At 35.7% G+C, this 63041-nt stretch overlaps 1 protein-coding gene, 1 long non-coding RNA gene and 1 pseudogene across 3 annotated transcripts in view; 1 reads left to right on the forward strand and 2 right to left on the reverse strand.

The window, feature by feature from the left end:
- The window catches only part of LOC148951955 (neuropeptide SIFamide receptor-like), a 45766-nt pseudogene extending 27283 nt beyond the window's left edge, over positions 1-18483 (reverse strand). Inside the window, exons 1-2 of the transcript XR_016141788.1 lie at positions 18450-18483; positions 15934-16068 (exon numbers count right to left, since the gene is read on the reverse strand). The product of XR_016141788.1 is annotated as a neuropeptide SIFamide receptor-like (transcript). The remainder of the gene's footprint in view (positions 1-15933; positions 16069-18449) is intronic.
- Positions 18484-35092: 16609 nt separating this feature from the next.
- LOC148951956 (uncharacterized) lies at positions 35093-52372 on the forward strand. Its single transcript, XR_016141789.1, has 2 exons — positions 35093-35291; positions 48870-52372. It is a non-coding gene; the product is annotated as an uncharacterized LOC148951956 (long non-coding RNA).
- Positions 48593-58392, reverse strand: LOC148951957 (cysteine-rich protein 1-like). Its single transcript, XM_089089442.1, has 3 exons — positions 58284-58392; positions 52489-52641; positions 48593-48724 (listed from the first exon to the last, which is right to left on the reverse strand). The coding sequence occupies exons 1-3, from the start codon at positions 58321-58323 to the stop codon at positions 48687-48689; spliced, it is 231 nt and encodes a 76-aa protein (XP_088945568.1). The 5' UTR covers positions 58324-58392; the 3' UTR covers positions 48593-48686.
- Positions 58393-63041: the final 4649 nt, after the last annotated feature.

Genomic DNA, 63041 nt, shown 5'->3' on the forward strand with positions numbered 1-63041 from the left:
CCGATAGAAATTTTAATATAGACATTTGTTCAAAAACAGTCCAAAGATCGTTTAATAAGGTCTTTGGGTTGACAGAATCCCCCAGAGTCTGGAGGTAAGGGTCGTAAGTTATGCCCCAGGGGCATATAATATTTTTATGAAAGGGTTGGTCGTTTGAACTTTAGAGGCTCAAAGAGGCTTTCAAGGGTCTCTTTTGATTGGAAATGTATGGTTCTAGTTCCATTTCAAGAGTCAAACATGATGGAGAGCAACAAGGCCGTCCCCCTCCCTGACATTCTTTTTTTCCCGAAAAGCATTCAATTGGAATTGTGAGATAGCCATTTTGTTACGAATAGTCCAACAATCATACAACAATGTCTTTAGGGTGGAAACAATCCCCCAGAGCCCAAGTTTTTTCAGCTGAAAATAAGGAGCAACATTAAAACTTAAAAAGGACAGAAATTATTTCGTGTATGAAGGGAATTTCTCCTCCTCAGTACCTTGCTCTTTACGCTAAAGTTTGAATTTTTCCCCAATTCTTTACGAGCGACTCCTGCAAAAAAAGGTCGTTTAATTAGAACAATAGGAAGCTTTTTTAAACGTACTAAGAAACTTAAGCTTAAAAAGTGAGGTGCTGAGGAGGGGGCAATCCCCTTCTTAAAAGTAATAATTTCTGTTCGTTTTAAGTTTTAATTTTGCTACTTACTTTCAGTTGAAAAAACTTGTTTTTTTTTTAATTCTATAAGAATCCATAGTTTGGGTCGCTATTTGTATTTTGGAGAAACTTTTTCAACAGCGTTAATCCTGACACAAACAGTTTTTTTTTTAATTTAATTTTAAAACTCCGTAAGTTAACCTGAAAAGTGAAACTTAATATGATTCCCTAAAGATTCTATCTATGCTCTTTGACAACCTTGATACACTTACACTCTTTTTGTTTATTTAAATTGTAAGAGCAGAAGTAGCAATAGTAGTAGCCCCAAAAGTTTCAACTTAACACTCCCAGTCGTTCTTGATATATTGCTGAGGTGTCTTATTGGCAACCATAAACACAATACCTTTTGGTTTAGTTTAAAGCAACATTTAGTTTTAAAGCCTAATAGGCAAATCGCATAGTTTTGGGGGGTTGAGATGCCCGATATCCCTAGAGACATAGTTGTTGGACCGTTCTACTATGCTGAACAAAATGGCTGTTTCGAAATTTTCGATGGATGCGTTTGGAAAATGAATGGGCCTGAGACAAGGGCTGCTTGTCTGTAAATCTATTTGTACGCATAAAAAGGGCACTAGAACTTTTAATTTTGAATCGAATTAGCTCCTTTAAAAGGTTTAATAATATTTCTAGCTATTATAGAGTGGGTCTGCCTATGACATTGCTTATAAGTCCTTATGAAAATCTACATGAATACAGTTCTTGTCGTTTAACTGAAACTCCTTCTAAACGTTCCCTAAAAGTTTCATCTTAATACTCTTAGCGTCATTAGTTGCAGTAACTGTAGTGGTAGTATCAAAAGTATTCACATAGTGCCTTCTGGCTAGTTCAAAATCCCCCACAACTTACGAGGTAGTAGTATTAAGATACAAATATTTTCTTTTGGTTGGTTCAACATCCCTCTCACAACAAGCCTTTCTAGTTTCAACTTCACACACAAAACTGCTCCTGAGATATTGCTGTTACACCCTTTTTCATAACCTGCATACAGACGGCATTTTGTGATGCAATTTACCTTCCTCCTCTTAAAATTCCTTGGAAATTTCACCTCTACACCTTAGTCATAGTTGTAATAGTAGTCACAATAATAGTATTAATATTACTAGTAATAGTATTAAATAGCGGTAGTACTACTAGCAGCAGCAGCGTTAACATATTGCCTTTTGTTCAGTAGAGCACCAATCTCATCAAGTCCTGGAAGTTTCAACTTAAACAATGAGCCATTGCTATGACATTGCTGATATGTCCTTTTGATAACCTGTATCTTCATACACTTCTTGAAATTTTCATCTCAATGCTCTTAAGCTTACAAGTAATTGCAATAGAAGTAGTTGTAGTAGTAGCGGTAGGAGGTCAGGAAGGACCCTCTGATGTGCACTGGGCAGGGCCCATCGGCGTATGGATACGTCCCGCCAGTCACAAACCTTCTCCCAGCAATGGGAAAATTGCAGGTGATGCAGGACGCCAGAAGGGCGCATTATCGGTAGTAGATATCGCCGACCCCTGCTAGGGATGGAGAGGAGTGGCTTACCGCCGTCCTGAAATTAGCCAAGAAACCTCTTTTCCTATAAAATATGAAGTACAAACGATCACGAACGAGAACCAATACTACCGCATCCGGGGCAACCGACGAAGTTACCGCGTCCGGGGCAACCGACGAAGTTACCGCGTCCGGGGCAACCGACGAAGTTACCGCGTCCGGGACAACCGACGAACTGACGACCCAGAATCTCCCTTTAACAGTGTTGACAACGATATCAACGAAATGGCTGAAACACCCGAGGATCTACAAGCCGTTCTTAACGACGTCTTCGAAGCCACTAGTTCTTTTGGAATGATCATAAATGTATCAAAAACAAAGGCTATGTGCTGCTCACGAAAGCCATAGGATACAGTTAAGCCAGACCTGAAAATTAATGGAGAGAGTATCCAGTTGGTTGACGAGTTCCCTTACCTCGGTAGTCTGATCACCAGCGACAACAGTCCATCAAAAGACATCAAAAGACGTCTCGCCCTCGCGAGTTCCAGTTTCAAGGCCCTTATGCCCATATGGCGAAGCAAGGATTTGTCTCTGCGGCTTAAGACACGACTCTTTGATACCCTGATCATCCCCATCGCAATCTACTCATGTGAAACATGGACACTGAAGGTAAATGACAACCGTCGACTTGCAGCATTTGAAACTAAGTGCCTCCGCCGCATCGGCGGGATCACTTACCTTGATAGAATCTCAAATTTCGAACTTTTCGAGCGCCTTAAAGTACAACAAACAAGTCTCATGAAGATCCAGCTCCAGCAACTTCGATGGATCGGTCACGTACAACGAATGAGTCAGTCCCGTCTCCCAAAAATCACCTTTGAAGGCCAAATTCACGGTTCTCATCCTCGTGGTCGTCCCCCAAAAAGGAGGAAGGAAAACTTTGCACCTCACCGCCTCTCGGACCTTCTTCGCCTAGCAAAAGACCGTGAAGCATACAGAAGGCACATCCACGCCGTTACGAAGAAAGAGGCCCCAAGACGACCTTCAAGGACGGATGGGACTTAAGTAAGTAAGTATTTGGACAATTTGCATGCACATAGCGTCTTTTGATTTAGTTCGAATTTCCCTCAATATTTTAAATAGAATATTCTGGTAGTAGTAATGGTGGTAGGTGTAGTAGTATTGGTAGCATACAAATATTGCCTTTCTGATGATATCCCTTATCATTTCCTGAACTTTCCAAATTAATATACTCAGTTATCGCTGTGTTACACCCTTTTGACAATCCGTATACACCTAACGTGTTGATTTAGTTCAACACTCCTCTCAACATTCTCTGAAAGGCTCACCTGAATGCCCTTCGTCTTCTTGGAAAGTAAAGTTCAAACATGCATACCTTTCTCAATAGCATATACTATGTGTAAACAATGAACGAATTACACAACTTACAGCCCTTTTCCTGATGAGGACTGAGGGGAGGTTGACATCCCCAAAGACATAGTTTCTGAACCTTTCAACAATACTGAGCAAAATAGATCTCTTAAGTTTCGATCGGATATGCTTTGGGCAATGATAGGCTTGGGGGGGGGCTGATTGCCCCCCATTCATTCTTGACTCTTAAAAGGGCACTAATACTTCTGACTTCCAATCAAATGAGCTCCATCCGATCCAAAGTTTATACGACCACCCGTTCCATAAAAACTTTATATGCCCCGGGGCATAACTTACAGCCCTTGCAGACTTTTAAAGTAAGAGAAGGAGGTCATACCCAAACTCTTGTTTGTAATGATTTTTGTTCGTTTCAAGCTTGATTTGCATATTGCAATTTAAGTTTCACTCGTTTTAAGATTTATTTATTCATTTACATTAATATATATTGTATTTTTGTTTGCATTAATTGTTTATTTAATTTCTGTTCGTTTTAAGTTTCATTTATACTTCAATAGCAAAATATTTTTTTCGTTTTAAGCTTGATTTTTATATTCAATCCAAGCATTACTCACTTTAAGAAGTATTTATTCATTAATATCATTACTTGTTGTATGTTTTTTCCTATGATTATTTATTTAATTTCTGTTCGTTTTGGGTTTCATTTATTGCTTAATAGTAATTTTTTGTCTTTTAGTTTGAATTTTAACAGGTATTTGTATCTGCTGAGCTTAAGTTTAAAATGGCCTTTACTTTTCTTTGCAAAACTTCTTTTTCGGAAACTTTTCTCAAAATTAATATTTGTTCGTTTTTGATTGCAAAAAGTTTCAAGTTTTTAGAATTCCTTATTTTCGAAATCAAACTTAAAAAAAAAATCAAAGGTTCATCAAATTATCAAAACTGGTATCAAAGTAACAATATCAAAGTAAAAAAGTTTGCCCCCTTTGAAATAAGCCCCTTTAAGTTTATGCGACGACTCCTTCTATATGAAGTGCTCTGGGGAAAAATAAATGGAGCGTGGGGGGAGGTTAGCTGCCCTACGATCACTTTTTACTCTAAAAAACTGAATTACAACTTTCAATTTCCAATCAAATAAACCCTCTATGAAGTTTATAAGAGCATCCCTTCCATAACAACCATATATGCCCCCAGGGCATAACTTACAACACCTACCCTCGGGCCCTGGTGGGCTGTGTCGACACCGGAGTTTTTGTTATCTGAACTTTGAAATATTTTTAACAAAATGTCTATTTCAAAATTTTTATCTGATGCACTTAGGACGCGGAGGGGTGAACGAGAAAAAAGTGAACGAGAACTTTCAATTTCCAATGAAATGAGCCCATTCCGAAATTTATACGAGCATCCCTTCCATGAAAACGATATTTTCCCCCAGAGCATTACTTACAATGTCTGTCTCCGGGTCCTGGGGGGTTGTGTCGACACAGGAGTTCTTCTTATCTGAATTTTGAATTATTTTTAATGAAATGGCTGTTTTAAAAGTTTTATCGGATAGGCTTGAGGAAAAAGGGGTGTGTGGGAGGGGGGAGGAGCTAGTTGCGCTCGGATATATTTTTACTCTTAAAAAGTGAACTAGAACTTTCAATTTCCAATAAAATGAGCCCTCTCTGAAGTTTATAGAAGCATCCCTTTCATAAGAACCATACACGCCCCCAGGACAACACTTACAACGCCAACTCCCTGGACTCTGGGTGGTTGTGTTGACACCGGAGGTGTTGATATCTAATTTTTGAAAAAAAATTACAAAACTGGTTTTTTTCAAAATTTTTAACCGATGGGTTTGGGAAAAAGGGGCGTGGGGGGTGGGCTAGTTGTCCTTAAATCTCTTGATTCTTAAAAAGTGAACTAGAACTTTCAATTTCCGATTAAATAAACACTCTATGAAGTTTCTACGAGCATCCCTTTCATAAGAACCATACATCCCCTTAGTGCATAACTTAGAACGCCTTCTCCCGGGCCCTAGGGGGTTGCATTGACACCGGAGTTTTTCTTATCCGACCTTTGAACTATTCTTTTTAACAAAATGTCTATCTCAAATTTTCATCAGATGGGTTAGGAAAAAGAAGGCGTGGGGGGGGCTAGTTGCCCTCGGATCGCTTTTGACTATTAAAAAGTGAACTCGAACTTTCAAAATCTAATTAAATGAGCCCTCTGAAGTTTGTATAAGTATTCCTTTCATAAAAACCATATATGTCCTAGGGCATAGCTTACAACCCCTGCCTCCGGGCCAGCGTTGTAACTGACTTTTGAACAATTTGTAACTTAATGGCTATCTCTAAATTTTTATCGGATGTATTTGGGAGAAAATGGGCGTGGGGGGAGGGGCTAGTTGCCCTCCAGTCTCTTGTGACTCTCAAAAAACTAACTAGAACTTTTAAGTTCCAACCAACTTAGCCCTCTCTGAAGTTTTAACGAGCATCCCTTCCATAAGAACCATACAATCCCCCAGTGCATAAATTACGACGCCTGCCTTCGGGCCCTGGGACGGGAGGGGGCTGTGTTATGTGGTCTTTGAACTACTTCTTAAAAAAGGGCTATCTTAAAGTTATTATCAGATGGGTTTAAGAAAAAAAGGGCGTGGAAGGGCGGGGGGACTAGGTGCCCTCCAATCTCTTTTGAGTCTTAAGAAGTGAGCTAGAACTTTCAATTTCCAATCAAATTAGCCCTCTTTGAATTTTATACGAGTGTCCCTTCCATAAGAGCCATATATGCTCCCAGGGCATAACTTACAACGCCTGCCCCCGGGCCCTGGGGGTTTGTGGGGACACCGGAGTTTTCGTTATATGATCTTTGAACTATTTTCAACAAAATAGCTATCTCAAAATCATTATCGGATTTATTTGAGGAAAAAGGGCATTGGGGGAGGGATGGTTACCCTCTGATATATTTTATGCTAAAAAGGTGAACTGAAAATTTCAATTTCTAATCAAATGAGCCCTCTCTGAAGTTTATACGAGCATGCCTTCCGTAAGAACCATATATACCCCCAGGGGATAACTTATAACTCTTGCCCTGAAGACCTTGGGGGGTGGGGGAGCGTCATGCTCAAAGATATAATTTCCAGAACTTTCAACTATGTTGAAAAAAAATGGCTATCTCAAAATTTTGAGTGGATGTGTTTGGGGAAATGGTGGTTGTGGAAGGGGTGTTAATTGCCTTCCATCACTTTCGCCTATTAAAAAGGGCACTAGCCATTTAAATTTCCAATCGAATGAGCCCTTTTTGAAATTTCTGCAACAACACTTTCTATAAAAGTCTTATATACCCCCAGGGCATAACTTATAACCCTTGCCCCAAGGTCTGTGGGCGGGGGGGGGGGGGGTCATTCTCAAAGACCTAATTCCCAGAATTTTCAACCACGTTGAATAAAATGGCTATCTCAAAATTTTGATAGGGTGTGTTTGCAGAAAAGGTGGGCGTGATAGGGCGGTTAGCTGCCCTCCAATAACTTTCGACTATTAAAAAGGGCACTAGCCCTTTGAATTTCCAATCGAATGAGCCCGTTTTGAAGTCTTTACGGCAAAACTTTCTATAAAAAGCTTATATACCCCCAGGGCATAACTTATAAACCTTGCCCTTAGGGCGGTGGGGGAGTGTCCTCCTCAAAAACATAATTTCAATCTGGAAATCAACAACGTAGTACAAAATGGCTATCTCAAAATTTTGATTGGATGTGTTTGGGGTAATGGTGGGCGTGGAAGGGGTGTTCGTTGCCTTCCAAACACTTTTGGCCCTTAAAAAGGGCACTATAACTCTCGGTTTCCAATTGAATGAGCCCCCTTTGAAGTTTTTACGACGACCCCTTCCATATGAAGTGCCTCTGGGAAAAAACAAATAATATATAATCAAGCAGTTCGTGGTAACGAACTGTAAGTAAGGAACGACCCGGCTCAATGGTAACCGAAACTTTAGAAAACAGAATTTTGATACCAATAGATACATCAAAAGAATCAAATTTTAATGCTGATTACAAATATATAAGTTTCATCAAGTTTAGTCCTACCTATCAGAAAATTTGGCTGATTTTCGAAAAAGGGTGAAAGACCCCCTAACAGTTATAGAACCTTAATGAAAATCACACCATCATATTCAGCGTATCAGAGAACCGTACTGCGGAGGTTTTAAGCTCCTCTCTGCGAAAATGTGAAATTTTGCATTTTATGACAAAAGAAATATCACGGGTGCGTGTTTATTTGTTGTTTTTTTTTCCATGGGTGATCGCATCGATCCACTGATCACAGAATATCTCAAGAAGGCTCATTCGAACGGGAATTAAAAGTTCTAGTGCCCTATTTAAGTGATCAAAAAAAAATGGAGGGCAACTAGGCCCCCTCCCACGCTAATTTTTTCCCCAAAGTCATCCGATCAAAATTTTGAGAAAGCCATTTTGTTCAGCATGGTCGAAAATATGATAATTATGTCTTTTAGGATGACTTAATCCCCCGAAGTCCCCGGGGGGAGGGCTGAAAGTTATGAACTTTACCCAATGTTAACATATAGTATTGGTTATTAGGAAGTATACAAACGTTTTCAGAGGGTATTTTTTCTGGTAGTGGGGGGGGAGTGGGTCGGGGGTCATGTGGGAGTATCTTACCATGAAGGAAGTTTTCCTGGGAGAAGAGACATTGCTATGAAGGGGGCGCCGGATTTCCCAGCATTATTTAAATAAAGATCATAAATTATATATAAAAAAACAAGTTTTACAACTGAAAATAAGGAGTAACATCAAAACTTAAAACGAACAGAAAATATTACGTGTATGATTGGGTTCACCCCCTGGTCAACACCTCGCTCTTTAAGCCAAAGATTTTTTAGTACTTTCATAAGAGCTATTTATTCTAAATAACGGCCTTTGTGTTTAAGGGGTCATTTTTAAAGAATTGGACCAAAATTCAAACTTTAGCTTAAAGAGCAAGGTATTAACTAGGGGGCGAGCCCCCTAATATACGTATTAAAAATATATGAATATAGAAGTTCGTTACGTAAGTTAATTCGTAAGTTACGTATATTTATTAATAATAAAAACGTTTGTAAATAAAATTAAACAAGTTTCGAGAAAGCCATCTAACCAAATAAAAGTTAAATTAATATGCAAATTTTGTTTTAATTATTCATGTACGGGGAGCCAAAATCAAAACCTGCATTAATTCAAAAACGTTCAAAAATTAAATAAAAAAAACAAGTTTTTTTAACTGAAAGTAAGGAACGACGTTAAAACTTAAAACGAACAAAAATCATTCCGTCTATGAAAGGGGCTGTCCCCTCCTCAACGCCTCGCTCTTTACGCTAAAGTTTGAATTTCTCACAACTCTTATTTTTTTAAACAATAAAAAACTTTTAATATTTAACAATTAATTAATAATTAATAATTAATTCCTTTTTTGGTTTGTATACTTTTACTTTAATTGACATACTTTTTTCATTGCCTTTAGAAAAATGTTTGTCTCTAAGCTTCATTAAATAAATAAAACAGTTTTTTTTCAACTGAAAGTAAGGAGCGACATTAAAACTTTAAAGGAAAACAAGCTATTACGTATAGGAGGGGGTTGTCCCCCTCCTCAATACCTCGCTTTTCACGCTACAGTTTTTCGTCACTTTAAAAGTGTTAATTATTGTTCTAATTAACCGAACCTTGTGTTTCAGGAGTTGTTTTTAAAGAATTGGGACACAATTTAAACTTCAGTTTCACAGTTTCATGAAATGTAATTAAACAAATAGAAAGGGGTTTTCAACTAAAGTAAGGAGCAAGTTTTAAAAATAAAACAAATAAGTTACTCTTTATATAAGGGGGACTGCCCCCTTTTATACACCTTGTTCATTACACAAAAGTATTTTTAGTGCTTTGAAAAATCTTATCTCTCCAATTGCTAATTTTCTTTAAAAATTTGGAAATAAGCAAAACTTCACAGCAAAGAGTAAGGAGCTAAGGAGGAGACATCCCCTTTCATATAAAAAATAATCTTTTCAAATAGGTTTCAAATCTGTTTCTTGCTTTCACTTGAGAAACTCTTCTTTTTTTTTAATTTCTGACTGTTTTCCAAATCAAACCCATGTCTAACCAAGATATAATTTGAGGTACCTGTCCCTTAAATCCCTGGTTAATTGCTTTAAAATGTGTAAATCAATAATTGGACGTTTATTAGTACCATCCTACATTTAAATTTTCAATTTAATTTTGGATAAAATTTGAATATACTTAAAAATTGGCGATGAATAGTAATTTTGGTAAAAAGTCCTTGTCAATATTACTACAAAAGAATTTCGGTTGGAAGAAAAGGAGTATTATTGTTGTATGGATGGAAATTATGTGAGACTTTTGATCTTCTACATAACTGAAACCATCACAACCTCTACAATAGGATTTTCTTATTGATAAATAAATTACATCGAAGTACATCATATAAATAGAAAAAGAAAATAACACCTTTTAAAATAGCTGAAAACTAAGCTCCTTGCAGTATTTGCCACCCAAAGAGATTTTCGGGTGGGGTTGACCTGCCTTGCCTTTTCCACCTCTGTGCTGGTAGAAACGGGAATGTAATTTTTCAGCTGTATAGAGAAACAATTTAATTAATTCCTACTCCCCCGTACCTCTTTCAACATTTATCTGAAGCCTCGTGAAGAGTAAGCATTTTGTCCAATAAAATGTACTTTTTTAGGAATCTACCCAACCCCCACATAAACAATGAATCATCCCCCCTCATTATAGCTGATTACAATTACAGATCCCAAAACGTAGCCTAATTACAACGTAGCCAATAAACACGTACAACGTAGCTAAATAAAACGTAGCCAATCAAACAGTTCGTGGTAACGAACTGTAAGTAAGGAGCAACCCGGCTCAATGGTAACCGAAACTCTAAAACACGGAATTTTGATACCAATAGATGCATCAAAAGAATCAGATTTTAATTCTGATTTGAAATATATAAGTTTCATCAAGTTTAATCTTACCTATCAAAAGTTACGCGCCTGAGAAAATTTGGCTGATTTTCGAAAAAAGGGGAAACACCCCCTAAAAGTTATACAACCTTAATGAAAATCACACCATCATATTCAGCGTATCAGAGAACCCTACTGTAGAGGTATCAAGCTCCTATCTGCAAAAATGTCGAACTTTCCATTTTTTGCCAGAAGAAAGATCACGGATGCGTGTTTATTTTTTTTTTTTATTTTTATTTTTTTTTCCCAGGGGTGATCGTATCGATCCAGTGGTCCTAGAATATCGTGGGAGGTCTCATTGGAACGGAAATTAATAGTTCTAGTGCCCTTTTTGAGTGACCAAAAAAAATGGAGGGCAACTAGGCCCCCTCCCACGCTCATTTTTTTCCCAAAGTCATCTGATCAAAATTTTGAGATAGCCATTTTGTTCAACATGGTCGAAAATATTATAACTATGTCTTTTAGGATGACTTAATCCCCCGAAGCCCCCAGGAGGAGGGCTGAAAGTTATGAACTTTACCCATGTTAACATTAGTATTGGTTATTGGGACCCGGCTCAATGGTAACCGAAACTCTAGAAAACGGTATTTTGATAAAAATAGATACATCAAAAGAATTGAATTTTAATGCTGATTTCAAATATATAAGTTTTATCAAGTTTGATCCCACTTATCAAAAGTTACGCGCCTGAGAAAATTTGGCTGATTTTAGAAAAAAGGGGGAAATACCCCCTATAAGATATAGAACCTTGATGAAAATTACACCATCATATTCAGCGTATCAGAGAACCCTATTGTAGAGGTTTCAAGCTCCTATCTACAAAAATGTGGAATTTTGCATTTTTTGCCAAAAGAAAGATCACGGATGCGTGTTTATTTGTTTTTTGTTTTTTTTTTTCTTTTTCCCAGGGGTGATCGTATTGACCCAGTGGGCCTAGAATATCGTGGGAGGAATCATTGGAACGGAAATTAAAAGTTCTAGTGCCCTTTTTAAGTGATCAAAAAATGGAGGGCAACTAGGCCCTCTCCCACGCTCACTTTTTTCCCAAAGTGACCGGATCAAAATTTTTAGATAGCCATTTTGTTCAGCATGTACAACAATATTATAAGTATGTCTTTTAGGATGACTTAATCCCCCGAAGTTCCCGGGAGGAGGGCTGAAAGTTATGAACTTTACCTAATGTTAACATATAGTATTGGTTATTGGAAAGTATACAGTACAGACGTATTCAGGGGAGATTGTTACTGGTAGGGGGGGGTTCGGGCAGGGACGTACGCAGGGGGGGCCTCCAGGCCCGGGCCGCCCCTCCGAAATCTCACGATTTTTTTCATTTTCCCATAACTTTCTGATTTTTCTCACAGAATAATGGGTTTGAAGGATTTGCCCCCCCCCCCCCGAAACAAATTGGCCCCACTTCAAAACAAATTGGTCCCCCCCCCGAAAAAAATTCCTGCGTACGTGCCTGAAGTGGGGGGTTATGTAGGAGGATCTTTCCATGAAGGAAGTTTTCATGGGGGAAGGGACATTGCTATGAAGGGGACACCGGACTTCAATGCATTATTTAAAAAAAGATCAGAAATTAAATATAAAAAAACAAGTTTTTCAACTGCAACAGCAGCAACATCAAAACTTTAAACGAACAGAAAATATTACATATATGATTGGGTTCACCCCCTAATCAATACCTCACTGTTTAAGCCAAAGATTTTTTAATACTTTCATATGAGCCATTTATTCTAATTGGCAGCCTTTGTGATTATGCGGTTATTTTTAAAGAGTTGAAACAAAATTCGAAATTTCACTTAAAAAGCAAGGTATTGACTAGGAGGCGAACCCCCTAATATACGTATTAAAAATATATGAATATAGAAGTTCGTTACGTAAATTAATTCGTAAGTTACGTATATTTATTACTAATAAAAACGTTCGTAAATAAAATGAAACAAGTTTCGAGAAAGCCATTTAACCAAATAAAAGTAAATTAATATGAAAATTTTGTTTGAATTATTCATGTACTGTGAGTCAAGATCAAAACCTGCATTTATTCAAAAACGTTCAAAAATTAAATTAAAAAAAACAAGTTTTTTTAACTGAAAGTAAGGAGCGACATTGAAACTTACCGTCATTGGCTCACCGTCATTGAATAAGTAAGCAAAATTTGCATGAAAATTTTACTTTTCTTTTGCTAAATGGATGTCTCTAAATTTGGTTATGACGTAATTTACAAATTAACTTATGTAACTAACTTCTATATTCGTATATTTTTCTTCTGGCAAAAAATACAAAGTTGCAGATTTTTGCAGATATGAGCTTGAAACCTATGTAATAGGGTTTTCTGATACGCTGAATCTGTCGGTGTGATTTTCATTAAAATTCTTTCACTTGTAGGGGATGTTTTCCCCTCTTTAAAAAATTGGGTAAATTTTTTTTGGCTCGTAGCCTTTGATGAGTAATACTAAACTTAATAAAATTTATATATTTAGAATCAGCATTATAAACACATTCTTTTGATACATTTATTGATATCAAAATTCCGTTTTTAAAAGTTTCGATTACTATTGAGCCGTATCACTTGTTTTTTTTTATTGTTTTTTTTATTACGTATATGTTATTATGTATATGAGGGGGTTCTCCCCTTAGTCAATACCACGCTCTTTACGTTAAAAGTTAAAAAAAAAATTGATTCATAAACCTCTGAATCACAAAGGCCGTTTAATTAGAATAGATAGCTCTTTTGAAGGCACTATAAAAAAAACTGTAGCGTAAAGAGCGAGCTATTGACTTAGGGAAGAACCCCCTCACATACGTTATAATTTCTGTTCGTTTTAAGTTCTAATGTTGCTTCTTACTTTCAGTTGAAAAAGCTTGTTTTTTTATTTATTTAGTTTCTGATCGTTTTTTAAATAATGCTTGGAAATCCAGCACCCTCTTCATAGAAATGTCCCTTACCCCAAAGAAACATCCTCCACAGAAAGATTCTCCAGAGTAACCCCCTCCTCTAGCCCCCCCCCTCCAGAAAAAATCCTTCCTGAAAATGTCTGTATACGTCCCAATCACCAATAAATAATGCTGGCAAGTCCGGCGCCCCCTTCATGGCAATTTCCCTTCCCCCATTAAAACTTCCTTCATGGACAGATCCTCCAACATAACCCCCGACACACCCCCCCCCCACACTACCAGAAAAAAACCCTCCTGAAAACTTCTGTATACTTCCCAATAACCAATACTATATGTTAACATTGGGTAAAGTTCATAAATTTAGCCCTCCCCCTGGGGACTTCGGGGGATTAAGTCATCCTAAAAGACATATTTATCATATTTTCGACCATGCTGAACAAAATGGCTCTCTCAAAATTTTGATCGGGTGACTTTGGGAAAAAAATAAGCGGGGAAGGGGGCCTAGTTGCCCTCCATTTTTTGGTCACTTAAAAAGGCCACTAGAACTTTTAATTTACGTTCCAATGAGCCCTCCCACGATATTCTAGGACCACTGGTTCGATACGAACACCCCTGGGAAAAAAAAACAAACAAAAACAAATAAACACGCATCCGTGATCTTTGTTCTGGCAAAAAATACATAATTCCACATTTTTGCAGATAGGAGATTGAAAGCTCTACAGTAGGGATCTCTAATACGCTGAATCTGATGGTGTTATTTTCATTAAGGTTCTATAATTTTTAGGGGATCTTTCCCCCTTTTTTTGAAAATCATCCAAATTTTCTCATGCGAGTAACTTTTGATGGGTATCACTAAACTTGATGAAAGTTATATATTTGAAATCAGCATTGAAATTTGATTCTTTTGATGTATCTATTGGTATCAAAAACCCGTTTTCTAGAGTTTCGGTTACCATTGAGCCGGGTCGCTCATTACTTACAGTTCGTTACCACGAACTGTTTGATAAAGCCTAAAATATAGTTATTCATACTTTTAAATAAATTAGCTTCTCAGAATTTTAAATTGAATGCAAATTCATCCTCTTTGGGGTAAAGTTGTAGTTTTGTGCCCTAACATAGCAAGAAAACAAGAGTTTTCCCTGGCCTAATCTGTATGGTCACTTAAAAAGAGCTTAAAATTTAGTTTTGAATGAGCTCCATCCCAATTATCTTGGACCTTCGGTTTGATACAATCACCCCTGGGAAAAGGCAAAACAAATAAACATGCATCGACGACGTTTCTTCTGAAAAAAGTGAAATTCCACATTTTGAGGATTGGAGCTTGAAATCTCTACGGTAGGGTTCTCTGATATGATGTATCTTATAAAAAAAAAAAAAAAAAATCAATAAGATCGATTGCTTGTTGGGAGGGTTTCCCTTTTTTCAAAATCAGGTAAATTTTCTCAGATTTTTGGTTTTGGGTGGGTAACAATAAACTGAAAGAATCTTATATATTTAGAATCAGCATAAAAAGCCAATATTGCCGGTGTAGCAATTGTCATGAGAATTCCATTTTCAGTTTTGGTGATTATTGTTCGAAGTCACTTTTTACTTTCATTTGTTTTTTTTTTTTTTTTTTTTATCACAAACTATTTGATAAGTTCTCTTGTGACGAAAACTTGTTTTAACCTCTTCATTTTATTTAGTTGAATAGGACAATAAAAATAAAGGGGGTCAATTTGACAGCTGTATAGTAAGTTTAAATTTTGTCTTTCTTTCGCTATTCTATTTTGTTAATGTCTGAATGTATAAGGGATTTAAGTTTGAGGGGAGAATTGTCCTGTAATGAAAAAGGTAAATTTTACATGGCCGTTATAAAATCAAAACGTGATATCTATGCAGGCAGGATGATTTTTCAGTATCTCTACTCCTTTTTTAAACTATTCTAAGGCGTAGAAAATTGCACAAAGACAAGTCTACATCTGTTATAATCTATGGAAGCAATCTTTCTGTAATTTTGGTTTGAGTTTGATTTTCTTTTAGGATTAAATTCATAATAATTAAATATATTATTGATTAAACAGATTGATCCCTTTACCAGGAATCCTTGTCGTTTAAAACTTATTGTATTTTGTTTCATTTTGCATGCAATTTGTTTGCTCTTATTTGAGAGTTTTTTCCTAAAAGTACTTAAAAATAAACTCATTCCTACGAAAAAAAAATTATGAAATATATTCCCTGTCATCCAATCACCAGTGATATTTTGGCATTTGCCCCCTCCCACTCTGGAGAATTTTCTGCCAGCGCCCTTGATTGGAATGGGATAATAAGTATTACTATACGTATAAAGCGATTGAGTGAGGAAGACACCCCCCCCCTCATATAATGAATAATTTCAGTCCCTTTAAAGTTTCATTGTTGCTCTGAACAATCCCTCAAAAAAAACCTCTTTTCTTATCTAATTTCAGGTCGTTTTCAATACCATTCAAAAAGTTACCCTAGATTCGATGTGGGCCACCGTTCCCTCAAACTCCATTCTCCGCACCAATGTTCAACTCTTACAGAACATTTTTCTTTTGAGAAAAATCCCGCACTTAGCTTCTTTGCTTTTCTATTGACTAGAAGAAATGTCCTGAAATATCAAAAATAAATGGTAGAGCAATCATTTCCATAGTTTTCAAGATGAGCTCTTCAAACAAATCATTCGTCCTTCGTGAACACCTGTAGGTGTGCCAAGAAGGTCAATCCCTTCTCCCCTGAGGAAACCAGAAGACATACAAAATTTATATAAATAGGAAACAGACAAATATTCCCATTTAAATCTTAGTAAAAACAAAGCATCTCGTAGCACACACTCACCCTGGAAGACTTCCTGGTGACACTCATAATCAACCACCTCCCCCTCTTCAAGCTCTTCTCCCCTTTGTACAGGTAAGCATATAAATTTGATTCTTTGCTACCAAGAACAATTATATCTGTAATTACAGAGGAACTATCACCGCAGCATCGATATTAAAGGCTTAGTGCAAAAAAATTCCTGAATATGAAGGGAGATTAGTGATAGCTTCTTATCCCCATCCTCTAAGCCCGATTCTCTGTTTACTTAAAGGTTCACTGGGAATTACAAAATGTGGGCATAAAATTGTGCTCTTTCAGGCTTAAGGTACCTCTCCCCCACCTACACAGAGATCAAGCGGTGCTCCTCAATTATATTATTTCTGTAATTACAGAGGAGCTAGTAAGAACTACAAATACTTAAAATATTTGATACAAATAAAAATGATAAAAAATACAAATACTTAAAATACTTGAAATGTGGCGCTGCCCTTAAAACCTCATAGTTTTGGAACAACCGAAAGAAAGTTCTTAGTTCAGAAATGATTAGACCCATGATAAAATTTAATAGTTTTAAATCAATCGGCTATCCCGGAATTTTCACGCGAATGGTTTTTGGCCTTCTTTGTTTCAAAAGAACGTTTTTGCACCACGTCATTTATTGTGGCACAATCGCTTTTACTACTTGAAAAAGTACTTTAACCTCCCATTTCCGTTTGACTGAGTCGTCTATAAATAATCTAGGGTCATAGATTCCATATGATCACTACTAGGGAAATAAACAAACAAATAACCGCATATCTCTGATCATCCCTGTTGGGAACACACAAAATTTCGTATTTTTATGCATACAGACTTAAAACATCCGCATAAAGGTTCTCTGACATGCTGGATTTGTTGGTGTAGTTTCCATCAAGACTACTCTAGTTCAGAGATTAATTCGTTCTTTTTTTAAAAAAAGGGCAAATTTTCCTAGGCTTGAAACTTTAAGTGGGTAGCTTTCGACTTAATGAACCTTGCCGTCTTAGAATCACTATAAAAAGTCGATTGTTTTGACTTTCGATGGATTTATTGTTATCAAAACTCCTTTTTACGAAATTCATTTAAAATCATAACAGTCACTTCTTACTTACATTTTATTAACGATGTTGTTCAAAAAATCCGTGTCTAAATTCCACTGCGATTTTTCTTTCACTGCAGGGTTTTTGTTTTATCAGTGATAATTTTATTGTAAATACTAAAATTTTTAAGTACCCTACTTAATAAATGTTTAAATATTTTAAATACTTAAAATACTTGAAATGTGGCGCTGCCCTTAAAACCTCATAGTTTTGGAACAACCGAAAGAAATTTCTTAGTTCAGAAATGATTAGACCCATGATAAATCCAAGGGACAAAAACATGTTTTATTCCTAAATTCATGGCGCAAGCTAGAATTATACTTAATTGCCCCTAGTCTTTTATCGATGTTTTAGGTAAGTATTGAATCTTCTTTTGAAAGAATCAATGGAGATACATTCCGGAACGAATGATTCATGTTCTGGTGTAAATTATACAAATTACTATTATGATACAAATATCTAAGTAGTATAAAAAAACTTATATTGGGTGTCAAAAATTTGCCCACATGACAATTAATTAACCACAAAGGCTTATGGAAGTGAAGGACACAGGGGAAAAACAGAGAATAAAACATAGTGCTTAGTATATAACCAATACTAATTTTTGGTTGAACAGTTTGTCCTTTTACAATATTTGGTTATCCTTTTAAAATGTACAACTTTTTTTCTTTCACTGCATTACAGCAGAGGGAACAAGTCTCAGTCGTCTAGACATTTTCTATTTAATTTTTTCTACTTTTTTTTTTAATCCTTTCGGTGGGGATTATTTGTTATTCTCGTATGACAAGAGGATCTTTTATTTGGCCCTTTCATGGTCTAGGCGATCAGCGACTGAGCATGATGTAAGTCCTAAAACCTATAGGGTCTGAAAAGGAAGCTCACAGTGCACAATTTCGAAATCACAAAATATATTTGATCCCAAAATAACATAGGTTGCATATGTGAATTTGATCTAGCCCTTTTGAAATATGTTCCATATGACTAAAACTTGCTGTTTATTGATGTTATTATGTAGTTTAGGTTATTTATTTTTAATTACTCAGTGAGTATTACTCACCCGTAGTGATATTTACTCTTTTGCTAGTTATTCCCTTTCTATTGCCTTGAGAATAAGAACGAACACTAACTAGATGATCTCTTTGGAACTTGTAAAAATAAGTTGAAGGGACAACACATCCTCAGTGATTGGTCAATTTTCGATATTTACAAATGTAGTGCCATGCGTATACTACTGAGTCATTTTTATTGGTATGCGGGTACTCTAGTAAGCAAAAAGTTCTAAAAGTTGTAGACACTGCATTTACAAGGGACACTTTGGGCGCGAATTTTGGAATATAAAAGTTGATGAAAATTATAATAATGTAGCTAACTGATAAAATTAATAAACCAAGAAAAGAAGAATATGAAGTACCAACGGCATTGTAATTATCAACTAAAAGCAGGACATCAAGTAACGATTTTGAAACAAATATTTCAAGGAAAAAATTCAGTTTATCAATGTGACTATCAAAGCTATACCAATCGAATAGTTCGTGGTAACGAAGTCCAAATAAGGAGAAACTCTAGACCAATTGTAACCCAAAACTCCAAAAAGAGGAATTTTGATAACATTTAATACATCAAAAACTTAATACTTTTTATGCTGATTAAATATACAAATCCATTAAGTTTAATGTTACCCGAGATTGAGAAAATGTCCGTGATTTTCGAAAAGATGGGACAGGGGGAACATCCCCGAAAAGTCCAGTGATCTTAATGAAAATCCAAAATCAGATTCAGTATAACAGAGAACCTACTGTAGAGGTTTCAAGCTCGTATCTACAAAAATGTTGAATTTCCTATTTTTGCGAGAAGAAAAATATTACGTATGCATACTATTTTTTTTCCCAGGGGTATTCGTATATCAAACCAATGATCATAAAATATAGTTAGAGGGCAATTCAAACGCAAATAAGTAGTTCTAGTGACACCTTAAAGTGACATTAATTACGAGAGGGCAACTTGCCCCCCTCCCATGCCCCTTTGTCCCCAAAGACATTCCATGAAAATTTTGAGATCGCTTTTTGATTCATCATGGTTGAAAGGTCCAAAGACTATGCATCTCGGGACAGGGAAGGATCTAGGCCTGTCAGCGCCCGGGGCAAGAATGGCATTTGACCCCGGTCAATAAACCCATTAGAGATATCAAATCACGGTTATTTTACTTCTTTAACTAATATATTTATTCATTGTATATTTATTTTATTGTTTGACTATCATCGATATATTTTTCATGTAATTCCTAATATATACAATATGGTTCTAGAAAACTCTAAGAAACTTTCAAGAAACTCTAATTTTATTATCGAAACAGAAAAAATACAATTTAAATTACACACAATCAATCTTATCCTGCAGATTTAGTAAATATTGCATAATCATTCCTCTCAAATAGATCAAAGTTGTAAAATACAAAAATATTTTCTCTGACCCCGTCTCTATTTACTTTGGAATTCCTCACATGTTAAATTCTTTGGTGTCATAATTTTTAATACTAATTTGAACAGCATATAATGCTTTCGATTTAAAATCCTGACTGTCAATAATTAACCTTGCTGTAAATTCAGACCATCTAAGAAACTGATTACTGTCGATGACCTTATGTTGACAATCATCTTCGTAAAAAAAATTCAGAAATAACTGTAAAAACATCCCTAAAAAGCCAGGTAAACTATTTTGGTCTGGTGGAGTACGTTCTTGAGCACATGCAATTACGTCCCCCGTACTTTATTCCTTGAATATCCTATAAAATTAATTTCTAGATTCAGATGTAAATTTCCTACTAGCATTATCTATTCATTCAAGAGGTAATGCAAGAGGTAAGGCAGGCTTTCTGGTGAATGCTCTGAAACACAACTTATTCTAACTAATAGGTTGCTCTACATTATCACTAGTTTTGGCTCTACAAGATTCCCAAGTTTCCCGAGATTCCCAACATGAACTTTGATTTCCTTATCATTTATTTCACTAACTCAGCTAAAACTGCTGCCACCAAACGTCCCCTCGTTGTAATCTTTTCAGTAGCTAACGGTTCCATGTCTTTAGCTGCATGCAACAATTGAGTATTCTCAAACAGCTGACGAACATCAACGATTAGGCCTATATCAAAAGCTCCTTCCAAAATGGTCCTACAACCATCAATAAATGCATCGCAGGAAATCAGTCACTTCGACAAAAATTATCAGAGCACTTTCCCTAATTCAGTTCTTGCTGATGGCTTACGTTCAATGGCAAATTATAGACCATTTTCTCTTTGACACATTCAACAGCGTCCTGGATATTCCCAATGCTTAAGAACTCGTTGATAATGCCGTTAGTTTTCTTCTGAATCTCATCTTCAGTAAGATCGGGCTTGTCTTTTAGTTCTGATTTAGCTGGGAAAGGCACTTATTCAGTTGCTGGAGTTCCAGCTACCTTTCGAAATCGTGAAGTTTCCCTGGAAGCTTGCTGACAAGCCACGGGTTACTGGAAGAGATTGAACGACAAAGGTAGGCAAAAAAAGATCAGTAATGGGATCGATGGTCATCACCGGGTGATTAAAAAGAAGGATATAGATGGAAAATGCCAAAATATACCCGAGAGCTATGTCATTTGTTCTCTAATGAACCTTTTTCAAAGAAACTTTTCAATTTAAACAGAGAGAGCAACAATATATATATATATATATATATATATATATATATATATATATATATATATATATATATATATATATATTTTTATATACAAAACTGAGTGAACTTGGCTCTCTTAAAATGTTTGCAATGTCAAACCACTTGTGAATTTCGCATATTTTGGGATCTTTAACATTTTTCACAGACTTGTTTTCTTCAAGAATCATTGCCTGCAACCCTATTACTACTTGAAGTTTTAAAAATTCTTCGAAGTCAGGATGAAAGAGGTTAAGAGCCTCTCCCAACAGCAATAAAATCGAAAAAGATCTATTCAAAAAGTCAAAGAGGTAGATTCCACAACAGTACTGGCTGACTTTTTGGAAGCCCAGCATTGAAAAACACTGAAATAAACTTCACAATAAAAAATACCTTTTAACCGTTTCAAATAACCATCGGAAAGGCGAAAAGGTATGCACAGATTTTGCCCACTTATGATCTGTACACTTAAGTTCGTCTAGCTTGTATAAATTTACAGGTTTTGACTAGAACTGTATAGCTCAACAAGCTGGAAGGGCTTCCACATCTTCAGTCCTCTTGCCCAAGAGCCCTTCGGCTCACACACTAGCTAGCAACTCGGTTATTACGAATATGACAAAAAAAATGTATGTGGCACGTTTGGCCCCTCAGCCATAGTTTCATGCATGCAAAACAAAGCTAGATCAATATTTAGTAACTCAATATCGGCTTCTATCTAAAGTATGTACTTACTTGTACTTGTACTTCTTGCGGGACCAGACGCGGACGCCTCACCAGGCATCTAGAAGACTACGAATGATTGACTCCCATTTGTCGCGATCTTGTGACAGCTCTTGAGCAAACCAGAGCCAGCAGCTCTCCCACTTTCTGCCAATAATGGCCATCTAAATTAATGGCCTCTCGATGACTTGTGTGTAACATTTTCTCACTTGATACTCTCTTTTTGACGAAATGTATTATCGTTTCTTACTGTGCATGAAATATGATTGGCACGCGAATGAATGGGGTTTCACGATAGGGAAGTAGCAGTTTTTGTTTTCTATTTTTGCTATTATAATTAACATGTATTTTTTTTTCTGGAATAGCGTTAGACTCATCAACTTGAAAAGTTAAAAAAAAAATAGTATACTGACAGACATGCAACAAACAATAAACCCAGAGAAACAACAATAACAAATTATAACTTTGTGTGACCGACTTTGTATGTTTTACGCACAGTTTATATAATTATCCAATAACTTTACCGCAGATGATTTCTGGCTCTTCATTCTCGGTGTGAACAAAAAGCTCCTCCCACTTATTTCTGCACTTATTGTCCACTTATTGGTGAGTCGGCCAAGTGGTTTTGTCAGTACTTGTTCCGTAGGTGATTATTATTTGTCTACCCGTATTAAGCTCCTCCCGCTTATGTTTATACGTTCTCTGGAGCACTCGCACTTCGGTCCGGGTTTTTATAATGGGTGAGATAGGGAAAGATCATACTGCTAATTATATAAACTGTGGTTTTACGTATCAAATAAAATTATTTCTTTTATGTTGAAAAATAGCATTTGAAATGTGAAATTTCTTTATGAGCTGGGCTTAATTTAGCAACGGCCAGAAAAGAGATTATAAAGAGGTGACAATCCTGACTCCCTGTTTTCGAGGAACTTAAACAGTGACTCGGATTGTAAAAACATACCGTCTATGATGAAAAACTATTCAGGGCTGGTCCTGTAGCCCAGTTGTCATGATATCTGTACGGGAACCAAATTGATGACTTCTATATTCATCTTGTCACAATATGAGCTTCAAAAGGATTGAAATGGACAATCTCCTAACCGTATCCGATTTGTTGCTAGACGTTCTCAATAAGAGCCTTGGAAACTTGGAATTAGATTTTATTTCACCACAAACAATGGGATTGCTGAAACTCAAAGGTAAAAAAGAACTAATACTTGGCAACAGCTCAGCATTTTCCAATTGAATACTATTAAGCTGAGATTTGATAATAACCAAGTCAATTATCTCTGGGCTTGATAATCATTACACCATTATGCATTCTAATATATCAAATACACTGTAAATATATTGTAATTATAATTCAAATGTAAATACATTCAATGTAAATGTAAATATATCACACTCAATGTATTTACATCCAATGCAATAGTATTAAATACAGGATTTAAACCATGCTGTTGAAAGATTCGCTCATGAGTTTTTTTTCTTTGAGTAGATCTACCCTTGCCTCAAATGTTCACTTGTCATGATTTTGATTTGATTTGATAACGGGGTTTATTCAAGAAAATACACAACAATATACATAAAGGAAACACTAAAAAAAGCAATACAACAAAAAATAAAAAAAATGCGACAATATTCACTTGTCAAGGCAGTATAGTTGCCAACTTCCGCAATTCTAATTGCTTTGTCTAACAATTCACTGAATCGGACAAAAAAAAAATTATCGGATAACTAGGTAATTACGCTTAAAAGAATCATTTCTTTCATGAAAGTCAGTAAATGATATTGTTTTATTAGGCAGTTTTTTTCCAAAACACATTTTTAGTTTTCATATCGACCTTGCAGTAGCCTGCTAGTCATGGCAGCAATTCAAGTTGCAATTCAAGTCTTGCAATTCAAGTCTTGCAGTAGCCTGCTAGTCTGGGCAGCAAAAATTGAAATAAATTAGATGATGTATGCTAACTATGAGAATGAGTGGTTTCCCTTGTAATCAATATGGGAGACTCAAAAACTCTGGTTAAGAGTTTTATCTATTTAAGATCATTATTCATCTTAGAAAACCCACTCTTAGTAATTTCAGCCCTCTTTGGGGCAAAGACAACCAGAGCTAATTTTCAGCCCTTGTTGGCTTCTTCCGCCTACCATCTAGGGTAAAATGAAAAGCAGTGTTGTCCTTGAATAGGGTAGGAGAATGTCGTAATGAAAGATTAAAGGGAAATGGGAACTTTTTGGGAGGGTTTAAAATGAGAAACTTGAAATAGATTGGGCCGGTGGAGGAGTGTGAAGTGCGGCGTCGGTCTCAGGTGACTTGGTCAACCATTTTATTCCAATTTAGGTTTACATTATTTTTCAAATTTCGGCTGTTTCTTTTTTTTCTCTTATTTCGTAAGTAAATGTGAAACAAGTCGTTCAAATGAAATAAACAACAAAGTTAAGCCTTGAAACGAAAAGGAACTATTTTATATGTTAAGGAGGCTGCCCATTCGTCCTTTCCCCGGTATTTACACTAAAGCCTCATAATGAATTATTGAAGCCATTTGTGGGTGGGACAAAAGAATTAATGGATAACTGAAAGTGTTAATTTACAACGCTGAATTTTTTCAACGATTTTTTAAACGCTTGAGCTGAAAGTGATACTGCTTAAAGAAAATTCGCATCAATAAGTTCTTCCATTTCTTTGGCATCATGAATAGCACTTTTTACCCCCTTCCAATTGCCTCTGAGGATTTGTTCTTATATCATTGGAGTTAAAACGAAAATAAAATTTAGTATAAACACTGGGAGATAGGGGAAGTGGCAGCATTCCTTATATTCGGAATAATTTCTTGTTTATTTTAAGTTTTAATCTCCCTCACTACTGTCACTTAATTATTTTAGTTATATTTTATTTTAAATTCAGATTAATCAGAGATTCCATATTTGGAATCGCTCTAAAACGCGATTTTTTTCATTCATGTGGTTTCTTTGGAAAACTTATAAATCTTTGGAAAACATGTAAATCAGCAAAGCCATCCTCAAGCGCTGAACGTCTTCAGCTATTCAAACTCCACAGGAATGTTTTTAACTCTTTGTGCTGGAGCTCAAATCCCTTTATTATTCAAATAAACTTTCAGAATGGGGGAAGAATATCAGAAAAATGTGGCCGGCAATTAATTCTGTCCTTAAGCCTTCTTTTCCTCCAAGTCTTGCAGTTACTAGCATGGTTGTTGAGGGTGAGCTGCCTTTAAAAAAAGTGTTTACTTCACGTTTTGCTAATATTGGAAAAACTATCGCTTCTTCAATTAGGTCTTCGCTGTCGCAACCAGATTACAAATTTTATCTTGGTCCACCTTGTCTCAAGCCAATGGTATTGAATTCTGCTTCTGATGCTGAACTAACCAGGATTTTCAATACCTAACAAATAAGAATCAAACAAAGCATGAGTCTCCCCTCTTACACCACTATTTTATAATTTAAAAAGCAGAATTCCACGGGTTAAAGAATCAAGAGCCTTACAGACATCCAGAAAAATAGCAACTGGAATTCAACCAAAGTTAAGCGCGGTGTGGAGAAAATCCAAAGAAGTTGCACATGCATGCTACTTTGAAAGCTTAGATCAGAAACCAAATTGAAGATATTTCTTCAGAGGCAGAAGATATTTGGTTTCCGAGCTAAGCATTCAAAGTAGCATGCATGTGCAACTTCTTTGGATTTTCTCCACTTCTTTGGACTTTCTTCTTTGGATTTTGGATTTCATTAATCTAAAGTATAATTATTAGAATAATAATTAATCAATTTAAACTTTCCGAAAAAGAAGTTTTTCAAAGAAAAGTAAAAGCCATATTAAACTATTAAAGTAAGATCAGCAGATAAAAAGACCTGTTGAAATTCAAACTAGAAGCAACAAGAAATAAAGAATAAATGAAACCCAAAATGAACAGAAATTAAATAAACAATCATAGCAAACAAACATACAATAGGTACTAATATAAATGAAGAAATAAATCTTGAACCGAGTGAAACTTAAATTGAATATTAAAATCAAGCTTGAAACGAAAAAAAATCACTACAAACAAGAGTTTGGGCTTTGCCTCCTTCACTCACTGTAAAAGTCTAAAACCTACTGCGTCATTGGCGCTTTACTGAAAAAGAATTATATTACAGATAATTATTTTTGTACTTATTACAACGTCAAAAATGAACATAAAAATTTAAGTAGAGTCAAATTTGAAGTGATGAGTTTTCAGTAATCAATATTTTTATTTATCAAATATTCAGTTTAATTTTATTAGTTCTTTCCAAGACTGTTCAAGACAAATATAATTTCTCTACAAACAGGAGTTTGGATACTACCCCCCGTCTTTAGCTGTAAAAGTCTTCACGAGAGGCTACTTTCCAAGGAATGCATTCAGGTAAAGTTGGCTTCGGCCTACGATGGGGAATGATCCTCTTTATAATTTCTGAGGTTTTCTTTTTTGTATCCTTCTTTTGAGCGTTTTTTCATAGAAGTTAGTCACCGAATATTGAAGTTGGAGCTCTATATCCAAAAACGTATCAAAATGAAAGTGAAGAGCAAAGACACGGGCGGTTAGAAGATATGCGAAAACAACAATTAGAGCGTGTTAAAAATGAAAATGAAGGGAAAAGACACACGCGGTTTGAATATTTACGACGCTGAACATGTGAGTGAGTCAAAAATGAAAATGAAGAGCAGCGAGTCAATGAAAATCAACCTGGACAGCGGGAATCAAAACGGGTCCAAATTGAAAATTCAAAATTGAAAAGCCTACTCCGCCATTGACGCTTCACTGAAAACGAATTATATTATATTACAATTATATTATATTCCAGTTATTACAGCATTGAAAATGAAAATAAAAACTACAGCGAAATATCTTCCTGAACTGATTATCTTTCAACACTTGATATCACCATACATCAAATATTAGCTTGATTTTATTTGTACTTTCCAAGACTGTTCAAGACACATATAGTTTTCAGTAAAGCGCCAATCAACCTGGAAACGTATTTATTTGGCCTTTGAACAATTTTGAACAAAATGGTCATCTCAAAATTTTGACTGGATGGCCTTTGGAAAAGTGGGGCGTGGGCTAATTTCCCATTAATCACTTTTGGCTCTTAAAAAAAGAACTAAAAGTTACTTACTGAAGTTATTGATTCTTGAAAAGTGAGCTAGAACTTTCAATTTCCGATCAAATGAGCCCCCTCCAAAGTTAATACGACCACCTATTCCACAAAAACTTATATTCTAATATTGGATTAAACTTACATAAGCTACAATCTTCTATGAAGGATTTCTCAACCCCTAAGTTATAGCAATTTGAATTTAGAACTATTTTGAACAAAATTACTATTTCAAAATTTTTACAAGATACATTTGGGGGGAAAAGGCACAAAAAACAGAAAAGAAGGGGTGCGTTGGGGGAATAGGGGGGGGGTGGTGGGTTCCTACCGTCTGATTTCTCTGGACTTTTAAAAATGGAGCTCGAACTTTCAATTTAAATCTAATGAGACTTTTCTGAAGTCTATACGATTACCCCTTCGACAAAAACCTTATATATGAACAATGGACAGCTTGTATAACTTACAGCCCTTGCCCTGGGTGCAGTGGGAGGTTTTGTCAACCCCCGAAGAATAATTATTTTAATTACTTCACCTCTTGACTATTTCGGACATAATGGCCATCTCAAAATTTTGATTGGATGCGTTTGGGGAAAAGACGGCGTGGAAGGGGGGGGGGGGGCTTGATGCCCTCCAACCACGTTTGACTCTTAAAAAGGACAATAGAAATTATTATTTACAATTGAACAACCCCCTCCCCGAAGTTTATAAAACCACCCCCTGCATATGCAGTGCCTCTGGAGAAAAAAAATGGGAGTCTTATGGTCTTGGGGTTGGTGGGGAGAGGCTAGTTGCCATCGGATCACTTTTGACTCTTAAAAAGGGAACTAGAACATTCAATTTTTGATCATTTGAGTCCCCTCCGAAGTTTGTACGACCACCTTTTCCGTAATAACTTTATATGCCTTTTGGGCATAAGTCACAACTCTTCCCATGGGTTTCGGGGGGGGGGGGGGGAGGGGGTGTATATGGACCCCGAAGTTTTGTCATCTGATCGTTGGAATATTAAAAAAAACTTTTCTCAAAATTTTTATCGGATGCATTTGGGGAAGGGAGGGGGGTATATGCCCGCCGATCATTTTTTATGACTCTTAAAAAGGTAAATAGAAATTTGAATGTCCAATCAAATGAGCCAACTCTGATGTTTATGCGACCACCCTTACAAAAAACCTTATCTTCCCCCGGGGCATAGCTTATAACACTTTTCCCGGGCTCGGCGGACTGTGTTGACCCCCACCTTTTGTTGTTTGATGTTTAACCTATTTTGAACAAAATGGGTATCTCTAAATTTTGATAATTTTTAGAAATTCAACGATAATGGGAATTAAAAACCTAAAAATGCATAAAACAATATTTAATACAAAAATTTTACCAGTCATAGAATAGGGGGCAGAGATTTGGGGTGGAGAAGCGGCACAGAAGTTTGATTCCCTCCAGCTCCAGTACTATCAAAGACTGTTTGGGTTACATCAGACAACTCATTCACAGATTCTGGAAGGTTATATGGGCCTATTTTCGTTAAAACTCCGAAGGTCTATTTTGATGCTTAGATTTTGGTTGAAGCTCATTAGGTGTAATGAAGATAAACTAGTAAGAGCAGCTTATTATCGGATGTTGAGTTATGGTTCGAAAACGACGTGGCCATCCCAAATTAGGTCATTACTAGAAATGAGTGGGAATGCCTTACTTACGGAATGATGGTCTTGGTTGCCGTGACCTACCAACAAATTTAGTAAGCCAGGTACGATTTATCTTAGAGGGTCAATGGCAAGGGCTGGCTTTAAATTCTACTACATTAAATCATTATAATCAGGCTAAGCCTAGTTTTGGAGAGGAAATTTATTTTAAATTTAATTTACCGGCCATGGTTTTATGCCGATGGATTCAGCTTAGGTCGAATTGCCTTCCAATTCAGAGCAGGCAAAAGGTGTTCAACAGAGGGATAGTTGATCCGGATTGTCGGTATATGTGTCCTCTTTGTAGAGATGAGGATGAAGATTTGGACCATTTTCTCCGAAAGTGCTTGGTACTCTCTGACTTAAGGGAATAATACTTATATGGGATTGTTTTACTGCTTCCTGGTATTCTACAAAATAGTAATCCAACCACAATATTTCGTATTGGTGCCTAAGAAGAGAAGGGATTAGAAAGAAGGAAAAGTTTATAAAATTAATTATTATTTATTATACTGGAAATACAATTATTTTTTGGATAAATTACCATGGGTATTTTTTGCTATGAATCGTGTTTCTGTGTGTTTCGTAATTTGTTCTGTTCGTAATTTATTGTGTGTATATGGCTCTTGGGCTTCAGAAATACACGATCTATATCTATCTATATTGCCCAAAATTTTGCTTTAATACCCTTAGGTTATTTAGTTATAGTAATAACACCAATAAACATATTAGTATCAGTAGGAGTGCAGTTAATAGTTGCAGTCTTAGCTTTAGTAGCAGTAGTAGTATTAGCAGTAATAGTAATTGTAGCATTTGTAGCAGTAGTTGTAGGGGAGGAAGTATTAGTATTATGATACAAATATTTTCTTTTGGTTAGTTCAACATCCCCCACAACAAGCGTTGTAAGCTTTAATTTCACACACGACACTGTTTCTAAGATATTGCTGATATGCCCTTTTGACAACCTTCATACAGATGGCAGGTTGTCATCCGTAGAACAGAAATATTCTCTGAAAATTTTTTCTGAAAATTCATTAAGTTGAAACTTTTAGAGAACGTTAAGGACTTTCAATCAAACGAAAAACCTATATGCATGTAGGTATTAAAAGGGCATATAAGCACTATAGGATATAAAAGGACATAGGCAGCGATACTCTATCATAGCTAGTAATATCATTAATATTTTAAAGGAGCTAATTTGATTAAAACTAAAAAGTTATGGTGCCCTCTTAAGAGTCAAAAATGATCGTAGGCCAATCAGCCCTACGGCAATCTCAGCAATATACCAAGAACAACTGGGGGTATTAAGTTCAAATTTTCGGGGCCACTTTTATTACTACTTCTGCTCTTAAAATTTTACCAAATCCAAAGAGTGTAATTGTATCCAGACTGTGAAAAAACATGCGAAAAAAATTGCTTGTAAAGATTCTCACTTTTATAGCCATAAGAAATCCAAAATTAATTAAGAATTTAAGGGATGGATATGAGCAAACATATATTAAACTGGTACTACATATTCATTTGAATTTTTTTCAGTAAAGTGAAAATTATATCCTGGCTTTTAGAAAGCATGAGGGTTTTGAACCCTACTCATATTAATTTCTGCTCGTTTTGAGTTTGACTCTGTTAGTTATTTTAATTTAATGTTCGTTTTGGTTTCATTTATACATTGATACTGATTTATGGTAGTTGTATGCTAGGTAGATTATTTGATTCTATTTTTGTTCATTTTTGGTTTAATGGAGTTCTTTACTTTTTTTGAAAATTTAATTCGTGGTAAAAGTTGCTTTAATTAATTATATGATAAAGCAAGGACCCTTATACAGTAAACAAATAGTTCTACAACTAACCCGTTACTTGATTTTAAAGTCACTCTACAATCTTTCGTGTGAGTCTTTCATTTTTCTCAAGTTCCATGGGGATGTTCCCGCAGCCCTAAACACTACTCTTTCTTTCGTCACTGATTGGTCAGCATATCATTTTTGCAATTGAAAGAATATTAGTATTCCATTTATTCCATCGGTGAGGTCAGATTTCAATCCGCTAACCACTGATCATATTGTGTGGAATACCCTACCTAAGTCAGCTCGAGAATGTCACTCGTTTGGTACCTTCAAAAGAATTTAAAGCAATTGTTAATGCCTAAATGAATTGTTTTATTATTATTATTATTATTGTTATTCTTGTTATTATTATTATTATTATGTTGGGATGGATGTCTCTGGGCCGGGTAGGATTTTTTTTGTGTGGCATTCTCCTTATGCACAGTCTCTCTCGTGGCTTGGTTTCGGCTGGTTTTGAATGGTTGGCAACAATTTTTCATTTGAGTGTTTTTTTTGTTGTTTTTTTTCTGTTTGTGTAAAATCTGTAAAATTTGATTTTTTTATATTAATAAATTGTAATTGTCTATCTATCTATCTACTACTTTATGTATTGTTTTTTTCATCTCTTAGTAAGGAATTGACTATTTTTCTCTGAGTTTAAAATCTGTATATGTTCCCCCTAAATTACAGGCCAAGGAGCCTTTGTAGGGATTAGAACAGTGTATTATTGTATGTGTATTGGTTCTATTTTATTTACCTATCTATCCTCAATTAACCGTGGCAATTTTATTCCCGTCCATAGCACTAGCCACTTAAATGGATTTATCTGGTATACCATACAAGGCTAAAACCTTCGTTGAAGCTCTTCTATCCGATGAATTAAAAACCTGCTCATAATCTATAAACTGAGGACTAAAGGGGTTTTGTGACTCTGGCACTTCTTAAGGATTAATCTAAGAGTGGAAATTTGGTCAACGCAACCTCTCTCCCCTTCCTAAAACTGCACTGATCTTCTCTTAAAACTTTATCTGTAGCATCTCTAAGTCTAAGAAGTCTGTCTCTAAGTCTATCGTCCTTCTAAATAAGTTGCTTCCTACTAAAACCAAACTAATACCTATAAAATTACCAAACATGCTATTATGAGCTTTCTTATAAAGAGTTTATTTAGAGTTTTTCTAAAATCGCAAGGTTCTGTCCCTTTTCAAAAATCATTTTCATAGCCTTCAGTAACTTAACTTTAACCTCAAAACCACCATGTTTAAAAAAAACTCATTTACCACAGTATCAGCACATGGGGCCTTATTATTCTTTAATCTTTTCACTACTGTCACTAGTTATTCTTCACAAAATAAATCTTCTGTTACATCTAAAGTGTCACAAACTTTTTTCATATCTTTACCTCTAACTCTATCATGGTTTAGCACATTCTCAAAATGTTATGTCCACATCTCATCAACTTTTTCCTTTTCACTAATTGGCCCTGTTCCTATCTTTAACTGGGGTAAGTCCGGATTGACTATTCCCTCTCAATTTATTAACATGCCAGTATGATATTTTTCTATCATGCCGCCTGGTTACATCTTCCAGATATTCAGCGATTTTCCACTTGGCACCGATTTAATTCGTATTTTAATGTTTATCCACTTTCTTTACATTCCTCTTATTTTATATGATCTATCACTCAACTGACTTTGTGCGAGCCCCTCCTCCAATCTATCGAACATAAACTATTTTCATTAATATTCCTTGCTGTCTTTCTAACTTCTTTTCCCAAGACACCATCAGCAACTTCGCAAACTATCTTCCTAAAATTATTCCATCCATCTTCTACATTATCAAAATTTTTAAATCTCCTGTTTAATAAAAAAAAAGATAATGAGAAGTCTGTGAAGACATTCAAACAGTTTGTGGTAACGAACTGTAAGCAAAGAGCAATTTGGCTCAATAGTGATCAAAACTCTAAATCATAAAATTTTGACATCAGTAGATGCATCAAAAGAATCAGCTTAAAATGCTGATTATGAATATATAAGACTTTTTTTAAGTTTAGTGTTACCCATCAAAGTTACGAGTCTAAGAAAATTTGCCTGATTTTCAAAAAAGGAAGGAAACAACCCCTAAAAGTAAAAAAATCATAATGAAAATCCCGCCATCAGATTCCGCGTATTAGAGGACCATACTGAAGTTTCAAGCTCCTATTTACAAAAGTGTGGAAATTTACATTTTTTGCCAGAAGAAAGATCACGGATGCATTTTTATTGCTTATTTTCCAGGGGTGATTTCAGATCAGCAGAGGATGCATTCGAACGGAAATTAAAAGCTCTAGTGCCCTTTTTAAGTAACCAAAAATATTGGAGGGAAACTAACTCCCTCCCACGCCCCTTTTTCCCCAAAGTTGTCCGATCAAAATTCCGAGATGGTCATTCTGTTCAGCATAGTTGAAAGATCCAAAGACTATGTCCTTAGGGGTAACATGACCTCCAGAGTCTGTAAGGAGAGGCCTGTAAGTTATGAAATCTGCCCTTTGTTTACGTGTACCATTTGTAATTGAGAAGTATACAGACATTAATTTTTAGGAGGGGGGGGGAATTTTGTGCTTGGGGTGTGTTTCCATAGGGAGAATTACCCGTGGGAAGGGAAATTTTGGGGGTGCTGAACTTTCCAGGGGAAATTTTACCCTGGGGAGATTTAATAAAATTCCTAGACGAAACTATTTTTATTTGCCTTACTTTCTCTTTGCTAACTCAATTTTGTATGTTTCGGGAGAATTGTCCGGGGGCTATTTTCAGCGTGTTTCAATTTCAGAGAAAAAATTTCCACAGAAGGGGAGATTTCTGGAGTGATCGAGAAAACGAGTAAAAAAATATTAAGAGGGGGGAGGGGTTTCTGTGAGGATGGTACTGTTTGGAGGGAATTTTAAAGGGGGGCGATGGATTTTACTTTGGAGGAAATATCCCCAAAGGAGCTTCCCCTGAGGGGGAATTTTCATGGAGGTTGAGCTAGATTTACCGGCATTATTTGAAAAAAAACCATCAGAAGTTAAATTTAAAAAAATAAGTTTTTTAACTAAAAGTATGGAGCAACATAAAAACTCAAAGCGAGCAGAAATTGTTCGTCCCAATTTTTCAATGACTGTTCGTCCCAATTTTTCAAGAACGGCTCCTGAAACCACAGTATGAATAAGAATAAGAAGTTATTGTTTTTAAGTTCTTAAAGCTTTTACAGCATAAGCATTACTTGGCTTATTAATGGATTGCCAGGGAAGGGAAAATTATATTTTGAAACAATGCTGAATCATGGATCAAAGAAAGCTACTCTTTTGTTACCATACTGCTTATATTTGTTCCAGATAGCCCTGTTGTCTAAGATATAGCTACATCTTTGAATAATAGCCTATGCCTTGTTATTTTTTAAGACATAAATTAAATACAAATTAAAAAAATATCATTTGATTTCCAGCTTAATTTTCTTTACAAAAAAATTGATCTGATCATTGTTGGACTTCATAGGTCAATCTAGACTGACCTAGGTAAATTTATTTTTTCGTATATTAGGGGGGGGGGAGGGGGCTTTCCTCAATACCTAGCTGTTCACGATAAAGTTCTTTAGTAGTTTTAATAGAGCTTCTTAGTCTTATTAAAAGGCCCTTGTGTTTCAGAAGCCATCCTCAAACAATCGGGACAAAAAGTCAAACTTCAGGGTAAAGAGCCATGTATCGAGGAGGGGGCCGCCCCTCTTATATGTGAAATAGTTTCTGTTCGTCTTAAATTTTAATGTTGCTCCTTACTTTCAGCTGGAAAAGCTTGTTTCTTTTTAATTTAATTTCTGATCATTCTTCAAATTTTGCCAGGAAATCAAGCTTCCCTCCATGGGAAATTCTCTGCCCCACATATTCCTCAAAATAAAGCTATTCTCACGTAAAATACCTCCCACCCACCCACCTGGAAAATACACCCCGGAAAATTCCATTTCCACTGAAAATCCTCTAAGGAAATTTGTCGCGGCTGTTTTCAGATCATGGCGGAAATCCCCCTCCTTGGAAAATTTTTCTCGGAAATACCAACACCCCCGTTGTATTATTTTATGTCAAATTTCAAGTCATACCTTTTCATATTTTCCGACAAAATTTGAGAATAGAAAGATTTTGAACTTATTATTATTCGATTATTAGGCGAACGCTCCACCACAAGCGCATGGGCCATACACAACAATTACGAATACTGTATGCGAACAATAAGAGCAAATTTTACAACCTACAGCCCTTCCCCCAGAGGCTTTGGGGTGTCATGTTATCCCCAAAATTGGACCAAACAGCTATTCTGAACAAATTACTGATCTCATAGTCTTGATCGCACGATTTTGGGGGGAGAAGGCTAGGAGGGGGGCCTTACCAAGAAACACAGTTTCACTTTATAAGGGTTCAAAATAATATTTATACGTGAAGTGATTAATTTACTGAGAAGAAAATCGTAAAAAGGCCCTTCGGTTTGTGTCTTAATGCTCTAAGCTATGGTAAGCTATCACATTTTTCTATTGGTAAGCTAAGGAAAAACTCCAAATTCACCAACACGGGACTTTAAAGTTTACAAAGCTCTGATGCTTAAAGAGAGTCCTCTATTTTGACTCGAATGAGGTGCCCACTTTCGAGCAAGCATTATAAAGTTAAGCCACGTCAGGTTAGGTAAACTTTAAATAAGTCTAGCCTACTCAAATTCTCAGAGTTGCTACTAAACGAGACTAACATAGTACAGATAAAGGATACGATACTAGAAAACGCGTTTGAAATCCTTTCATCAGCTTAGCTCGACTAGTACCTTCAACAGGAGATAGCCTACTAATTAGGCTATCATCTGCAAACCCTCAGGTATGTGTAGAAGTCATAGCCTAACTTAGGTCAGCATACTGTGAATTTAGTCAACTTCCCCCTTTGTTATCCTACCAAAAAGATTAAGGAAGCCCCATAATCTGCATAAAATTATGTGTGAGAGGCTTTTGTGTATCTAGGGGCTAATATAGTTGAGGAGTGAGAAAGAAACTAGAAGGATTAAATCCAGAACCTTAATGATTTTATTAGAAAATAATTTTGAACTACCAGCTTCTACATCCCAAATTTTCCCTGTAAAGGTTGCTTAACTTTTATAATATTTTAATATGTTTTTGTTGTAAAATAAAACCTTTCAAAATAGCCTAGATAGGCCTAGCCTATAGGCCCTAGCCTAGGCTCCTAGGTAAATATTTACCAAATCATATTATTGATTTAGGAATAAAGTGAATAGGCCTACACCATTCTATGCCTTTTTTTATGCTGATTACAAATATAATAATCATTTCTATTGGAAATGAATTTCAGCCCCCTTTACCCTAACCCCCACCCCCCTATGTGCAAATATATATCCTGAATTTACATATATAAGGGGGGGGGGGCTAAAATTCATTTCCAATAAAAATGATTATTATATTTGTAATCAGCATAAAAAACGGCATCAAATGGTATATTCACTTTAGTTGTTACTCAATAATATGATTAGGTAAATAGTTACCAGCTCCTAGAGCTGTTCCTAGGGTTGGTGATGCCTAGGGGAAAATTAATTACATTGTCCCAAAACCTAGGGCAGCTGGTCCTGGTTGCCCCTCCCCCTTTCAGGGGCAAAGCTAGGGTTTTGAGTTTAGTGTTGGAATTAAGTAGGCTATTTTCCAACAAAGTTGTCCAGTGTGCCAACAATTGCAGACACATAAGTTAAATTAAGACATCAAAGACACCCAAAGTTCCAAGGTAGCAGCACTGCATCTGGATACCTTGAAACTTAGGGGGGGATAACCCCCCCCCCCCAGGTAAATTTTTTGTTATTCATAATATTGACTTAATGAATAAAGTAAACATACCACTCAATGCCTTCTTTTATGGTCTTTTCAAATATAATAATCATTTTTGTTGGAAATGAATTTTACCCCCACCCCTATATATACCAATTCAGGGTATATATTTACACATTAGGGGGTGGAAGTTTAAACTTACCTCTCATTTACATCAGAAATAAAATTACCCCACCCCCTAATGTGCCAATATATACCCTGAATTGGTATACATAGGGGTGGGGTGAAATTCATTTCCAACAAAAATTATTATTATATTTGGAAAGAGCATAAAAAGGCATTAAGTAGTATGTTTACTTTATTTGTAAGTCAGTAATATGAATAATGAAAAATTTATCCCCACCCCTATATATATCAATTCAGGGTATATATTTGCACATTAAGGGGATGAGGGTAAAGCTTATTTCTGATGCAAATGAGAGGTAAGTTTAAACTTTACCCTACCCCCCCCCTAATATGCAAATATATATCCTGAATTGGTATATTTAGGGGTAAAATTCATTTGCAACAAAATAATTATTATATTTGTGATTAGCATAAAAAAAGCATTGAGTGGCATGTTCACTTTATTTGTAAGTCAATAATATGAACTGCCAAAAATATACCTATATTTATACTAGGCCTATATTTTACAATAGTGTGACTATTTTATTCCTACCAATTTACTAGTGTTTGATTTAAAATAATAAAGAATAAAAGAGTCACAGTATTTTTTAACATAACAGGAATATTCCCTATATAAACAAAATTTCCAAATAAAAATTCCCTGTATAACCAAAAGTCACAAAGTTTCCAGATAAACCTCAGGCCGCATACAACACTTGAGGAAAAAACTCTGTGTTAAAATATAAATTCTTAATCCAGGTTTTACAATCATTTTCAGATAATATGTTTATCAAGTTTTTCTTTTTCTTTCACAATAAGGAATAAATTTCCAGTTTACAGAGCTACAGTGGAAGACAATAGATAAGTATATTATTTAGGGCTATATCTGGCCCTATTAGGGGAATGGAGAGGGGGTGTGGTGTATCATGGCAGTGATCATTACATCAAGAAATAGTGTCAAATATACAATATAAAGGTATTACTCTAAGTACAATATTGCTGCTGGTTTTGAAAGTTAAACCAAATACTTCCTGGAGACTAGTCAGAGCTTCCAAATCTGGACCAGCAGATACACTTGGCAATCTTATCCTAACATTGCTGTTGTAAACAGAAATGCTAGTTCAGTTAAGCTGTTCTTTTGACATGTGTGTTGTTATAAAGTTTGTTTTAGAGTTTATGAAGTTTTGTTTGACAAGCTTTGTAAAAGCTTACTACATTTAGTTTTAATAAATGAATAAAATTCCATAAAATTAACTCTGTTATCTTTCTTGCTATTAAATATATTAATTTTTTTTTAAACAGAAAGGAAATAAACACATATATAATATATAAATTGCCACCAAAACTGCATATTTGGGAAGCATGGCTGAGTTACAGGCTTTGTTTATAGTTTTATATGCATACTCTTGGCTCTGTTATGCTTTCTGATTGTGCAGTCCTGGTCACTATTTTGAATATTATATATATATATATATATATATATATATATATATATATATATATATATATATATATATATATATATATATATATATATATATATATATATATATATATATATATATATATATATATATATATATATATATATATATATATATGCTTCATAGCCATGCTATTTGCTTCATGGCCATGATATTAACAAATCTTAATTTGCAATTATAAATAATTCCCTAAAAACACAAAACAAGCTAAGTTCACAATAAAGTGCTAGTGCTCAAGGATTTCTGTAAATACACCTACTTGAGTCAGTTTTTTTTAGCTAGTTTTTTTTTTTTACATAATCTTATGTAACCTGCAAGGCAATAACATTTATTTGCTTTAGGTTTCAAGTTTGCTCTTTGCTCCATAGAAATTTTTTTTTTTAAATGAACTTTTGCTTGTTTTAGTTTATTTTAATGTAAACAATTAGCCTTAAAAAAGATCTCTGTGTAATTTATGCAATGAAACTAAACTGGTATCATGGAAAATTTGTATATTAAAAAAATTAATTGTCTCATGAAAATATTAGAATGATACATTTTTATTGGGCAATTTTTCATCAAATCACAATTTTCATTTTGACATTGCAAGGGGGGGGGGGAGGGGGCTGAGAGGAGGAATGTAAGGGAGGTTAAACCTCCAGTTAAGAGTTTTTGAACATAAAGTGCCATTTTTGGTACTGTACAATGGAATTAAAAGCCAAATTTATAAGAGGTACATAGATATGGAATGGGCAATAGCTTTAATTGAGCCATTTAACTGAAGTGCTTTTCAAGATGCTCAGAAGCCCTCAATCTAGTTATTGCTATAATTTTTTGGGGTGGTATAGTCATTCTAACCTTGCTAATATGCTGGGTAACAGCAAAAAAATTGCCAGAGGTCTATCATCTGATTTAGACTAATTTTGGTGTTTTTAGTCCAAATCACAATCATTTTGCTCTATCAGGTCAACTTTTAGAGATACAGCCATAGGCCTACCTGACAAGCTATACATATGCAAATATCAGGGGTTTTGAGTTCAATCATATTTTCTTGTAGAATATATTGGATTACAACATTAGTTTATTTCTCTAAAGTATCTGCATATATGTATGCATGATTGCAAATCTATTTAATCAACCCTTACCAATCAAATTGATTCTAAATTTCACTGCCTGATATTAACAAGCATTTTCTGTTTCTTTCACTTGATCAGTATAGCTTCAGAGTGACGTCATGCAGGAATGATCCTGATGTCTTCTGCTACATCTATGGCAATCTTAAAATTTTGATTGGATGCATTTTCTGAAACATCATAGGATTTGTAAAGCATGCCTTCAAGGCTTACTTTGAAGTCAAACTGGGTGACCAAGATAAGTCCTCGGCACTGCACATGGCATGCAAGACATGTGTGGAATACCTCCAGCAGTAGACAGAGGGCATGAAAACTTCACTGAAGGTTGAGATTTGAATGGTTAGAAGGGAGCCATTAGACTATGCATCAGATTGTTGCTTCTGTGCCATCAATACTACTGGCATCAACCAGAAGAATGGACACAGCCTCCAGCAGCCGATCTTCCATCTGCCCACCATCCAGTTGCTCATTGCAAAAATTTCCTATACCAGCATTCACAAAGCATCCCAACAGTGACAACAAGGCCACCAGTGCAGATGAGGGAGATTATACAGAAGAGGAGTATAAAGAACAAAATAGTCTGCATCCCTCTTCACAGTGTGAGCTTAATTATTTGGTTTGGGAGCTCAGCTTGTGAAAGACTTACTCAGAGCTGTTGGCCTCCAGACTCAAAGAAAAAATCTATTTGGTAAGGACGCACATATCACTTTCTTCCGTAGAACACATGAACTACTGCCAAGATGTCACCAGTCTTCTTGGTAAAGTCGTCGCTCCTCAATATGATCTGAGGGATTGACAACTTTTCATTGACACCAACAAGTGCTCTTTGAAGTGTGTGCTCCTCCACAACGGGAACCAATTAACCTCAATCCCTCTAGTGCACTCCACAACTCTCAAAGAAAGATATGAAGCAGTGAAGAACATGCTTGACAAAATCCAATATAAGCATTACCAATGGATCATCTGTGTCTACCTCAAGATGATGAACTTTCTACTTGGTGAGCAGTCCAGGTTCACAAAGTAACCATGCTTTATACGTATGTTGAACAGTCAAGACAGATCCCAGCAATATGTAAAGAAAGGGTGGCTGGCGCCAGAGCCATTAGTAGCTGGGGTGAGAAACTTCATAAACAAACCTTTTCTTCACTGTGAGAAGATATTGATCCCACTGCTACACATGAATCTTGGATTAGTGAAGCAGTTCACGCATGCTCTGGACTAGGATGGGAGGTGTTTCACCTACCTGTGCTGACTCTTTCCTTGACTGACAGTTGAGAAGTTGAAGGCCAGCATTTTCGATGGCCCACAGATATGGCAGCTCCTATAGGACACAAAGTTTGAAAACTCAATGAAAACGCTCGAGTGGGCTGTGGGGAAATTGGTTGTGCAGATGGTGAACAACTTCTTGGGGAACACGAAGGCAGAAAACTACGTTATACTCGTAAGCAGCATGATAGAGGCATTCCAAAAACTCAGGTGTTTGATGAGTATAAAGATGCACTTACTGTCCTCACACATGGATAAGTTTCCAGAAAACCTTGGGTTGATAAGCGACGAGCAGGGAGAAAGGCTCCACCAGGACATGCGCAAAATGAAGGAGAGGTACCAGGGAAGATGGGATTTAGGTATGATGGCTTACTACTGCTGGTTGCCAAAGATAGACAACCCAGCAGCTGCTCACACACGGGAATCAAAGAAACACCAATTTATGCTGTGAACTCCAAAATTTTTTGTCATGTAATGCTCATTCTTTTATTACTACTATGAATTATGCTTATCAATTTTGATGGAGTAAATAAAAATCAAATTTGAATACTTTGACGGTTATTTCTTGAGGAACACGGAAAGAATCATCAGGGATTTCTCAGCTTTTTACACAAAACAGATTTTTTTTAAATTTCTGTAGCAAAAATTCTGACCTGATTGAGAAAAACCAAGGTCATTTTCAGACTCAGCATCAAAATCAGTCTAATTCAGCTGGAAAACCCTGGACAATTTAAAAAAAAAATTCTTTTACCCTGTAAAAAGGTTTCAACTTGAAAACACATTTCCAGACCTTCCTTGAGCTGTAGATTCATTTCTTAAAGATATATCTATCTAGCACACACTTTTTGCTACTTCATGAAAAGCAAGAAGGAGGCAAGGGAGAAAAATGGGACTTGAAAACACATTTCTAAGCCCTAGTTTAGCCAGCTATAGCCTACTGAAAATATACAAAAAAGCTGATAAAATTGCAGCAAAGTGGATTTTGATAGCTTTGTAAGTTATTGTGCTAGGTGAGTGAAACTTCCAGGAATAGATCTACAGACCAAACTGTGGCCTAGAAAGATGTTTCCAAATGTCCATTTCACAATCTACTCCCTCTCCAGGACACTGGCTTTTATTAAAGTTGGCGTTTTTTTGCTGTAGTGCTCGTGAGTCAATGACTCAGTTGAACCTCCACTGCCTCTTCTCCCACTCCTTATCAAGTTGATGTCTGAAAGACTGGATGGAAGGAGTGCTGACAGTAGAGTCCTTCAATTCGTGCCAGTGGTCTACAACTCTTCTTGAAAAGTACATTTGACGGATTTTCGACCAGGAGCTTAACTTTGGTAGCTTCTTTGAATGTCCTCTTGTGAAATGATGGGTAGTATTATAGCTGCCAATGAACATGGTAGAATTTTCCTTTTGAAATTTGTAAGTCAGCATCATATCACTACACATGTGTCTGTAGACAAGGATAGGTAGTTTAAGTTGCTTGAGGTGGTCTTCATGTGCTTTTAAGCTTTCAATGCACTTTGTTGCTCGCCTCTGAACATTTTTGATGAGCCTTACATCTTGCTGATTAGCAGGACCAGAAAGACACATGCCAAAATCGAGATTGGGTCTATTGAGAGCCTTAAAAAGTTTAATGAATATTGTTGCCTCTTGGCTACTGAATGTCCTTTTCAATAGGCCAAGGATGGAATTTGCCTGGGAAATAACTTGCTGAATGTGTCTGTGGAACCTCAACTTGTTGTCAATGATAACACCAAGGTTCCTTTCTTCTTCTCTATTCTCTAGTTGTTCTGTTATTTTAGTGATGGGATTTAAAATTGAGTAGGTAGCCATGTGGTTGCTGGGTCAATGGTGCAAAATACAGCATTTGATTGTACTGCATTGGAGAAGCTAGTCTTGAGTCCAGTTCTGTAGCCTGTCTAAGTTGTGTTGGATGTTCTGTGAGTTTGCAATGCCAAAAAGTTTGGCATCATCAGCAAACAAATGCATATTATTATCCACTTGATTGAAAATGTCATTGATATACATCAGGAAAAGGGTTGAGCCTAGTACAGTTCCCTGTGGTACCCCACTCATTATTATGGCCTCATCAGAGTAGATTAGCTGGCCACCCATCTCGAATAAACGGACTTTTTGCTTGCAGTTGGTATCGAAATTCATTAGCCAGTCTATCAGGGATGAATTGATGCCAACAGCAGTTAATTTGGAGAGGTGTCGACTATGGAGTACATTGCTGAAGGTCGTTGCGAGGTCTGGAAGCAGTAGGTCAACTGGATATCCTTGATCAATCAGATTTGTGTTTACTGAGTATGGTTCCAATAGGTTCGTTTCGATTGATTTCCTGAATAGAATCCATGCTGCTTAGTTGACAAAATCTTGTTGGTGGCTAAATGTCCAATGATTGAATTATTGATTATGCGTTCAAGTATCTTAACAACAGCTGAAGCTAGGCTAATAGGTCAATAATTCTAAGACTTGGTGCGAATACCCTTTTTTGAATACCGGGGTTATTATTGGCTACTTTCCAGTCTGCTGGTTGTTCTCTAGAGGTAAGTGATGTCTGGAAGATTCTCGTGAAGGGCTCTGCTATCACTTCTGCAATTTCTTTTAGCAGTCTGGGGTGTATATTATTGGGTCCTGGTGACTTGTTAGTATTTAACTTTTGTAAACGTTGAGGACATCTGTAGACAATACCATGGTACTTTCCATTGGGGCTTTTATATTGTAATTGGGCGGGGAAGGTAAAGGACCATCAGGTCAGTGGTAATAATTGAGATATATTGTAAATTCAGTAAGTTAGCAAGCTTTTTAGTTTCTGTAACTTCTCCATCTTGCTCTGTTATCAGTTTTTTTTTATACATCGTAGATTGTGGCTTTGGCTTGAAATGTACTACCAAAACTTCTTTTGGTTTGTCCTGGCTTCATCAGCAAATTTGGAGTCAAAGCTAATGTGTAAGGCCCGCGTCAAGTTTTTAAGTTTGTTCTGGCTTTTGGAATATTTCTCTCTATTTTCGGGGGATTGGTGCTCTTTATATTTCTTCCAATATCTGCTTTTATTGTTGATTTCCCTCTTAAACTCTTTTACCATTGTCAGAAGTGTTTTTGGTTTGGGGACTACCAAAACTAGGACTAAATGGGTCCTAGTTTTAAATAAAACTCAGGTTGGGCTTGAAATCTTGCTCAAATCCTGGGAACTGCTATGTCTAGGCCTACAGTAAAAAAAAAAACAGACTCAAAGTAAAATTCGTTTTTTTTTTACATTGAAAATGTAATGGTAGAGGCTGGAGCTGCAAAACACCTTCCCAAGGAAAAATCCACTCTGCTAATATTCTACCTGAAGGTCTTACTGAGTACAGCTAAGAGGGGTACAAGGGTGGTAGTTGCCTAGAAAGATCATTGTTCTCTACAGTCATTCTCAAAACAAATTTTTGACCGAAGACAGCAACTCTGTATTCCCTGTTTAGGTGGTTGCAAGCCAAACTAATTTAGTATATAGAATACAATACTTTTTTGCAAGTCTGATTCTGCAAGCTAATGGAAAATTGGTGTTAGGTAGAAATTAAAAGGGTGAAAAACTACCTTTTATTTCACAAAACGTGTATGTGCGCATAAAAAGTGTACAGAAAAGGTCCAGGCCAGAGTTCAACAAAATTCTCAAATGTTTCACTTTCCATTCTATCTTTTACACATATCGTAAAAATGCCGAGTTTCACTTTTGCAAAACCGTTTCTGGTTTGTGCACATTGGGCTTTTGTGACCTGAGCCTCAACTCAGATTGGTGAGTCTGACCATAATAAAACAGATGTCTGTAGCATCTAAGAATCAACAATTGTCTGGTGTCAAAGGGGACTGAAAATCAATGTGATATTCTAATACCTTTGGTATCATAGGTCCAAGACTCGAGGATTTTACCTACAGTATTGTTACTAGTTAAAGGGGAGGGAAAGTCAAGAAATGCGACAAGTTTGATTTTTATGAACATTTTTTTGATCAATTCTTTTGAAAGACCCTAAGGAAAGGAAATATTCCTCTCCCTAGTGTACTGCTATGCTCATGTGCTTGCTGAATACAATATTCTTTAAAACTTTATAGGTGACATTAAATTGTCAAGGAAGAGATCTAAGTGTCTGTATAGGGAAACTCTTAAAACAAAATCAGAAACTAAGACTCTTAAACTGAATAAATAAGCTATTTTTGATAATAAAAGAATAACAGCTGATCTGTATACTAGAGTACAAGGGAGAATTCTCCAACAAGATCCTGTAAAGGAGCCTGGAAATAGATTTGCCTGAAATATACCTTTTTGTTTCATTTTATGATCCTCGTTGGGGAAATCTTTTGATAATTTGGGGACTGTTTGAATATATTTATGTGCTTTAATATAAGCCTGCTAAAATTTTAAATTGGCTTAGAATTACATACCATGGTCCAACAATGGTTCTCGTTGGCCCTATAGACATTAGGCAAATTTCCTGCTAAAAACTTGAAGTTGCATGTACCACTTTTTAATCAAAATCAGTTTTGTTTCCACCAGCTTTGGGACTCTGATTTATAAAAATTTTGGGGACAACCCTTTCTCTGCTGTGTCTGGAACCTGATCAAACAGTTCGTGGTAACGAACTGTAAGTAAGGAACTCTAAAAAACGAAACTCTAAAAAACGGAATTTTGGTACCAATAGAAACATCAAAAGAATCAGATTTTAATTCTGATTTCAAATATATAAGTTTCATCAAATTTAATCTTACCCATCAAAAGTTACGCGCCTGAGAAAATTTGGCTGATTTTCGAAAAAAGGGGTAAAGACTCCCTAAAAGTTATAGAACCTTAATGAAATTCACATCATCATATTCAGCGTATCAGAAACCCTACTGTAGAGGTTTCAAGCTCCTATCTACAAAAATGTGGAATTTTGCATTTTTTGCCAGAAGAAAGATCACGGGTGCGTGTTTATTTGTTTGTTTTTTTTTCCCCCAGGGGTGATCGTATTGACCCAGTGGTCCTAGAATATCGTAAGAGGGCTCATTGGAACGGAAATTAAAAGTTCTAGTGCCCTTTTTAAGTGACCAAAAAATGGAGGGCAACTAGGCCCCCTCCCAGTCTCATTTTTTTCTCAAAGTCACCCAATTGAAATTTTGAGATAGCCATTTCGTTTAGCATAGTCGAAAATCTAATAAATATGTATTTTACGATGACTTAATCCCCCACAGTTCCCCGGGGACGGGCTGCAAGTTTTTAAATTTGCCATTTGCTTACTTTTTTTTTTGTTTATTGGTATTTATACACACATTTTCTGTACTATTTTTTTTCTGGTGGGGGGGGGGGCTGGAGGAGGGGGTTACTCGGGAGAATCTTTACGTGGAGGATGTTTCGTTGGGGTAAGGGACATTTCTATGAAGGGGGGGCCGGATTTCCAGGCATTATTTAAAAAATGATCAGAAATTAAATAAAAAAAAAGTTTTTCCAACTGAAAGTAAAAAGCAACATTAGAACTTAAAATGAACAGAAATTATTACGTATATGAGGGGGCGCTCCCCCAAGTCAATACCTCGCTCTTTACGCTACAGTTTTTTTTAGTGCTTTCAAAAGAGCTATCTATTCTAATTAAAAGGCCTTTGTGATTCAGGGTTGTGTGAATTAAATTTGTTTTTAATTTTTAACGTAAAGAGCGTGGTATTAACTAAGGGGAGAACCCCATCATATACGTGATAACATATACTTAATAAAAAAAAACAATAAAAAAAAAAAACAAGCGATGCGGCTCAATAGTAAGCGAAACTTTTAGTAACGGAACTTTGTTGTCAATAAATGCATAAAAAGAATGGGCTTATGATGCTGATTTTAAATATATGAATTTTATTAAGTTTATTATTACTCATCAAAAGCTACGAGCCTGAGAAAACTTACCTGCTTTTTTAAAGAGGGGGGAAACATCCCCTAAAAGGGAACAAATTTTAATGAAAATCACACTGTCAGATTCAGCGTATCAGAAAACCCTATAACATAGGTTTCAAGCTCATATCTGCAAAAATCTGCAACTTTGTATTTTTTGCCAGAAGAAAAATATACGAATATAGAAGTTTGTTACGTAAGTTTATTTGTAAATTACGTCAGAACCAAATTCAGAGACAGGCATTTAGCAAAAGAAAAGTAAAATTTTTATGCAAATTTTGTTTACTTATTCAATGACGGCGAGCCAAAATAAAAGCTGCATTAACTAAAAAACGATCAGAAATTAAAAATAAAAAACAAGTTTTTTAAACTGAAAGTAAGGAGCGACATTAAAACTTAAAACGAACAGAAATTATTCCGTATATGAAAGGGGCTGTCCCCTCCTCAACGCCTCGCTCTTTACGATAAAGTTTGACTCTGTCTCACAACTTTATTTTTTAAAAAAATAAAAAACTTTAGCGTAAAGAGCGAGGCGTTGAGGAGGGGAAAGCCCCTTTCATATACGGAATAATTTCTGTTCGTTTTAAGTTTTAATGTCGCTCCTTACTTTCAGTTTAAGAAACTTGTTTTTTTTATTTAATACATGTAAAGAATTGAAGTTCAGTGTCTGTATTGTTTGTCACGTATTCAAAACACAAGACTATTTGTTTTCTTTTGAGTCTGAAATGAGCTATGGGTCAAGCAGTAGCATCTATTTGAGGATACTTAATGCAGGGATTTGCTCAGTTAAAATGCTCACTGTCATACGTTACACTCTTAAAACACCATTATCATGCTTCAGAGTGTAGGCTATTCAAGGAGTCAATCAAGCTTATCCCTTTATAGAAAACCCAAGTCATACCTAGAAATGAAGAAACATCACTAATGGAGTAGGGCATACCCTAGTCTAAGGAGATCCATTAGGTAGCTTAAATGAAATAGTCATTACCAGCAATTTGGAATTTTTAAGAAGCTTTTTTATTGTTCCTTTTTATAGGTTACTACAGGAGAAAAAACATTATCCTCCTTTGCTTTATAACTTCTTGGGTCAAATTTTGAAAAAGAAAAATAGAGCAAGGTAATATACGAGGTTTTATTTAGGTAAGGTCTGTTTGTAGATAAGTACACAACGAAAGATTATTTCAAAAAAGTAAATTTATTTTCAGAAAGCGCATACTTTACTCTATTTAACGGCATAGTTAAATAGGCTGTTCATGTGTTTGAACAGCCGAGTGTCTTCAAGCACATGCCATACCTCTCAACTAATTTTAAAGTAACCTCTTAACAAAAACTTGCCGTCTGCTCCGATAACCAAGAATTCAATGCCGTTTTTACGTTGTCATCATCATTGTAACGGTTGCCACTGAGGTGTTGCTTGAGGCGGAGAAACGGATCACTTGGTGCAAGATCTGGACTGTAGGGTTGGTGGTCTGAAACTTCCCAGCAAAAACTGCAACAAATTCCGGGTCTGACCTGCAGTGTAAGGTCTTGCACTGTCATGAAGAAGGACGATTCCCTTTGTCAGCATGCCAAGTTTTTTTTTTTTTTAGTCACTCTTGAGAGCTTTCTGAGGGTTTGGCAGTATGCTTGTGCATTGATAGTGGTTCCTCGTTGCATGAAGTCGACCAACAAAACGCCATGCCTATTCCAAAACACTAACGTCATGATCTTGCACTGGGACAAAGTCTGTTTGACCTTCAACTTTATAGGAGAGTGTGTGTGGTTTTATTCCATATTATGTTGCCTCGATTTGGGCGTGATGTGCAAAATCCATGTTTCGTCTCCAGTTCAACGGGTTGCCAGTTCAGTGGCAACCTTTACAATGAAGATGACGGTGTAAAAACGGCGGTGAACTCTTGGTTATTGGAGCAGGCGGTAAGTTTTTATGAAGAGGTTACTTTAAAATTAGTTGAGAGGTATGATAAATGTTTGAATAGAACTTTGCAGTTATACCGAAAAATTCAGTAAAGTGTGTACTGTCTGAAAATAAATTTACTTTTTTGAAATAATCTTTTGTTGTGTACTTATGTTTAAACGGACCTTACTTAAAAAAACACCCCTCGTACCTTTGCTCTTGTTGGTAAGCAATATGCCACCAGAACGCTAAGTTTTTTTCAATGTTTTTTTTTAGTGAAATGGTAAGTTTTCGTCAGTTTTTTTTTATAGGAATTGTCAGTAAGTGGTTCACTAATGAACCTACCTCCAGAAATTAAGAATATAGATGGCGATATTGTTTATATGGAAATTGTGTTCTTCAACGTCTTCTTTGCATTACAGTTCTTCTTAAATTCTGTAGACTTTGAGTCGAACTATTTATATTAAGTCAAGACCATGTTTTTAGATACTACTAACTGGTATGTTACCCTATGTTCTAGTTACCTGTTGAATCTGCTGGAGCATCATAACTAGAAAAATTGTTTATTAATAGATAAGATAAAAGGATAGTAGATATATTTATGATAAATGAAATACAGAAAATAATGTTTTTTGTTTTGACATCAGTACTTGTAGCTTTCTGCACCACCTCGGCCAAAACCTGAAATAAGAAGATTAGTAAAAACTAAGAAAAATTACATAAATTGCACTAACATTTGATAATTCCAAAGTAAGCCCAAATGTTTAATAATATCTTGAGAAAATGGATTAGAATGCACAATTGAAAGGGTTTTTATTTCTTATAGGGTTACATGGTGCTAAAAGAAAGTCTGTAACAGTGCTGTAGATTAATAGGAACATAAGGCATAAGGACTACTCACTTGGTACAAGCTCCTTGGGATGCTTAAACAACTGATTAAGCTCAGACTCATTATGAATTTTTGGGTTTGTAATACAGTGTGCAGTACTAACTTGTGCTGCAAAGTGAATTAACACTTTATCACAAATCTCTGCATAAGTGAAGAGAACTAAACCATGAGATGTTAAAATATCTTTGTTCCTGTATTCCATGTACTTTATTTTAGTATTGATAGTTATTTTAATAAACGATTGAGTTTAAATAACCAGTAAATGATTAATTTACTTTTGTTTAGCCTTGCTGTAAATAGGTCCCAAGCCCCTATCCCCCAACCTTGTTTGTACAGACAAGTTGTACTTGATTAGAATCAAGATCATTTAGGAGTTGTTAATGCTAGCTCTGAAAATAACGATCTGAATAGAACTAAAAATATTACTATAGTAAAAGACAAAAAACGTATGCCAATTAAAAACGAACACAGGTACAATCTACAAAAAGTACTAATTTTTTTTTAAAGAAATTTAAACAGCAACAATAAAGCTCAGAGCTAATAGACATAGTAATGAAATCAAACTTGAAACAAAATGAAATCAGAAAACGCTCTTGCGTTGCCTGTTAAGTAAGTTTAAGAAGTACTTCATATTGAAAGGTGGTCATAAAAACTCGGAGGGGCTCGTTCGATGGAAAATTGAAAGGACACTAGAACAGTGTCCTTTTGAAAGCGAAAAGTGATTGGAGGGCAACCAACCCCCTCCCTTGGCCCTTTTTTCTACCCGGCTCCGTCCCCTCTGAAGACATTCGATCACATTTCTGAGACCGCCATTTTGTTCAAAATACTCGAAAGATCCAACAAATATGCCTCCGGGATGACATGACACCTACAGGTTCTGAGACAAGGGCCGCAAATAATATAAATTGTCAATTGTTTAAACATATGTTTTGTAATGGAAAAAAGAGGCTTGTGCAATATCTAAGGAACAGTTAACATTACTAAGTTGAAACTTTCAGTGAATGTTAAGGGGGATGTTGAACTAACTTAAAAGGTTTTTTTTTGTATCCAGGTTGACAAAGGGGTGTACCTGCAATATCCAAGGAATGCCTATGAGTATAAAGTTGAAAATTTGAGGGAATGTTGACGGGGATGTTGAACTAAATTGGAAAACACTACGTAAATTCAGGTTGTCAAAAGCGTGTATCTGCAATATCTCAGGAACAGCTTATGGTATTAAATGAAAAGTTTTAGGGTATTTGGAGTTACATTATCTCAGGAACGGCTTAGGGTATTAAGTTGAAATTTTGTCAATAGGGTGTATGTGCATTATCTCGGGACTGGCTAGGGGTATTGATATGAAATTTTCAAAGAATGTTAGGGGGGATGTTGAACTAAATCGAAAAGCACTACGTGCATTGAGATTGTCAAAATTATGTACCTGCAACATTTATCGAACGGTTAAGTGTAAAACTTTCAGGGAATATTGAATTAAATCAAAAGACACTATGCGCATCCAGGCTGTAAAAAGGGCGTATCTACAATTTCTCAGGAACAGCTAAGGATATTAAGATGCAACTAATAGAAAATGTTTAGGGGGATGTTGAACTAAATTTAAAGGCACTATGTGGATCCACGGTGTCAAAATCTAATATATAAAAAATATTTATAATATTAACCATTATTAAAGATTTTGAAATAAAAACGAAAAGAAACTAACCTAAAAATAAATTTTCCGGAAAAAGAAGTTTCCCAAAGAAAAGTAAAGAAAGTAAAAAGTATGAAAATCTAACACAAGCAGAACTGAACTCATATAATAATTCAGAGTTAAAACGACCACTAATTATTATCAGTGAATAATTGAAACTTCAAACGAACAGAAACTGAGTGAATATTCACGTCAAACTTATAAATAACATACTGATATTGATGAATAAATAAATTCCATTAATGGGTAAAAATTAACATGAATGAGCCAACTTAAAACGGGCAGAAATTGCTACAAACAGGAATAGGACTACTGCCCCCGTCTAAACCTTCTAAATTAAATTGCCTCATTCACGCTTAACTGGAACCCAAATGAAATTTATACTTTTTCTTTTATAATAGTAACATTGAAAAATCAAAAATGCTGTAAATAAAACCCCAAGTCTTAATTTGCTAAGATTTGCAGTAATTAATGCCTTTCTAAATCAAGCATTCAGTATATTTTTATTAGTTCTTTCCACTCATCTTGATTATTATGGTGATTTTGTTGTTTTTTTGTTTTTGTTTTTTTTTCGTCGACGTTAGGTATATTGAAGTGTTGTTCAAAATACATACAGTTTTCAGTAAAACATAAATGACGCAATAGTCTTTAGAAGGTATATGGGGGGAAGGGTAGTAGCCCCACTCCTTTGTCTGTGTGATTTCTTTCGCTTTTGAGTTGGACTTGGTAAGCTTCTTCCCCCTCATGTTTGATGTTTTTATTTATTTTTATTTATCTTCGTTTTGGATTTCATTTATTTATTGAAAGTAATTCCATGTCGTTTTAGGTTTGAATTGTTAGAAGATTTAATTTGTGCTCGTTTTAGGTTTCATATGGATCTTTGTTTTCTTTCAGAAACTTTTTTTTATAAATTTACTAAAAATCTAAAATTTCGTTTGTAGTTTACTAAAAACGAGATATATTTTCAACAGTTTCTTACTTCTATTATTACCTTTTATATAAAAAAGAAGTAAAAATACTAGTCATTCGTTCAGGAAAAGAAAAACCATTATTGCAATAATGTATAAATGTACTTTTAACAGTGAATTTTGTTTTAATATTTTAGTATGTCACCAATTTATTTGTGTTTTCTTTTTTTTAAACCGTTTCTTTCAAATGTGATAAATTCGATAGCCAGGACAAAAATCCCGGGACAAATCGATTTGTAATATTTGAAGTAACTACTGATAATTTAGTTCTACTGGTAACAAGAAAGTCTTACGTAAAACGAGCATAAACTGTAAACAAAAAGTAGGGCTACTGCCCCCCTCAGAAGGCAAAATTTCACTTTTTACTGTTTTAAAACAAAATTTCAAAATTTTTCTTTTTTTTACATTTATTGATATCATTTGCACATACAGGTTCGACTCTTGAAAGAAGGGTCGGGTATTTTTTTGGGTAGGGGTGTGTTTAGTCCCTTGGACCAGTATATGAAGAAAATCCCACGTCTCCTTCTATTTACAGGTGGATTGACAAGAAGCTAAACATCATTTATTTTTAGAGTGATTTTTTCTTTCCAATATTGTGCACATAATTACAAATATTTAATGAGGCTCAACGCTGTATAATGACTTCACGAAGTATACAGGGAAAGTGAATTCATCTTTGTCTGATCTATTTGTTTTTCTAATAGATATGCTTTTGTTTCGGGAAAATTTGTTCCTGTATTAAAAAAAAAAAAAAAAAAAAAAAAAAAAAAAAAAAAAAAATACAATTTGACTTTTTCCCCTTTTTATGTCATCTTTAGTTCTATCTTACAAATTTGAAGTAGGAAGAATTCAGATAATTAAATTAGTACTCATGAGACAAATTTTGAATACAGAAGCTTACCTCCAGGCCCAAAGAGTGCTGAGTAGCACGGGTTGTGGCAGTAGGGCTTCCCTTCTTTTTCAGCGTGGCTGCCTGGAGTAAGAATTTTCTGACACTTTTGGCATTTCAAACAGAAGTTGTGCCAGTCTTTTCCAAGAGAAGTCTTTTTTTCAGCTATGTAACAGAAATAATGCATAAGTTTGTTATGTAAAATTGCCATATACAATTTCATGATTGTAGCAATGTTAAAATCAATGTCAGGTCACTTCAGCATCAGGGGCGTAATTTTCTCTGGGGCAGGAGGGAAACTGCCCCTCCCAGATCCTGGTTCATACCCCAGGCCCCATTTTGCCCCCCGCCCCCCGCTGAAGTCAAGTAGGCCTATCTTCAAAAATCTTGTCAAAATTAAGAAAAGTCTGCAAAATTCATTCATTCACAAAAAACAGGTCAATTTTCTTTAGTATATCTTTGCCTTTATGGTACTATGTGGCTGATTTTTCAGTTTTCACTGTCATTTTCGCTTGATTTTTTTTTTCAAAATTTACCCCCCCCCCTAGAAAATTACGCCACTGTTTAACATCACCAAAGACAACACACAGAGGAAGTAAAGGGGCATTGTAAGCATGTTTGTACACTGGAACTTGTATTGCAGAGGGATGTGCATGAAAACAACAATACAGGCGAATTTTATGAAAATACCCGAATTTTGCGGGCAGTACCAAAAACCTGAGAATTATGAGGGGAGGGCAAGGTCCAGAGGCATGTCTTACAGGGTTTAAATACGCTGTAATACCCTTGTAAAACTATTTTGATCTATATTCGTTTATTTATGCTTTACCTTCTATTTCTTTGAATTCCTCTCTGATGACTCAAAAGTCAAACCGTCAATTTAATTTTCTTTCTATTTCTTTCTATAATTTTCTTGTTTCCTTTTTGTTAGGCTACTAGAATCAAAGAAATAAGAAAGTATTTTTTTCAACCCTTTCTCATGTTTTTCGAAATATCATTTTTCATTTCGACCATTTGAATTTTGTTGTTTTGTCTGAACCCGTCAAAGTTGGACTACAACAGATCTTCTTTTCTTTTCGATAAAATAAACAAAGGATAACACCAAATCGTAATTAAAGCCATGTGAGTTAGCGTTTGGAACATAATTTTGGACCTGGTGCTGGTGTGTCCTGAGTTGGAGTTTTTATGGTTAAAATCCTTAAAAAAAATTCATAATAATGCTTCATAATAATCCTATCAAAATCCATGCAGGATTCTGGTTCAAATAAGGTGCCGCTTACTTACTTTTTACTAAAAGGCCGGTGGTTAGGTGTGGTGGGGGAGGGAGGAATCTTAGAGAGAAGAAGGACCTACTTTGGTCCTCTAGTCATACCGGTGAAAAGTTATCAAACAGTTCGTGGGTAACGAACTGTTAGCAAGGAGCGACCCGGCTCAATAGTAACCGAGACTCTAAAAATCCGAATTTTTATACCAATAGATCCATCAAAAGAATTATATTTCTATGCTGATTTCAAATATATAAATTTCATCAAGTTTAGTCTTACCCATCAAAAGTTACGCGCCTGATTTTCGAAAAAGGGGAAACAACCCCTAAAAGTCATAGAATTTTCATGAAAGTCAGACCATCAAATTCAACGTATCATAGAACGCTTTTGAGAAGTTTCAAGCTCCTATCTTCAAAAATATGGAATTTTGTATTTTTTGCCAGAAGAAAGGTCACGGATGCGTGTTTATTTTATTTATTTTATATTTTTTTCCCAGGGGTGATCGTATCGATACAGCAGTCCTAGAATATTGTGAGAGGGCTCATTCGAACGGAAATTAAAAGTTCTAGTGCCCTTTTTAAGTGACCAAATATTGGAGGGCAGCTTGGCCCCCTTTCACGCTTATGTTTTTTCCTGAAGTCACCCAATCAAAATTTTGAGATAGCCATTTTGTTTAGCATTGTCGAAAATCTAATTAATATGTCTTTGAGGATGACTTAATCCCCCACTGGTCCCTGTGGAAGGGCTGCAAGTTATAAACTTTGCCCATTGTTTACATATAGTATTGGTTATTGGGAAATATACAGGCGCTTTCCGGGGGAATTTTTTTCTAGTTGGGGGCCAGGGTCAGAGTAGGGGTTACGGGGGAGGATCTTTCCATGAAATATATTTCCTTGGGAGAAGGGACATTTCTATGATTTCCCAGCATTATTTTAAAAACGATCAGAAATTAAATAAGTAAACAAGTTTTTTTCAACTGACAGTAAGAAGCAACATTAAAACTTAAAACGAACAGATTTTATTACGTATATGAGGGGGTTCGCCCGCTAGTCAATACCTCGCTCTTTACGCTAAAGTTTTTTTAGTACTTTCAAAAGAGCTGTCTATTCTAGTTAAACGGCCTTTTGTGATTCAGCGGTTTGTGATTCGAACAAAATTCAAACTTTAACGTAAAGAACGAGGTGATGACTAGGGAGCGAACTCCCTAATATAAGTAATAAAAACATACGAATATAGAAATTCGTTACGTAAGTTAATTTGCAAGTTACGTCAGAACAAAATTTCGAGAAAGCCAATTAGCCAAAAAAAGAAAAATTAATATGCAAATTTCGTTTTAATTATTCATGTACGGCGAGCCAAAATCAAAGCTGGATTAATTCAAAAACATTCCTAAATTAACTAAAAAAACAAGTTTTTTTTTAACTGAAAGTAAGGAGCGACATTAAAACTTAAAACGAACAGAAATTATTCCGTATATGGGAGGGGCTGTCCCCTCCTCAACGCCTCGATCTTCACGCTAAAGTTTTTTATTGTTTTAAAAAATAAAGTTGTTAGACAGAGTCAAACTTTAGCGTAAAGAGCGAGGCGTTGAGGAGGGAACAGTCCCTTTCATATACGGAATAATTTCTGTTCGTTTTTAGTGTCGCTCCTTACTTTCAGTTAAAAAAAAACTTTTTTTTTTAGTTAATCATATGATAGGATATCATACGGCATCTTATCAGATTTATGGAAAAGTGTCTGGGTACTTACGTTATAGCGACCACGCCAAAGAAGTCAATTTAGGTTAATCCTAATAAAATATACCCAAATATGATGAAAATATAATACCTTAGTAACAAAATTTGGAAACTACAACAGGGAATTATGGAAAGCAGGCCGCCCAGAACGCATTATATTAAAAACCTAACCTAACCAACTCTAGGTATTAAATATTTAATTAAAATATACCTGTATAGCAGTTTATCTCATTGAGACTAAGCTAATTATCTCCGAATGCAGGCAGAGAACCTGGTTTTCCTCAGATCAAGAACTTCAATGTGGTTGCTATAACGTATAACCAGTGACTGTTTTGTAATTTAATTGAATCATTAAAATGTTACCAAGATTTCAACCATAAAAAAAACATAAAAACTTTTAAAATAAACATGAAATACTACCCACGTATCAACATGAGGCGGGATACCTGCCAAAATTAGAAAGTCCTGTAATTTTTTTTTAATCCGAACATTACTGTCGCAGCATAATAAGGTGATGGTCACTTAGACAACCTCTTTTTAGTGGAACTATGGATATGCTCTCATGAAATACTAATTTGAACGTAAGAAAGCATGGAAGATAGAAAGCTACTACCTTTATTAATTTATCTCACAGCTATGGTCTTATGAGATGTCGGTGGATAGAAAACGTATCTTGAAGTGATTTATATCAATAATCTACAATTAATTTTATTTATTGGGTTAGGAAGAGAGAGATGGAAGGGGAGACCCATTGGTCCACTTTGGTCGTCCAGTCATGCAGACATAATTTTGTTGCGCGATTCTGCTTAAAAAGATGGTACAGCATGGCCAATTTTCTGCTAAAAAGTTGCCAGAAGGAGGGGTGGGGGGGGGGCTTCTGTTCCACTTGGGCTATTCAGTCATACAAATTTAAAACGCTTGGAGTCTGGTACGAAGGTGCAACATGCGTACCTCTTTGCTAAGAAATTGATGGGAGAGGCGGTTTGGGGAATTAGAGCTGAATGAGGGAAGTATTAAGGACCCATTTTTTTGCCTCGAGGTTGCTTATGCAACATACTAGGTCTTAGTTCGTTTTTGAACATAGTCATTATCCAACTTGTTTTTTGTGTGTGCCACAACAAAGAAGTTGTTGGTCCCTCTAAATTTTGAAAATGTATACCATAGATCATGAACGAATTTTTACACGAAAAATTTGGAACAGTGTGCATCAGACTGTAGCGTCTTCTTATTCCAAACATGAAACACATTTAATACCGCGCGGACTTACTCTGGGAATATACGTCAGAACCTTAGTTTAGTTGCTAGTGGTCGAAAAAAAATAACAGGTTTTTCCATAGGCTTCCCGTACTGTGCACATTGGTATCTCGCGTGCGCGAAGGCGGAGTAGAATCTTGTGTGGTCTTAAATATGTTTCACATTTTTTTTCACGGAGAGTATAGCCTTTGTCGATAGTTCGATACTGTATATTCTATCTACTGTGTTGGGCATTCATGAGCTTTTAAAGAAGTATTGATTAGCGCTAATAAGGACATTGTATCTCTTTTTGTTCAAAAATGAATTTTCTTACCATTGGCCAACTTCCTACTATCACTACTAAGTAGGAGTAAAGACAAGCCTCCAATTTCTTTAACAATAAAGAAATTTCAGTTAAATTTCTTAAAATTAAAGTTTAAGCGTCATATAATACCTTTCCTCTGCTGCATTCCAAAATGCAGAAAATAATACAGCAAATTGCCCAAATCACAAACATAAATGGCTTGTAAAAGTAGATGCTAGCCACTTCGGAACCGTGGTAAAACTGTCCTCATTGGGTTTGCTAATTTTTCTATTCGATATTCTAAGGAAATATTTTTGCGGTGGGGCTAGAGAATCGTCGCACATCTTGCACTTATAGGTTTTACTCAACTTCAATTGAAGCTGCCGAATGCTAGCTTGCCTACTTAAACGGAGCTTTTCGCTTGAAAGTAGCCACATGATAAGGGAAACGAAAGCTTGGCAGAACTACTTCAAATAGGCCTCTGACAAAGACTGTGAATTCTATATCAGGTCCATGGGTGCCCATAAGCTGAATTAGGGGGGCGTTATCTGGTCTTATCGGCACTTCTAATTCTGCATAATAGAAATCTCAAAATAAAAATATACAAATATAAGCCAGCGTCATTCAGCCATGGGAGGAGAGTGACGCCCCTGCCGCCCCTTATGGGTGCTCATGATCAGCTGTCACTCTGTAGGCTCTAATCCAAGTACATTCGAAAAACATCGTTTTTGGCCCCAGTTAAGAATTGCGCGCAGCTTTCCAAAATATGATATCGTGCCCATTAGACCGACTAGAGCTCAACATTTTCTCGCAATAAAATTGAATCGGTGATATAAGAAAAAAGAAGAAGAACAAGATTGGGTAAAACCTAAATGCTGCTCTCGCGCCATACTAAATTGATGGACACTTCGAACCCTACTTTTATAGTGGAACCTTGGGGGTTCGCTCGTAAAATTTTCAGCACGGAGTAATTTGAACCCAAAAATACATAATCAGAAAAATTCACAACTTGCAGAAGTGAAAAGACCTGATGATATCTGGACCTCTTCTAGATTCAGAAAAGACCGAGTCCTCTATTACCATGTCGTAGTATATCCAAGATGAATGGATCATCCAGTTTTATTTTTTCCCACCTATTCGCTGATGTAATCCATAGAACTTTCAAAAAATTTGGAAGAAGATTTATGGTATATCGAAGGTTTTTAAACTATGTCTTATATGTTGTATAATTATTACGGTTTTTCACAGAAAAACAAAAAAAATGCTTACCAAAATATACGGGTTTTTCACAACGCGGACAATTCGGCATCTTATCGGAAAATAAAGTCAACAGCTTTTGCTTAAGACTTTAATATTGAGCTTTGGGAGGAGCTATGTGTAGTTGTGTTCTTGTATACCAAAAACTTGTTTTTTCAGTTACATTTTCGTAAAATTTTCATGTTCAATTTAAAATGACGCGTGTTTTACAACCTGTTATTACACCCTGTTTTGTCAATTCTGTTTTGGAAAAGCATGAACTCCTTATTTGGAATTTCAAGCTGGTATTTTCATAAATAAACTAATCATGTCAACATTAATACGCTTATTTGCATTGGCCTCAGCCAGGTATAAGCTTCCCCTAAGGTCCAGGGTGGATCCGACTGGTTAAATATTATACACTTTAACAGTCAGTTCTTTCTTAGAAAATTAGGTCCTAATATCTTAGATCTTTTAGTTTTAAGACACTAATCATTTATGCAAATTGGAGGATGAAATATATTTAATTTTAATATATCTTCTCTTTTTAACGGACCTGCTATGGTATCACACAAATAATCATATCCTTTCATTAACGCCAAAGCAATCATGATGATACTTGGAAATAGCTATGTAGCAATGGAAAGGGCCACCTGAGAAACACTGACAAAAAGTTATATTCGAGGAATTAAGAGATAGTTATTAATTGGTGATGAAATTGACTTTTTTTTTAATCACACCTCTTCTCCAGTCGGTGATATGATAATGTTTTCAATTAAATTTACTTTAGTTTTAATGTTACCTACACTAAATTAAAAATCTTAGATTAATTTTTCAAATTGGAGTACCCAAAAGCAATAGATTAAAACAAGGTATACTACTGCAAATTAACAAACCGCAAAACTAATGTTCGCAGTTTTGCAGGGTGTTCTTCATGGAAATACCTTAATAATATACACACAAATTACTTTTCGTAAAACCTTATTCTCAATTAATTATACTACATCCATCATCCTCCCAACCTTCCCGTAGCCTCTTATCAACCATAAGGGGAGTAAAATGCCGTGCCTTTACAAACTGATTAGGCACCCCATTCTAATCCTCCTTTAAAATACCCACACTAACATTACCATACTGAATTCTCTATGATACCCTTTTGGCTACTCAAATTAAAAAAAATGAAATGTATTATTTTAGGACTAGCCTGAATTCATCAAACTCATTACGCATAATACTGTAATTTTGTAACGATCTACGAAATATAATTATAATAAAAAATCAGTGTTAAAACTCAATTTTACTCATCCATTTCCCGTCTACTCTCTCTCCGCGACAACCTACCGTTCGAAGGGCATCGAAACAACTCTTGCATCACCGCTTCGTCTCTTCATTAAGCAAGGTGCCACTTGCATTCTCAATATGTGACATTGTGACTAACTATGTCACTAAAGGGTAGGATTCCGTGAATCATGCAGGACAAAAATTCCTTCTGTTCGTGGATAAATGGGAAATCGCTTAAAGTTAACTTTTTATCCTAATCAAACAGTTCGTGGTAACGAACTGTAAGTAGGGAGCCACCCGGCTCAATAGTAACTGAAACTCTAAAACACGGGACTAAGTTTAGTCTTACCTGTCAAAGGTTACGAGCCTGAGAAAATTATGTGGAGTTTTGTATTTTTGCCAGAAGAAAGATACACGGATACGTGTTTTTTTCCAGGGTTGATCTTATTGACCCAGTGGTCTGGAATATCGTGAGAGGGCTCATTCGCACGGAAATTAAAAGTTTTAGTGCCCTTTTTAAGTGACCAAAAAGATTGGGGGGGGGGAACTAGGCCCCATCCTCCAACTCTTTTCCCCCAAAATCGTCCGATTAAAATTTCGGGATAGTCATTTTGTTCACCATAGTTGAAAGGCCCAATAACTATGTTTTCGGATATAACATAACCCCCTCACAGCCCCAGGGAAAAGGTTTTTAAGTTATAAAATTTCTCATTGTTTACGCATAGTATTTGCTATTGGAGAGCATGCATACATTTTACGGTGGGAAGACGAATTTACTGCTTTTTTCACAGGGGAACTTTCCATGGGGAGGGAAGTTTCCATGGGTTGAAATTGTCACAGGAAATTATACACTGGGGGAATTTGCCAGAATTGGCAAAATTCTTTATACATATTATTTTTATATTTCTTGCTTTCTCTTTTCCGTCTCAATTTTACGCGTGAAGTTGTTAAGGGTGATTGCCCTGGGTAATTTTTTACCGGGATTGAATTATATACGTGGGGAGGGTATTTCTCCGTGGAGGTGGGGCCAGATTTCTAGGCATTGTCTTGACACCGAGTGGAAATTAAATAAAAAATAATTCTTTCTACTCAAAGTAGGAGCACCGACATATACTATAATAAACAGAAATTATTACGTATATGAAAAGGGTTGCCTCCTCAACACCTCGCTCTTTACGCTGAAGTTTGAATTTTTACCCAATTCTTTAAGAATGACTCCTGAAACACAAGGGTCGTTTAATTGGAACAATAAGAAGTTTTTTCAAAAGGGGAGGAGGAGGCGACCCCCGTCATATGCGTAATAATTTCTGTTCGTTTTAAGTTTAAATGCTGCTTCTTACTTTCAGTTGAAAAAAACTGTTTTATTTTATTTAATAACATACAATAAGAGGCATCTTCATACAGTTTTTTTAATATTGTGTTTTTGGTCATGAAAACAAAAGTGGAACCAGGGCCCTATTTAACAATAGACAAAGCACTGGATGTAAACCGCTGTACCATATAGTTTGTATGTTAAATTCGTTTATTGCTAGTAACATCAACTAGTGGCCAAAAAACATAGATGAAATAAGAAGAAAGCAAGCTAATGGTGTTGTAGTTAAGAATGCATATTAAAGTACTATTGTGTCGTGTTTGATTAGAGAACCAAGTACACTATTTCTGGCAGGTTGCCCTTTTTTCAACATTTCATTTCTGAGCCTCAAATACAATCTATTTTATGTTCGTTTTAAGATTAAAGGCCACGCCGTCTTTTTATTTGAAAAAAAAATCTCTAAGATCCTGAAATTCGAATCTGCTTGGCCAAACACATTATTGACCGGCTTGAGTAGCCCTTAGCTACCACATACTGCGTTATACGGAAAGGCACACTTCGAACGATACATTTTTTGGATGGGGGGGGGCACAAAAAATCTTGTAAAATCGCAGGCTTGGTGCGGAAAATTATTAACTGCCCCTACCTTATCTTAGCGAAGATGCGTTTCAATTCATTTGCTGCTGTGGATTACCCTTATTGCTACGCAGAAGGAAGTGAATGCTAAAATGGTAATTTACAGATTATAGCGTATAAAAAAAATTATCCATTCAATTCCCGAACACACTTTCTCACCTGCATTGGGAAATTTCAACGCATGTGGATTTGGGTTTTTTCTACAAAAATGCTGGTTAAAAATCGTCCGCAACGTGTAAAATGGCTGCGGTTTTTAGGAGGACGTAATATATGAAAACTAGGCGTAGTGCAATTCCTGAAGATCCAATAACTGCCTTGAGCGTGGTTGTGAATGGCTGTCCCATGGTTGGCTTTTTTTATAGTTTAAAACACAAAAGTATTGTATTTAATAAATGAACCGTGTCAGGTTGAAGAATATTTTTTATACCAAGATCTACGTGACTTTATTTCAGGAGAGGGGATAGTTGAAGAAATCTTTAAAGATTTGGCAAATTTGATAAAGAATATCGATTATTCGGTGGGGTTAATCAGGGCCCCTTTCCCCACCTACATGCCTAGTCATGTTTATTTTTACATTAAATATGAATCATGATAATAGTAATAATAAATAGTAGAATTCCGCAAAAAATATTCCCTTAAAATTCAGATGATCTTGGTTTTTTCATAGTTTTCCAACAGTTTTCATAAAATAGTAACAAGAAATGGTTATCTAGTTTTATTATTGTAGTTTTTACGCAATATTTACTATAGCTATGAAGAATTTGGAAGGAATCCAGTTTACATAGAATACAATGAAACGTGTCAAAACATTTTCTGAGCATAAATTATCTTTTACTTATGTAAATAGTTTTTGGAATGTTGCAAGCATGATGTAAGAATGATATCATTTGACACATGCTTGAATGGATAAAAGCATTTTTAATTCTGGCCTTTGGTACAAGTAAAAGAAAAGTCATTTTATCATTAGCGAAAACGATACGTTCCACCCATACCTTAGTCAGCATTTGCTTTGCCCATTGAGTATTAAGTAGAGATCATTGTTTTTGAAAAATCAAGGGGTTTCCCACTGTCTGTAGAAAATGCACATCCTGACTGTGTGTTGATGTCGTTTTCTATTGGTGTGCTTCTGTGGCCAGATGGGGCGCATTTGCGCCATTTAGGTGCTTTTTTGAGGTGGTTGCGCATTGAATTTTTCAAGTCGGCGTATATTTTGGTGGAAAATCGTCCATTCGGCGTATTTTCACTTTTATGGTGGCGCAACTTTAAACCAAACGTCTGGTAACACTGTTCTCAGGTATTTGCTGAGAAATTTTAATTTTTGAAAAGATTGTTCTAGCTCAGTAGCAAAGTATAATCATCTACTGAACAAGTACAGTCAAAACTCTCCAAAAGTGACCCCGCGTACCTCAGCGCCTCTAGAGGGAAAATGTTGTACCACTTAATCGCTCCGAGCCAATAAATTAAATTTAATACAGCTTTTATGGAACAAGTATAATCACCTACGGAACTTGTGATTTATGACACTGGGGGGGTGGGGGGGGGGGGTGATTTACATAATCACT

The sequence above is a fragment of the Artemia sp. Qi Xiang Cuo genome, chromosome 5, assembly GCF_049724085.1.
Source record: "Artemia sp. Qi Xiang Cuo chromosome 5, ASM4972408v1, whole genome shotgun sequence".
Classification (NCBI taxonomy): domain Eukaryota; kingdom Metazoa; phylum Arthropoda; class Branchiopoda; order Anostraca; family Artemiidae; genus Artemia; species Artemia sp. Qi Xiang Cuo.

Bases quoted from the DNA above. Each gene is read 5' to 3' on its own strand.
- LOC148951957 (XM_089089442.1), bottom strand. From the start codon at position 58,323: ATGCCGAATTGTCCGCGTTGTGAAAAACCCGTATATTTTG. The intron at 52,642-58,283 runs GTAAGCATTTTT...TCTGTTACATAG, and splicing joins TGAAAAACCCGTATATTTTG to CTGAAAAAAAGACTTCTCTT. The intron at 48,725-52,488 runs GTAAGCTTCTGT...TTCTTATTTCAG, and splicing joins AGCACTCTTTGGGCCTGGAG to GTTTTGGCCGAGGTGGTGCA.